This window comes from Nicotiana tabacum, chromosome 10, assembly GCF_000715075.1.
Source record: "Nicotiana tabacum cultivar K326 chromosome 10, ASM71507v2, whole genome shotgun sequence".
Taxonomy (NCBI): domain Eukaryota; kingdom Viridiplantae; phylum Streptophyta; class Magnoliopsida; order Solanales; family Solanaceae; genus Nicotiana; species Nicotiana tabacum.
Window position 1 is genome coordinate 3,965,731 of NC_134089.1, and position 72,089 is coordinate 4,037,819.

Below are 72,089 nucleotides of genomic sequence, written 5' to 3' on the forward strand. Positions count from 1 at the left end.
TAACTGATTCTACAAAGAAATTCTAAGCTAATACGCAAAATTAGGTAAAATAACCAAAATGACCATCGGGCCCACGTCTCGGAATCGGGTAAAATTTAAGGTCAAATTCCCACTCAAACATCAAATTTTAGGTCTAAGAAATTTCTTCTAATTTTTCTCCAATTTTCATCTCCAATCCGAAATTAAATGATAAAACTAACTATAGATTGATTGAATATAACTAGAAAGGGTTAAAGAATTGTTACCCAATGATCTCCTCTTCAATTTCCTCTCAAGATTGCCCTCTCCCGAGCTCCAAATCGAATTTCCAACTTTTGAAACTAAATCCTCGAAATTTCATATTTTTGCCTAGTTGTTACCGCATCTGCGGTCCTGGGACCACTTCTACGGTCCCGCTTTTACGAAACCTTGGTCGCATCTGCGACTTCTCACTTAAGGCTCGATTTCCGCATCTGCGGCTATCCATTCGCAGATGCAGGGCCGCTTCTACGGTGAAGACCCCGCTTCTGCGGCTCCGCACCTGTGGAACCCAAACTGCAGGTGCTGTTATGATAGAAACCAGTTGAAGCTTCAACTCCCAAACTCCAAAAATCCTTCCGCCAACTATCCGAAATCATCCCGAGGCCCCCGAGACCTCATCCAAACCTACCAACATATCCTATAACTTCATTTAAACTTGTTCCAACCTTCGGAATGCTCAAAACAACATCAAAACACCTATTTTCATCGGATTCAAGCCTAAGAACCCCAAAAACTCTAAACATATGCTTTCGATCAAAAAGCCTATCAAACCTCGTCCGAATGACCTGAAAATTTGCACACATATCACATTCAACACTATGAAGCTACTCCAACTTCCGAAATTTCATTCCGACCCTCAGATCAAAATCTCATTATCGAACCGGAAATATCAAAATTTCAACTTTCAGCATTTCAAGCCTAAATAGCTACGGACCTCCAAACCACAATCCGAACATGCCCCTAAGCCCAAAATCACCCAACGGAGCGAACGGAACCATCAAATTTCCATTCCGATGTCATCTTCAAACTATTCCGACTACGATCAACTTTCCAACACTTAAGCTCTCATTTAGGGACTTAGTGTTCCAAAACTCTCCGAAACACAAAACCAAACGTCCCAGCAAATCAAAATAGCATAAATAAACTTGGGGAAAGCATTTAATAGGGGATCGGGACATTAATTCTTAAGACGACCGGCCGGGTCGTCACATCCTCCTACATTTAAACATTTGTTCGTCCTCGAACGAGCATAGAGACATACCTGAAGTAGTGAAAAGATGAGGGTAACGGCTGCACATATCCTGCTCGGTCTCCCAGGTCGCCTCCTCGACCGGCTGACCTCGCCACTGAACCTTCACGGATGCAATATTCATTGACCTCAGCTTTTTAACCTGCCTGTCCACTATTGCCACTAGCTCCTCAACATAGGATAGATCCTTGTCCAACTAGATTGAACTGAAATCTAACACGTGCGATGGATCACCGTGATACCTCCGGAGCATCGAAACGTGAAATACCAGATGAACTCCTTCCAAGCTGGGAGGTAAGGCAAGCTCATAAGCAACCTCCCTAACACACCTAAATATCTCAAAAGGGCCAATAAACCTCAGACTCAACTTCCCTTTCTTCCCAAATCTCATAACGCCCTTCATAGGCGAAACTCGAAGCAGAACCCGCTCTCCAACCATATAGGAAACATCACGAACCTTCCGGTCCACGTAACTCTTCTGTCTGGACTGGACTGTACAGAGTCTATCCTGAATCACCTTAAACATTCTCCAAAGCATCCTGAACTAAGTCTGTGCCCAATAATCTAGCCTCATCCGACTCAAACTAGCCCACCGGGGATCTACACCGCCTACCATATAAAGCCTCATACGGTGCCATCTGAATGGTGGAATGATAGTTGTTGTAAGCAAACTCCGCCAATGGCAAGAACTGATCCCAAGACCCTCCAAACTCAATCACAAACGCACAGAGCATATCCTCAAGAATCTGAATAGTGTGCTTAGACTGTCCGTCCATCTGAGGGTGAAATGTTGTACTCAACTCGACCCGAGTACCCAACTCACGATGAATGACCCTTCAAAACCGTGATGTGAACTAAGTACCTCTATCTGAAATGATGGACACTAGAATACCATCCAGACAAACAATCTACCGGATATAAATCTTCGCCAATCCCTCCGAAGAATAAGTAGTACACACTGGAATGAAATGAGTGGACTTGGTTAGTCGATCCACAATCACCCAAATAGCATCGAACTTCCTCAAAGTCTATGGGAGCCCAACTACAAAATCCATGGTGATCCGTTCCCACTTCCACTCCGGAATCTCTATCTGCTTAAGCAACCCAGCGGATCTCTAGTGCCCATACTTCACCTGCTGACAGTTGAGACACCGAGCTACAAATCTAACTATATCTTTCTTCATCCGCCTCCACCAATAGTGTTGTCTCAAATCCTGATACATCTTCACGGAACCCAGATGGATGGAATACCGCGAACTATGGGCCTCCTCTAGAATCAAATCTTGAAACCTATCAATATTGGGTATACAAATCTAACTCTACATCCTCAATACCCCATCATCACCAATAATCACATCTCTGGCATCACCGTGCTGAACCTTGACCTTGAGGACAAGCAAATGAGGGTCATCATACTACCGCTCCCTGATATGATCAAATAAGGAAGACCAAGAAACCACGCTAGCTAGAACCCGACTAGGCTCCGAAAGATCCAATCTTACAAACTGGCTGGCTAAGGCCTGAACATCCATCGCCATAGGCCTCTCCGATGCTGGTAAATAAGCCAGACTCCCCAAACCCTCTTCCCGACGACTCAAAGCATCGGCCACCATATTGGCCTTGCCCGGGTGATACAAAATAGTGATATACTATTCCTCCAGCAACTTGAACCACCTCCTCTTGCGCAAATTTAGATCCTTCTACTTGAATAAGTACTGCAAGCTCTGATGTTCAGTACAAATCTCACAGGGAACCCCGTATAAATAATGGCGCCAAATCTTCAAGGCGTGAACAATGACAACTAACTCAAGGTCGTGGACCAGATAGTTCTTCTCATGTACCTTAAACTGTCTGGATACGTAGGCAATCACCATACCGTCCTGCATCAACACCGCTCCGAGGCCAATCCTCGAGGCATCACAATAAACCATATAAGACCCCGAACCTGTAGGCAGTATCAAAATTGGAGTTGTAGTCAAAACTGTCTTGAGCTTCTGAAAGCTTGCCTCACACTCCTCCGTCCACTGGAACGGATCACCCTTCTAGGTCAACCTGGTCATAGGGGCTGCAATCGACGAAAACCCCTCCACGAAACGATGGTAGTTGTCACACCTCCTTTTTTACCTACACCCTCGAAAGGAGTATAAGGGAGTTTTTTCAATTAAAGGACAATCGAAACGGGATTGTTTATTAAGAGATTCAGAGTCGCCACTTAGGATAATTTTTGGCGTCCCAAGTCACTGGTTTAAATTCCGAATCGAGGAAAGATTGACTCTGTTTAACAGTCCGCGAACCAGAAATCCGGGTAAGGAATTCTGGTAACCCGGGAGAAGGTGTTAGGAATTCTCGAGTTCCGTGGTTCTAGCACGGTCGCTCAACTGTTATATTCGGCTTAATTATCTGATTTTAAAATATTTTTAACCTATGAGCAAATTTTAACTTTTAACCGCTTTTATTCATTTTAAAGAAGATTTAACGTCGTTTAAAACATATCTTTGGATCACGCCACATGAAATGTACCCACAATCCGAAACACATTTTATTCAACGTTGCGAGATTTAGAGTTGGGTCACATGAAATGCACACCCGAGTTTAGGAAGGTAATATTATTGAATATACACGCCTAAAGCAACTACGCGTTTTTAACATTGCAAGGGCCACGGAAATTTGCTAAATGGCATGCCTTGAATTCTAAGTATTTTAAAAGAAACAATTAAGCGAAGGCCACGCATATGAGATTTTATTTGGCACGGCGCACCTCAATTCCAATTTTAAGGAAAGCTCAAACTAAACTTTGAGGGCCATAAACTATTTGTGTCACTAATATGGCTCAGCTCAGTTGATTAAGGGGCTTAATTAATTATCACTAAATATAGTCAATGGTTCTATTTAAATTAACTAAAGGTTTACATGGAGAAGAGTCGATTATTTTAATTAAAGGGGCTAGGCCCATCACAAACGAGCCGACAGCCCAATGAGGAAGGAATGATCTAAATTCCGTTTGAAAGGGACTGCCATACTTGGGCCTGAGAGTAAGCCCAAACTCAAACAAGGGCAATTTCAAACAAAGACAAGGCCCTTAATTCGAGTCCGCGATTCAACTCAAAGGCCAACCCCTTTAAGTTTCAATTTCAAGATGTTAGACCAACGGAAAACAACAAACAAGGCAAGGACTTTCAAAACTTTAGGCCTGTATTAGGCCCAATCCGAGCAGAAATGAAAGTAGCAATAGGTTTTGCCCAAGGATCGAATCCCAGCAGACCAGAAACGCAATTTAACCTTCCAAAGCAGGAGTGAGGCATCATAATATCCATGAGTACAACGTTCCTTTTTCATAACTAAAAATGACTTGAGCTATTTGCGACGTAAAGTGCACAAAATTTCTTGAAAAAAACCTTTGAAAAGCAATTTTGGAGTATGCTGAAATTAAACCTTATTCAAGTTTTACATTAAGTATAACTAAACATGATGAATTCTGCTACACATTTAGCCATATAACAAACATCCGAACTAACTTAAAATCAATAATATTGCTAATCAAACACCTCTCTTAGCCATTCTCAAACAGAATCAAACTCACCATAGAAAACAAACTACATGACTTCAGCTTTCACACATAGTGCTCACATTTAACTATAAGCATCTTGTGCTTAACAAACCATTCAACAATATGAACAAATATGCATAGCTTTTAGGACTAATAATCGTTTCTAACTACAGCAGAACTTAGAAATTAAAGAGGTAAATCAACAGGCATTGCATAACTGTCCTACTACAGTTTTTATATAAACTTCAAGTTAAACTAAGAAGGAGACATATGAAGCTAAAAATTGGCAAAACAAACTAAAAGAAATGAAATCTAATAGTGAGGGACAATCTTCATCTCCTTTTCAACAAAAAAGCTTCAAGAACTGTGTTACATATTTAAATTGGGGATGTGTACCTAAAAATGAGAATAGAACACAGCAAAGAGAATCAGAAATCCAGAAGCAGTAGCAGGATAGCAGAATCAATCAGCAGTTTAGAACCAATTTTGAGCCCAGATAGTGAAGTAAAATAGCCCAAAAAAAACGGTTGCAATCCAAGTAATGAACCAGAAAACCTTGACTAGACTTGATTTCAATTCATTTTAGCTATCATCTACCAAGAAATTGTTTCAGCACTAGGAGGAACTTCAGAATTTACCAACAGAACTCAATGAAACAGTATTTTTTTCTTTAGAGTTTTCAGCCGTTTAGGATTTTCAAGATTTCTTAGCTCTCCGCCTCTTTGAACTCAGTGTTTTGTTTCCTTAAATAGGCAATGGGAAATGCCTTTAGGATTCACAAAGTGCCCTTTTAACATTTAAAAATTCGATTCCACTCAATTCTTATGGTTTTAGTTTATTCAGTAGTGAATTGTTATCCCTACCATTATAGAAGCTTCTCAATTAGGTGACCAGTTTAAACTTATACTAATCAATTCTTATCAACATAATTAAACAAGAAATTAACTAAATTATCAGATTAATGTTAGTTAAATTAGATTTGATATTCGAAGAGTTCTAGGCGGATTCGAAGGAAACTGAGCGGGTATTTGGAATGAGGGGGGTTTGGGGGTTCCAGGGTGTAAATTTTGGCGGTGAGTGGAACCGGTGCCGCCACCCTAAGGCGGTGAGGGTATGGTGGTGGCTGGTCTCTAGGGTTTGGGTGAGGGAGACGATAAGGGGGTTCTGACAGTAGGGTCTAATGGGTTAGGGTATACTAAAGGGGTAATTAAATTAGGGCCGTTGGATGATGAGAATCCCACAGCCATGATTGATCTTTTAACGAAACGGGGTCGTTTGGTGTAGCAACTAGGGCAGACCGGGCATTGGATGGATGGGCCGGGTTTGGTATTGGGTGAAGGCTTTTGGACCGTTCGATCAAATTAATTTAAAGGCCCAGATTGAGACGCCTGGAACGACGTCGTTTGGTTTGAAGCTGGAGACGGACCGGGTTAGGGAAACGTCTGGGCCAGTTTTTGGGGTGGGTTTTAGGTGTATTTGTTCTATTTTGTTTTGGGGTGGGGATTTTTGGCCCAATTCTATTTTACCCTCTTCTATTTAATTCTTTTCCTCTTCTATTTATTTCCCAAACTATTTTTTTCAAAATAAAAAATAAAATCCTAAATTAAATTATAAACCCAAATTAGCTTTAAACATATTAATTAACTCTAAATAATAATTATCATAAATAATTAAATACTAAATTAAAAGAAAATTAAAAAAATACAAAAAAAATATGTTATTTTTTGTGAATTTTTTCATTTTGTAAAACCCCTAATTATTAATTAATTCCAAAATGTCAAACTAAATCCTACATGCAATTGCAATATATATTTTTTGTATTTTTCATTAATAAATAAAATAAACAGGAACATACAATATTCACACAATAACAGAAAATGCCACTAAAATCCACAAAAATCGCAAATAATGAAAAAATTATTTTGTTTTGAATTTTCTGGGAGTAATTCGTATAGGGAAAAAATCATGTGCTCACAGCTGCCCCTCTTTGCTCGAAAACATGAAGAGTTTTCGTGCAAAGATAAAGTGAGCGGATACGAGTGATTTTTGCCCGTTTGAATACTCCGTGGGAAGCATTTTTGAAAGATTTGACTGAACCTCTACTTCAAAGGTTTCCTACATATCCTTGGCTATAAAGGAATCAGGTCAATGTAGTTCGGGGAGTTTTGGTAGCTAGGACTACCATGAAGCTGTGGTTTCACTGTTGTTGTTGCTGCTGTTACTGCCTATTGATCTCCTTATTACACCATGACAAAATAAAGAAGCTAGACTAAGCTTATAATCTATGCTTTACAAAGATTTATTTTCAAACTTGGTCTTTATGACTGTTGTTGCCTCGTTGACTTGTATTTCCCTATAGAAGTTCCTTTGTTGCTGACTTGAAGTGTATTTGTGAGATGCTTTCCCTTTCCTCCAGGCGGGCACCTCATTGTTGAACCTTTAAACGTCTTCCTTTGACCATTGTTGCCTATCCTTTGTTCTCCAGGCGGGCTCCTGATTACTTGAACTTGAATTGCTTCTTCCCTTCGTTCTCCAAGCGGGTTCCTGATTACTTGAAATTTGAATTGTATTCTCATGCTCTCCAGGTGGGCTCCTGATTGCCGAAACTTGAGGTGTATTCCCTTGTTCTCCAGGTGGGCGCCTGATTGCTGAAGCTTTAATTGCATTCCCTTATTCTTCAGGTGGACTCCTGACTGTCGGGTCTTTAACTGCTTTTCCTTGTTCTCCAGGTGGACGTCTGATTGCTGATACTTTAACTGTTGTTCCTTGTTCTCTAGGTGGATGTCTGATTGCTGATATTTCAACCGTTATTGCTTGTTCTCCAGGTGGACGCCTGATTGCTGATACTTTAACTGTTGTTCCTTGTTCTCCAGGTGGATGCCTGATTGCTGAATCTTTAACTGCTTTTTCTTGTTCTCCAGGTGGATGCTTGATTTCTGAAATTTGAATCCTCTTCTTCTTGCAACTGCCTTTCTTTGACTTGTTCTCCCTTGTTCCTCTAGGTGGACACCTGATTACCAATACTTGTGTCAATCTTCCTTGAAACTTGATTTGTTTTCCCTTGTTCTCCAGGTGAGCCCCTGATTACTTGGTCATGCTCTGCTTTTTATCTTTAATATTCGTATTGTTCTTCCCTGTTTTTCAGACGGGCATCTGACTTCAGCAAAATAGACAACAAAAGAAAATTTTCTGCCCCAGTTTGGTAACTGGGCGCATCTGTGAGTGTTAATTGAATCCTTTTACCAAATATCTCTAACAATCTGCAAGATATATCCCATTATCCAGGAGGGTCCTGAAAATCTCTAGTAAGTTTCCAAAGCTACATTATATTTTTTAGAGGTATGACTTCCGTCGAATCTTGTTATCTAAGACAGTCTTAAAGCTACATCCCATTATCCAGGAGGGTCCTGAAATTTCGAATTAAAGCTTATCTTACGAATGACAATTTCAACGCTAAATTGTGCTCTCTTATAACAACGCTTGCTTATCTAATGGAATGCTTAAAGTTATGTCCCATTATTCAGGTGGGTCCTGGAAACTCTTATGCGAACTTTGAAGCCAACTTATATTCCTTTTGGTGCACATTTGTCCTATATTTACTACTTATGATTGTTTTGGATTTTAACCTAGGTCCCATTTTCTAGGAGGGTCCTGAAGTTTCGAATTGAGTCTTGTCTTAAAAAATGAAAAATTCAAACCAACATATATTTTCACAAAGTAGAGCTTATGCTAGATATTGTACTCATGAATATTTCGAATTAAAGCGAAGTCCCATTATCCAGGAGGGTACTGAAAAGTTTCAATTAAATCGGGGGAAAAGGTGGAAAAAGATGATGTTTCTTCTTCGGGGAAAAGGTTGAGGAAGCAGAAAATCATAACCACCAGTCTGGGAAAGAAGAGAAGTCATAATCATTGTTCTCATGGGGTAAAAAGGTGGAAAAATTGGTTTTTCTACTTGGGGAAAAAGTTGAGGAAGCAGAAAATCATAGCCACCAGTCTGGGAAAGAAGAGAAGTGAGAATCTTTGTTCTCATGGGGTAAAAGGTGAAAAAATATGGTGTTTCTTCTTTCTTGAGGAAGTAAAGCGGAAACGGGTTCTTTTCGGTCCCTTTGTTGGCCAACCTGAGAGATAGAGGATATGAGAGTCTCCCCAAATTACTTTGAAATCCGAGGCCTCTGGGGTAATTTCCAAAGTGTATCTCAAACATGCAAACTTCGAAGCTCCACTTATAATCCTTTGGGTTGCATTTATGTCAAATTCTGCTACTCATGATTATTTTAGATCTTAAACTAAGTCCCATTTTCCAGGACGGTCCTGAGAATTCTTCGATCAAACCTGCATGGTACTTGCTTTCCTTACAGGGTGCTTCCTGAAACAAATGTCATCTTTGCCCCTGTTTCAAATCAAAGAAAATCTTGTCAGTTTAAAATGTGGTGGTTAGTTATGACACTCTTGGTGGTTTTATCTTTTCCATGCTTTGCTTCGTCTGACTACCTCGAACTGGTCAAAAGATTGTTTTGACCTTCTAACTGATCCTTAACTGCAGGATCCCCCAACTGTTGTTCTCCCCTTCTGACCTTTCTGCCTGAACCCGTACATCTCCCACGACATTACTGAACCATTCCACTGATATAACATTTGCTTACACCCTATGTCCCACTTTTCATCATATTATCTCCGGCATGTTCTAGCCACATTTTGCTTTGTGCAATTTCGAAACTGGTAGTAAACTCTGAAATTCCTTCCTTCAAGGCTAACCTTGGAAGAGCTTTAGAGGAGTAAAATTAACAGCAATGAAATGCGACGATTTTGGGAATTAAGAATAAAGAAGAAAAATCTAAATTTGGATGACTGTTGGAGATAGGAAAAGAAACTTATTTGAGGGGAGTCACTGGAACCGATGATCATGGTATGCATTTTGGATTAATCAGCCCAGTCTATTTAACCAATCTCTTTCCCAATCGTTTTACGTTGTGCTCCAAGATCTCCACAACTCATTTTACTTTCCACCAACTTACGGACCTTGTTCAACTTGCAGTGCCCTGAAGGGTTTTCACCAACAAACCTCTCTCATTTGTTCATTCCTCGATTCCTTATCGCCTCATGGTGCCTGTAAAGGTTTTCACTAATAAGACTCCCTAATTTTTATTTTCTCTCGGCTTTCGTCGCCTCATGGTGCCCATGAGGGTTTTCACCAATAAGACTCTCTCATTTTTTTATTTCTCTTGCTTAAACCGGAGTGTTGCCCCTGATATGAATTCTCTTTACATTGCTTGACTTGGCATCTCTCGAAGACTGATCGGGAGGTCTTTCTTTGGACAGCAATGTGGGTTCTTGGATTTGTTTGGAAAGAAAAGGGTATAAAACGGGCTCAAAACAACTTCAAATGGGTCAGAATTACAACTTTTGGAATCACATTTCTTATTACAATCACAACTTCTGCCCCAGTTTCTTGCTTGGGGATCTTTTGATATTTTATTTTACTATGACCGAATCGTGAGGCTACCTACGTATCCTTAAAAGGAATCAGGTCAAACGTAGTTCACAGCCGAATTTCTTTGTTTTCTTGTACTTTCTCTTTTCGCTTCTTTTCTTTTCTCTCTTTTTTTTCTTTTTCTTTTTCTTTCTTTTCTCTCCTTTTCGTTATTTATTCCAAAAGAGGGGTATGAAAGAAATAAATAAGGCTCAAAAGGGGAAACAAAGGGCAAAGTGTTTAGATAGCAGAATAAATTTCCTTCGTCATTTGAATCCTCGAAACAATGCCAAATACAAACAATCAACAATTATACCAAGGAAATCATACATAATATCTCTTGACTGCATCAGAATTTATAGCCATGTCTATGCATTTTCCTTCGATATCTGTTAAACATAAAGCACCATTGGACAATACTCTAGTTACAATGAATGGCCCTTGCCAATTCGGGGCGAACTTGCCTTTTGCTTCAGCTTGATGTGGAAGGATACGTTTCAGCACTTGCTGACCCACTTCACACTTTCGGGGACGCACCTTTTTGTTGTATGCTCTTGCCATTCTTTTTTGATATAACTGGCCATGACACACTGCTGCCAATCGTTTTTCATCAATCAAGCTCAACTGCTCCAAACGGGTTTTGACCCACTTATCATCATCAATCTCAACCTCAGCGACAATCCGAAGGGACGATATTTCAACTTTTGCAGGTATCACTACTTCAGTTCCATATACCAACAAATAAGGAGTTGCACCTACAGAAGTACGGACAGTAGTGCGATAACCCAACAACGCAAATGGTAATTTTTCATGCCATTTCCTGGAACCTTCTACCATTTTCCGAAGTATCTTCTTTATGTTTTTGTTGGCTGCCTTAACTGCTCCATTCGCCTTGGGACGATATGGGGTGGAATTGCGGTGTGTAATCTTAAATTGTTGACATACCTCTTTCATCAAATTGTTGTTAAGATTAGCACCATTATCCGTGATGATCACCTTTGGGATTCCAAATCAACAGATGATATTTGAGTGAACAAAATCAACCACTGCTTTCTTGGTTACAGACTTGAAAGTTTTAGCCTCAACCCACTTGGTAAAATAATCAATGTCCACCAGAATGAATCTATGCCCATTGGATGTTGCTGGCTTGATTGGTCCAATGACATGCATGCCCCAAGCAACGAAGGGCCATGGTGCCGACATCGTGTGCAATTCCGATGGTGGAGAATGAATCAAATCTCCGTGTATCTGGCATTGATGACATTTGCACACAAAATTGATACAATCTCGCTCCATGGTGAGCCAATAATAACCTGCTCGGAGAATTTTCTTTGCCAGCACATATCCGCGTATATGTGGTCCGCAGACTCCCGAATGTACTTCGGACATGACAGCCGTAGCTTGTCTAATATCTATGCATCTTAACAATCCGAGGTCTGGAGTTCTTTTATACAAAACCCCTCCACTTAAGAAAAAGCCATTTGTCAACCGTCGAATTGTTCTCTTTTGATCTCCCATGGCTTGCACTAGATATATCCCCATTCTGATGTATTTCTTGATATCATGGAACCATGGTGCGCCATCAAGTTCTTCTTCTATCATGGTATAGTAAGCATGCTGATCTCGGACTTGAATATGCAGAGGATCGACATAAGCTTTGTCCGGATGGTGTAACATTGACGCCAGGGTAGCCAAAGCATCGGCAACCTCATTATGGGCCCTTGGAATATGCCTGAACTCCACTGATCGAAACCGTTGACAAAAATCATGCAAACATTGTCGGTGTGGTATGAGCTTCAAATCTCGTGTTTCCCATTCTCCTTGAATTTGATATACTAGAAGATCCGAGTCTCCCAAGACCAAGACTCCTAGAAATCTATGTCCGTAGCTAGCCTTAGACCCAAAATACATGCCTCGTACTCAGCCATATTGTTGGTGCAATAAAACCAAAGCTGAGCCGTAACAGGATAGTGATGCCCTGCTTCAGAAATGAGCACAGCCCCTATTCCAACTCCTTTCATGTTGGCAGCTCCATCAAAGAAAAGTTTCCAGCCTGGTTTTTCACTTTGCTCCAGTTCATCGATATGCATCACCTCTTCATCGGGAAAGTAAGTTTTCAATGGCTCGTACTCATTATCGATCTGGTTCTCCGCCAAATGATCAGCCAATGCTTGGGCTTTCATCGCAGTCCGAGTCATATAGATGATGTCAAACTCTGTGAGCATAATCTGCCAGGCTTTCAAAACAACAAACAAGGCAACGCTTTCAAAACTTTGGGCCTGTAATATGCCCAATCCGGGCAGAAATGAAAGTAGCAATGGGTTTTGCCCAAGGATCGAATCCCAGCGGACCAGAAATGCAATTTAACCTTCCGAAGCAGGAGTGGGGCATCATAATATCCATGAGTACAGTGTTCCTTTTTCATAACTAAGAACGACTTGAGTTATTTGCAACATAAAGTGCACAAAATTTCTGGAAAAAAAAACCTTTGAAAAGCAATTTGGAGTATGCTGAAATTAAACCTTATTCAAGTTTTACATTAAATATAACTAAACATGCTGAATTCTGCTGCATATTTAGCCATATAACAAACATCCAAACTAACTCAAAATCAATAATATTGTTAATCAAACACCTCTCTTAGCCATTCTCAAACAGAATCAAACTCACCATAGAAAACAAACTACATGACTTCAGCTTTCACACATAATGCTCACATTTAACTATAAGCATCTTGTGCTTAACAAACCATTCAACAATCTGAACAAATATGTATAGCTTTCAGGACTGATAGTCGTTTCTAACTACAACTGAACTTAAAAATGAAAGAGGTAAATCAACAGGCATTGCATAACTGTCCTACTACAGTTTTTATATAAACTTCAAGTTAAACTAAGAAGGAGACATATGAATCTAAAAATTGGCAAAACAAACTAAAAGAAATGAAATCTAATAGTGAGGGACAATCTTCATTTCCTTTTCAACAAAGAAGCTTCAAGAACTGTGTTACATATTTAAATCAGGGATGTGTACCTGAAAATGAGAATAGAACACAACAAAGAGAATCAGAAATCCAGCAGCAGTAGCAGGATAGCAGAATCAATCAGCAGTTTAGAACCAATTTCAAGCCTAGATAGTGAAGTAAAAATAGCCCAGAAAAAAAACAGTTACAATCCAAGTAATGAACCAGAAAACCTTGACTAGACTTGATTTCAATTCATTTTAGTTATCAGCTACCCAGAAATTGTTTCAGAACTAGGAGGAACTTCAGAAATTACCAACAGAACTCAATGAAACAGTATTTTTTTTTCTTTAGAGTTTTCAGCCGTTTAGGATTTTCAGGATTTCTTAGCTCTCCTCCCCTTTGAACTTAGTGTGTTGTTTCCTTAAATAGGCAATGGGAAATGCCTTTAGGATTCACAGAGTGCCCTTTCAACATTTAAAAATTCGATTCCACTCAATTCTTAAGGTTTTAGTTTATTCAGTAGTGAATTGTTATCCCTACCATTATAGAAGCTTCTCAATTAGGTGACCACTTTAAACTTATACTAATCAATTCTTATCAACATAATTAAACAAGAAATTAACTAAATTATCAGATTAATGTTAGTTAAATCGACTAAGTGATTAGCAAGATATGACTGATAATACAATTAAGGAAACAAATAACATATTCACAATCAACAAAACCCATGGGCAGAAGCTATTTTAAACCTACGGATTGGTCGAGTTTCAATTGAAATCGACCAGAAAAAGAAAAAGAGATGAGGAAAGATGAACAACAGAATATTACTAATCGAGAATAAATAATAAACTCGGAAAACTTACTAGTCAGGCTCGAATTTGGAATTAACAAGCTTGTTTCAACCGAAAATAATGCCAAACGTTTGTTCTTTGGTGGAGAACAAACTAAAGTCATTATTTTGTTTTGAAACAAGCTTGATTAAGACAAAAAATCCGGTAATTTGACCTTTCGTGCACTGGTTAGAAGTTATGGTTCTAGGGCTTCGAATTAGATTTGATATTCGAAGAGTTCTAGGCAGATTAGAAGGAAACTAAGCGGGTATTTGGAATGAGGGGGTTTTGGGGGTTCCGGGGTGTAAATTTTGGCGGTGAACGGAACCGGTGCCGCCACCCTAAGGCGGTGAGGGTATGGTGGCGGCTGGTCTCTAGGGTTTGGGTGAGGGAGACGATAAGGGGGTTCTGAGGGTAGGGTCTAATGGGTTAGCGTATACTAAAGGGGTAATTAAATTAGGGCCGTTGGATGATGAGAATCCAACGGCCATGATTGATCTTTTAACGAAACGGGGTCGTTTGGTGTAGCAACTGGGGCAGACCGGGCATTGGGTGGACGGGTCGGGTTGGGTATTGGGTGAAGACTTTTGGACCGTTCGATCAAATTAATTCAAAGGCCCAGATTGAGACGCCTGGAACGGCGTCGTTTGGTTTGAAGTTGGAGACGGACCGGGTTGGGGAAAAGTCTGGGTCAGTTTTTGGGGCGGGTTTTAGGTGTATTTGTTCTATTTTGTTTTGGGGTGGGGATTTTTGGCCCAATTCTATTTTACCCTCTTCTATTTAATTCTTTTCCTCTTCTATTTATTTCCCAAACTATTTTTTTCAAAATAAAAAATAAAATCCTAAATTAAATTATAAACCCAAATTAGCTTTAAACATATTAATTAACTCTAAATAATAATTATCATAAATAATTAAATACTAAATTAAAAGAAATATCAAAAAATACAAAAAAAAAATATGTTATTTTTGTGAATTTTTTCATTTTTGTAAAACACCTAATTATTAATTAATTCCAAAATGTCAAACTAAATCCTAAATGCAATTACAATATATATTTTTGTATTTTTCATTACTAAATAAAATAAACAGGCACATACAATAGTCACACAATAACAGAAAATGCCACTAAAATCCACAAAAATCGCAAATAATGAAAAAATTATTTTGTTTTGAATTTTCTGGGAGTAATTCGTATAGGGCAAAAATCACGTGCTCACAGTAGTAACCCGCCAAGCCAAGGAAACTGCGGATCTCGGTAGTTGAGGATGGTCTGGGCCAACTCTGCATGGCCTCTATCTTCTTCGGATCCACCTGAATACCCTCACTCGATACCACGTGGCCTAAGAATGCCACTAAATCCAACCAAAACTCACATTTCGAGAACTTAGCATATAACTTCTTCTCTCTCAGAGTCTGAAGCATAGTCCTCAGGTGCTGCTCATGATCTTCCCGACTTCAGGAATATACCAGAATATCATCAATAAAGACAATGTCGAACGAGTCGAGATACGGCCGGAACACACTGTGCATCAAATGCATAAAGGTTGATGGGGCATTGGTCAGCCCAAATGAGATGACAAGGAACTCATAATGACCATACTGAGTCCTGAAAGTAATCTTCGGGATATCTGGCTCCGAATCTTCAACTAATGGTAACCCGAGCGCAAGTCAATCTTAGAAAACACGCATGTGCCCTTAAGCTGGTCAAATAGATCATCAATACGAGGCAAATGATAATGGTTATTCACTGTAACTTTGTTCAACTGGCGATAATCAATACACATACGCATAGAACTATCCTTTTTATTCACAAACAAGACAGGAGCACCCCAAGGTGATACACTGGGCCGAACAAAACCCTTATCAAGCAATTCCTGTAACTGATCCTTCAACTCCTTCAACTCAGGAGGAACCATACGATACGGAGGAATAGAAATGGGTTGAGTGCCCGACAACAGATCAATGCCAAAATCAATATCTCTATCAAACGGCATGCCCGAAAGATCAGCTGGAAACACATTGGGAAAAGCCTATACTACTGGGACTGAATCAACTTAAGGGGTATCAATACTGACATCTCTCACATAAGCTAAATACGCGTTATACCCCTTCTCAACCATATGCTGAGCTTTAATAAAAGAAATAACTCTACTGGGAGTGTGACCTAAAGCACCCCTCCACTCAACACGCAGTACACCTGGCATAGCTAGCGTCACGGTTTTGGCATGACAATCAAGAATAGCATAATAGGGCGACAACCAGTACATACCCAAGATAATATCAAAATCAACCATGCTTAGTAAAAATAAATCAGCTCTGGTCTCAAAATCACTAAGAGCAACCAAACACGATCGATAAATGCAGTCCACAATAAGAGAATCTCCCACAGGAGTAGAAACATAAACAGGGGAACTCAAAGAATCCCGAGGTACACCCAAATGTGGAGCAAAATAAGAAGACACATAAGAGTAAGTGGAGCCTAGATCAAATAGAACCGATGCATCTCTGTGACAAACCAGTATAATACCTGTGATGACAGAATCGGAGGCAACAGCCTCGGTACAGGCAGGAAGGGCATAGTATCTGGCCTGGCCTCCCCCTCTAGGGTGACCTCTACCTCCCCGACCTCCATCTCTAGCTGGTTGAGCAGGTGGGATAGCAACGGGAGCTGTAACCATAGCCAGAGAACTCTATGGGGCATGCTGTAGCTGAGAAGTCTGTGGAGGTGCACCCCTCCCAAGTCTGGGGAAATCCCTCACCATATGGCGTGTGTCACCACACTCAAAACAAGCTCTATAAGGACGTGGTGGTTGTGACTGGCTTGGGCCAGGTCTGCTGGACTGACCTCTGAAAGCACCCTGCGCAGGAGGCGCGCTAGAAATCGGAGGTGCATAATAAGGCTCCTGAGGCCTTGGAGGAGCTAGAGCACTACTGGCTGCTGGAAGAGCTGAATGAACATGGCAACTCATATAACCCCTACCATGATGACCTACAGCTGGGGCACGGGCAACAGAATAATGGCCCGACTCTCGAGACCTCTTGGCCTCTCTCTCTCTCCTCTCTCTCCCTAGCATGCATACCCCCAATCCTCCTAGCAATGCTCACCACCTGCTGATAAGGAATATCCATCTCAAACTCACGATCCATGCTAGACCTGATGCTAGAAATAAGCCCCTCAATAAACCGGCGAACCCTTTCGCGAACAGTAGAAACCAAGGCCGGTGCATGTCTAGCCAAGCTAGTGTAACGGACAACATACTTTGAGATAGTCATAGCACCATGGAGCAAATACTCAAACTCGGAGCACCATGCATCTCTAAGGCTCTGAGTAACAAACTCTCTTAGAAATAAATCTGAAAACTTGGTCCAAGTCAGCGAAGCAGCCTCGTCCAGACTGTCTAACTTATATGTGCGCCACCACTCATAGGTGGCCTCTCGAAGCTGGAAAGTAGTGAAGGAAACCCCGCTCGATCCTGATATACCTATGGTACGGAGAATGCGGTAGAACTCCTCCAGAAATCCCAAGGCATCATCTGATGCTAACCCACCGAATACGGGAGGATCATACTTCTTGAACCTTTCAAGTCTCCGCTGCTCATCCTCCGAAGTCGCTGCCCTGTCCTCAGGCTGGCCTGGGGCTACAGGCTGTACAGGAATAATCTCTAGGACCTGATCAATGTGCACTCACTGCTCAGGAGTGCGGGCAGAGGGAGTCTGTGCTACTCCCCCAACCTGGGACGTAGCTGCAGCAAGGGGAAGCAACCCTACCTGAGCCAAAGTGGTGTACATGCTCATGACCTGTGCCAGAGTCTCCTGAAGAGCTGGAGTAGTAGTAGCAGTAGGTGTATCAGGTACCTGGACTTCGGCTGGAACTGCTGGTGGTACCTTGGCAGCAGCTCGCGCAGGTGCTTTGGCTGCACCACGTGCGCGTCCTCAGCCTCTACCCTAGCCCCGGCCTCTGGCGGCTGCAATAGGGGATGCCTGATCATCTCGGGTAGCATGTGTCCTCACCATCTATTAGAGAATATAAGACAGAAGTTTAGAATTGTGATATCAAAATATCGCATGACAAGGAAATTAAATGAAGTGGAAATTTTTCTAACAGTTACATAGCCTCTCGTAGATAAGTATGAACGTCTCCGTACCGATCAGCGAGACTCTAATAAACTGGCTTGTGATCCATGACTCCTATGAACCTAGAGCTCTGATACCAACTTATCACGACCCCGATTCTCCCTCCGTGAACCATCATGATAGATTACCTAGTCTCTACGACTAGGTAAGCCTAAATTGCGGAAGAAAATCAAATTTGCTAAAATAAAACAATTTAAAGTAGAAATAAAGTGATAAACAGCGTTTAAAAGTGCCGCTCGGCATACATAATATTTAAATTTCAAAAACCAATATATATTTCCAAGACCTGGAAACCCATGAATCACAAGCTAAGGATACTACATAGCTCTAACTTCAGAATTTCTATCAAAGAACTGAAATACATAAGGGCTAATACTTAAAAGCGAGAATAGAGAGGGACTCCTCAGTCTGCAGTCGCGACAGATATACCTCGAAGTCGCTAGAGCAGTTGCCTCGCCTTAAAGGTAATAGGACTGAGTCGCGGTACCTGGATCTGCACATGAAAAGCATGCACAGAAAGGGCATAAGTACACCACATCAGTACTCAGTAAGTGTCAAGCCTAACCTCGGTCGGGTAGTGACGAGGAAGGTCAGGGCACTACTGAGGTTAAATAAAATATAAATTTCAACAGTATAGAACTGAACAGTATACATAAGTGCAGCAGAAAAGTAACACGAGATATAAAGGGCAACAACAACTATTACAGAGACAAAGTAAACACAGAAAGTAAATAAGGTCCAGCACCAAGTAACAATCGGGGATCTCCCAGGATACCGTTGTGTAGTCCCAATATACATATCCAAAGGATCTCCTGGGATCCTGTCCCGTAGTCCAACTCATAGTGCGCAGGGGGATCTACCGGAATCTTGTTCCGTAGTCCCAAATGTAATTACCCAGTACTGGAGAAATCTACCGGGTGCATTCCCGTAGTTCTATATAATTGTGCAGGGGGATCTACCGGAATACCACATCCGTAGTCCCAATTTAAACAGACAAGGGGGAGCTACCGGAATCCCACATCCGTAGTCCCAATGTAAATACACAGTAGCAACAAGAAAATACTCAGAAATGTCAAATTTCATATTAAGGCAAACAAGTAAGTCTAGCATAGCATGCTACACAGAATTCAGGTAAAACAGGTTGAGAAAATAGGGTGATTAATGTCACGCTCCAAACCTGGGGAGGCGTGGCTGGCACCCGGTGCCGCACTGGCCCCAGTGAACCGCTCTACAATTTTTTTTTTTTTTTGTAAATATCATTGGCCAACATGGCCACAACTCATAATGTTCAACTATAATTGGGTAACACTGTATCACTGAACCATTTTTCTTAGAACATAAATACATATGGGTCGTCAAGGCCTCCGACATACTGTACAAAATGAAATTTTATCTACAAAGCCTCTAAGATTATCTGACATCAAATGGGACAGGGTATCGGCCTACCCATTAGTCTGTAACAAAATTCTGACACGATGACTCATAGACTCAGTTGCACTCCGAATGAGGCGGAGTCTAACCGATCCTTCGCTGAATGCCAATCTCGTCTACTGTGAGGGATCGTCAAACTGATTATCTATACTTGCAGGCATGAATGCAGCGTTCCCAACAAAAGAACGTCAGTACAAATAATATACCGAGTATGTAAGGCAGAACTCAAACATAACCATAAGTCAATATTAATTAAATACATATAAGAATCGACCTGAATCTCTGAAGTGCCACCATATATGCATACTTATTATACTTACATATTTATATATATATAATGATTCTCTTTAAGACTATTATCCATATCGTCTGATGCATGACTGCCCAACTGATCAGTGGTAACTGCCCGACCGGCCGTCGCACGGTGGTAAATATATGACTGCCCAACCGGTGGTAAATAATGATACATAACTGCCCAACCGGTGGTAACTGTCCGACCGGACATAACCGGTGGTAAATGCATGTCTGCCCAACCGACCGTAGCATGTGGTAAATGAATGTGCATGACTGCCCAACATGTCGTAGCTCGGTGGTAAATATGTAACGGCCCAACCGGCCGTAGCTCGATGGTAAATGCATATGCATAAAGATGCATGTATTACTATATTATGAACATTAACATCTTTATCAAATACCTTAATAGAAACTTAGGAACATACTTAGACATGCTTTTAATTACACTTTATCTATATTATACCAAAAGTGGGATTTCTGGAACAAGCATTAAGAGCTTTGAACCTAAGCAAGGGAAACACTTACCTACTATGACATTATTCTGACTTCGGTACACAACTTACTTTTCATTCTTCCCTTTTATTTTTGATAAATAAGTACTTACCTTTCATTCTAATAACAATTGTTCACATAATCATTGCAGTATAGCATAATCAATAGCTTGAGTTGCATAATAAGATATTATGTTATTAGAAAACTTCCTTTTCTACATAAAAATAATAATAACTAAGAATTATCTATTTGAAAGCCTAAACTTGCCGCAAAGATATGAGATAAGTAATTCTTCTTAAAACACATTCTGTCAATCCTTCATTCTACCAACGTCAAAGAATGTTATCATCCTTCTTTCATAAATCTAATTCCATTTTTTTTTTCTCTTGGGTTGAGTTCTAATGTAAGGAAAAATCAAAGTTGAGTTAATGATAGAAAAAATATTAAAGTTAAAGTTCTAACGGTGAAAGAAATCAAAGGAAATTTTTAATTATCTTGAGAAAGCATTATATTCTAGAAACAAAATTTTCTTTTAATCAAATGCGTCATGTGAGGAAATATTATCCTAAAGAAAACTTAATTTTCTGAAAATGCCTGGCCTGAACCGACCCCCAAAATTGTCATAAACTTCGCATCATTTATCATTTTACGGGAACGAATAACATAGACATTCTTAATTGCTAAGAGTAGAACCACTTATAGTCTTTTGAGATTTTAGAGAATCCATTTGGAATGATAGAGAAACTAGTTATTGGCTTAAGGCCATCTTCTACGTCTGGAGCCTCTCTTTCAGCTTGTGATATAGTCAGAGGCATATCTAAGGGGATGGAAGAGGGTTTACGTGCACCCATACTCTCCTTCCTGAACCATGCATAATAATATTATATTACTTCAAAATAATATAAATATGTGTGTGTGCACCCAAACTCAAAGAATCATATGGTGTAATGGTTAATGGGTGCACCAAGTGAGGTTAAGGATTTAGTTTTCTTGTTCATCTTGCCTTTTGATTAAGTACTTTCTCTTTTGTTTTTCTTTCTTTATTTGGTGTATTTTTTAAAATCCCCAAGTCTATTAAAATCCATGTTCTCCTTATGTAATGTAACAAAATTTTATATAATTAAACGAAATATCTTATATTAAAACTAGTAACAATTGAGGATGTAGTATAGAGTCAATTAACAGGTTTGACTAACAAATTTTCGACATGGAGTACAAATATATTTTGAAAAAATCAAGAAAATGTCTTCAAAAAATTAAACGTATAATTTTAATAGTGTAATGGTTTCAATAAGCTAAAGGTTGAATATCATATTTAAGTCCTAAATCCGTCTATTTATCATAGTGCACTCATCCTCTTAAAATCCTGGATTCGTCTCTCAATATAACATTCCATATATGTATCTAATAAAATGTGAATGAGTGGATAGTGGGGTCCGCCATACTTATAACTTCAATGCTTGGAAAGAATTCTTATCCCAATTGTGATTCCACCGTATCACTCAAACATATTATAGCCTGTTTGGTCAAGCTTCTCAAGAGGAAAAAATTATTTTTTTTTTCCCAAAAGCACTTTTTTTTCCTAATTTGAGGTGTTTGGCCAAGCTTATATGGGGGAAAAAAGTGCTTTTAGGAAGAAGCAGAAACAGTTTCAGAGAAGCAGAAAAAAGTAGTTTCTTTCCAAAAGCAGAAGCAGAAGCAGTTTTGGCTTTTCTTCTTACCTAAAATACCCTTAACAAAATATAGTATATACCAAAATAACCCTTAAACCTAATACTTAGGATATTAATTTATAAATATTTCTTCTTATTTTTAGGAAAACTTTCTAATATATAGTGACTTTAGGGGTGAATGCTTTTATATTTGTTGAAGGAATTTTAATATATTTAACTTATATTAAAAGAATTAAGTACTTTTTAATTTTATTTTCATATTTTACTTAAATAAAATGAATTTTTTTTAATTATTGCATGTAATAACAAAATTTTGATATTATTTATTTACTTATAATATTAATTATTAAGTACATCTATTCATGTCCTTATTCGTAATTTGACACTTCAAAGCACTTTCTAAAAAGCTTGGCCAAACACAAATTATTTCTCAAATGTGCTTTTCAGACTGATTAGCCAAACACAAATTGCTTCTCTCCAAAAGTACTTTTTTCAAAAGCACTTTTGAAAAAAACACTTCTCAAAATAAGCTGATTTCTCCAGCTTGGCCAAACAGGCTATTAGTCACCAGTGAGTGTTTGCCCAGGCTAAGCCCAGGCCCAACAACTTTTATATACAAAAGTTATATAAATTTTATACCCTTTTTTGATTACCGAATGTAAATAGTTAATCTTTTAAGGAGTCGTTAATTGCATAATTTCAAAAAATAAGGTATAAGTTATCCTGGCACTAATTACTCTAACTTCTATGAGGTATAAGTTATCCCGGTGCTAATTTACTAACCAAACAAAGTATAAGAAACATCTATCGATCAGCAATAATTAAAAAAAATTACTACAAGAATATAATAGCAAATGGTTGGTGACAAATGACCACTTTTTCTCTGCAAAAGGTGTTTGTTAAATGAAACTGATGTCAAGGAGTTTGGATCGGTGGTAATGATCTTGATCTTGTTCTAGCTTTCTCTGTGTTAGAAAATCTGAACCACAAAGAGAAGTACAACTTTTTATTAGCAGTTGAAGATTTGGAGTTGCAACGCCACAGAAGAAATAACTTCAGCTGAGATTTTAAAATTTGACAATGACCTGAACTTATTTATACTTTAAAGATCATCAAATTATAAGACAATAACATTACTTTGTGAAAGTTATATGCCAAATAGATCGGCGCTCTTTCTATGTAGCCAGAAGCAGAACACGAAAACTTTTTGGCAGGGTGATGTTGACAATATAATAGAAAACGAGAATGGAAAATAGTATCAATTAATCAGTTTTATGATACTAACTATAGGGCAGTAGTTAGGTCTGCTATGTTGTATGGGACCGAGTGTTGGCCGGTGAAGATCTCACACATCCAGAGGATGAAAGTTGCAGAGATGAGGATGTTGAGATGGATGTGCGGGCATACAAGGAAGGATAAGATTAGAAATGAAGATATTCGAGAGAAGGTGGGTGTGGCCCCCATGGAGGACAAGATGCGGGAAGCAAGACTCAGATGGTTCGGGCACATTCAGAGGAGGAACACTGATGCACCGGTGAGAAGGTGTGAACGACTGGCGGTGGTGGGTACGAGGAGAGGTAGAGGGAGACCTAAGAAGTATTGGGGAGAGGTGATCAGGCAGGATATGGCGCGACTTAGGGTTACTGAGGACATGGCCCTAAATAGGGAATTGTGGAGATCGAGCATTAAGGTTGTAGGTTAGGGGAAATTTGTGATGTCTTTTTTACAGCGCACTAGAGTGAGACTAGCCAGTTAGGAATTAGTCTTAGGATGCTATTGATCAACTACTGATGATGGGCTTTATCTTCTGTGTATTAATACCTTACATATTCTCGTATTTCCTATATCTCTTATATTGTTGTTACTTTGTTTTTATGGTATTTATGTTATGTTATGGATTTTATGGTATTTTATGGTGTTTTATTATGAGTCTATTGATAGTACTAATATAGTGTCTCTTGTTGCCTCTTTGAGCCGAGGGTCTCCTAGAAACAGTCTCTCTGCCCCTCGGGGTAGAGGTAAGGTCTGCGTACATATTACCCTCCCCAGACCCCACTTGTGGGATTACACTGGGTTGTTGTTGTTGTTGTTGTTGTTGTTGTTGCTGTATGATACTAACTATTAAATCCAACTATGAATTTACAGTTATCGCTTCATATTATAATTTGTTTTGCCAATATAAACTATTTCTATAAAGAACCGTATAAATCTCTTTTCTGCAGTAGTTCTTGAATATGTATGCTTTTCATGACAAAAAGATTAATCTGCTGCGATTTAGCGACCATAGTAACAAAATATCTTGAGATTCAAATTAAAAAAAAAATTGGCTGGAAATGTAGGAAATACTCTTTTGTTAAAGTTTACATGTAGTTTCCTAATATGTATGTTTTTTATGACAAAAAGATTAATCTCGTGTGATTTAGTGCCGGGTCAAATTTGTAAGTCGAAAGTCCACAAACAAATTAAGAGAGAGAGTGTACCTTGTTGTTTATCAAGAATAACCAATATGATGTTCCATATAAATTGGATACATATTCCATGCACGATTTAACACAGTATATTTTACCCTATACAGATAGTCCCCCTACTTTCCGGTGACATAACTTTGTGTCGTCAGAAAGTTGATAGAAACATAATAATATAATTGAGCATATTTAAGAATATATAATGTATATTATAAAAATATCTTTATTTAAATAATTATTTTTGTATTACGTGCATGGAATATATATTTTACAACCTTTATTTTCTTTCATTCTGAATTGTGTAAATAAATTTTTGAAGGTTTGTTGTTAATACTAAATCATTACTACTAACAAATTATTCTAATTAACTTTTTTTTACTAAGCTCGTTATTTTATTATTCCAGCATTGTACATGCTTAAATAATTTTTATTTTTTTAATTTATAAATAATATTTATTTATTCTATAGATAAGTCCATAATATAAATTAAATAGGGAAAATCATAATATTAAAAAGTTTAACAAAATAAAAAGAAGATAAATATTTATAATTTAGAGGGTAAAATAGATATTTGGCAATCCAAAATTTGGAAAATCTAGTTGAGTGACCTTTTGAGTGCAATAGACATAGTTCAGTGACTTTGTTGTTACAAACAAAAGTAAAGTGACTTTAGGAGATAATTTGGGATATTTGAGTGATCATTTGAGAAATTAGGTAAAATGCAATAGATAGGGAATTCAAAGTTGAGAGAATTTTATTTTCCTAAGCCTCAAGTTTTTAGTGATTCTTCCACAATGAGGTCAAATGTCAAAAGAAACAATCTTTGACCGGATGTACAAACTGCAAGAGATACCAAGAATTTAAATCAGATAAATTCTAAGAAAAGAATTGAGCTTTAAACAAATGGAAGCACAATTTTTTTTTTATTTCACTATTGAGGCAATCTTTCTAAAGATCAAATCAGAAGGTTTATACAGCAAAATGTCAAGCGGAGTAATTGCAGTAATTATTTGTATGCTAAAGTTAGCAGCAGCAAAATAGATATGTGAAATTAGTGCAAAATAGAATGTACTGCTAATGGTACAATCACCTAAACTTATTTATAGCTTAAAGATCATGAACCTATAATCCCAGTGAGGCAAAGTGGCTTCAGTTGAGAATTTAACGTAACTGCATTCATAACTCTCATAATTGCCTTTGATATAGCAAGCTCCCACCCACTCGCCTTATCAGTCCCTAATTGCAACACGGAAAACCTAAGCTAATTGGTCCCTGTGAGGAACATATTGTACATACGTAATTTTGGACTATTTGCTAGAAACAAATAAGTTTAATCAAACTTATCCCTTCAGTAAATCATTATGAACTCTAATTAATAAACCTTTTGAAAATAATGAAATTTTTAAATAATGCAAACCTTTTGAAAATCATGCAGTAGAAAGATCAGTATCAATAGTGTATTATTTGAAAATCATGCTCAATCCCTTTCTTTCTCTGTCATTTTTTCAGGTCAAGTGAACCCAGATAACATGAACCACACTTAAAGTGAGCTCGGAATATGAACTTATTTGAATGATCGGGGATTATTCTATGAACTTATCTGGCATAAAAGAGAAGTTGTGGGGAATTTTTGAAGCAACAACGGCGCACTGCTGCATTTCAGCTTGCTTCTCCTCATGCAAAATAAATAGGCTATCTTTTTCAAAGCACCAACCCGCAGGGCGAGACTTGGTATTACTTTTCTGAAGAGATGAATCTCTGTTGGCAGCTCGAGAATCAGTGATGTTATCAAGTAGTACCAACAGCAAGATGAAACTATTCTGAGTTACATAGGATTAAGTACAGATTTGTTTGGGTTCAGTACTTGATATCCAAATTTTAAACTATTCTATCAGACACTTTTAGACATATTCTTCAAATTTTAAAATTACCAACTAAAAAGAAGTGTACATAGTCGTAGTTAAAAAGTTCTTCTTTTTCATACTTCAATTGCTCAAATAATCAAATATTCATGTATTTGTAATTCAAAACAAAGTAATAACTGAAACAGTTTACTATAATCAACTCCAGTACATTGTAAATGCACAATGGGTCAACAAAATGAAAAAGAACCTACTTGAATGCATATTATAATCAACTCCATTAATTAGTCAATCCAATCACATAGAGTAGCCAATAACATGTTTGTTATAATCAACCACTAAAACTGGATTACCATCCAAGGATTTTTAGCTGATGACCATATCAAAGCATAAGAAAATTTTCAATTGTAGATAACATAGTAAAATTAAGACTAAGAGAATCAGAAGCCTGTGTAGTTGGTATTCGAGTTACCGAGCTAACTAATTTGCCCTTCGTCTTCATTTTGACGTTTCTTTTACTTCATTTCTTGAGTTGAAAGCTATTGTGTTGGGAACTGGAATAAGAAAGAAAAAAGGTTACACAGAATACTTTATCAAAAGTAAAACATGGAAACATGTGCATATAAAATAATGAAGTACGGAAAGAACAGAAAACCTAGAGGATCATCTTATGTCGAAAACATCAGCTAGTTGCCTTTTGAATGATTTCATCATAAACAATGTTACAGGTAGAATGATCATCATCGCTTGTTGGCGTAGGTGGTCGAATCAGCAACTTTACACAATTCGAACTTTTAGCTCTCGATAAAGCAACATAAAGTTGACCATGTGAGAATACCGTAAATAAATCCCTACAAAATCTAATGTCTGACCCTGTGCTTTATTTATAGTCATAGCAAAGCACAATTTTATTGGAAATTGTATTCTTTTAAATGGAACAGGTATTTTTTCATCTTGTGATGATAATCGGTATTCTCGGTATAAATACATGCGTATTTTTGAAGTCACCTGTTAAAATCTTAGCACTTATCACATGGGTTTTAAAATCACAGCAGGTTAGTCGTGTGCCATTACATAAACCTTCATATGGATTTAAGTTACGCAATAGCATAATTGGGCAATTCTCTTTCAAAGATAATTTATAAGGAGGCAAACTTGGAGGATTTAAACTGTGTAATAAATCTTCAAATTGTGTTTGATTATTCAATTCAGTGGTCTCATCAATGTCGACAAATGTTCTTACTTTCCCTGGAAATTGGTCAATAAATATGTCATTGATTTCATTAACAAAATCATTTTTGTAGTCAAAATTATACGAGAATTTGTACACAATGTGTTGAAGTTCAACGAATTCAAATTTGGACATGTCATGTACATAGCTTATCTAAAGATTCTCTTTCGGTTGTGAAAGGGATAACCAAAGAATCAGGAATTTAATCTTGTTTGTTGAGCTAGTTTGTTCTTGTCCATTTCCAATTCTCATCAAATAATCACAAAACGGAGGGTCTATTTATGCTCTCATATTCTCAAACAATTATAATTTTTCAAGTTCATACCAAATTCTAGAATATAACAAACTTTCATTGATGAAATCTTCTTTCTTTCCATTTCGTACAACAGGAAGAGTTTGTCTAAAGTCACCTCCTAAGACAACGACTTTCCCACCAAATAAAACATTTGTATTCATGAGATCTTTTAGAAGCAAATCAAAAACTTCTACCATTCTTTTATTTTCCATAGATACTTCATCCCATACAATCAATTTTGCATATCGTATTAAACCTGCTAATGCACTTTGTTTGCTAATATTACAACTGGAATGTTCATCAATATCAATAGGAATTTTAAAGCGCGAGTGTGCAGTACGTCCATCAGGGAGAATAGATGCAGCAACACCTGAAGTAGCTGTTGCTAAAGCTATATATCTCATAGATCGTGCAGTTGCTAATAAAGCATGGTATAAAAAAAATCGGTTCCTCCTGGACCATCGACAAAGAAAGCACCTGCTTTGTTCGAAAATATTCTATCAGTAATCATATTATATGTTATCAGTTGTTTCTTGTTTAATCTCATATGTAATAACATGTCTTCTTCACTTACAGTAATAGATTTTTCAAAATGAACTTCTTTTGCCTCTTTTGCTGATGTTGAAGGCCGAATAGTTTCTGGTATGAGTTCATACTCATTCACATCGTGGCCCATAGAATGTAAAATATCATTGATATGATTCAAAACTTGGTATCGTATTTCTTTTCTTTCATTAGTTTGTAGTACTTTATAGTCTTCGGTCATTGACTCTTCAAATTGCTCCCATAATTGTCTTAGATTGGTAGGATTACAATAGACCAGTAATGTAGCAAATAAACGCCTTAGGCTGTACGAAATCTGATAACTTGCTGCTTCAGACATGCATTCTATCAAACTATTATCACAATGTAACAATCCTATTTTCTCCACGGACTCTCTAAAAGTACTACAAAGTTCTCCATTTACTGTCAAAAGATCGTTATATGATTTCGATCCGCGCACATGCATTAGTAGTAATCTGAGATAATACCGTTCACCTTCTGTTGGATAACACGTTACGATTCGACTAATTGCAGAGCGTTGTTTTCGAAGTGCCCAGAATTTATCACTCAAGGACCACACAAAATATTCAGGGAATTCCTTGTACAGTAAATTCAGCTCTATAGCATCTTTATCAGTTTGGTTCATATAGAAGAATTCTGTTAACATCGTTTTTTGATCATCGGATTGTTCACGTTCGTATTTATATCAACATTGCTCTTAAAGGAAACAAATTGTTGGCCTTCAAGATATAGCTGAAGACGATAAATGCTTGGAAACATTTCACTAATAGGAAAACCAAAGAGACGCCATAAGGCTTCGGGAGGTGATACCCATTTGACAGTCCGGTATTCTTTTACTTCATCTATTGCTGTGTTTGCATCATTATTTTGCACAGTGAATGCAATTTTTTCATGTACTTTACAAATATACTTATAAAGATATTTCACGACTTTGATATCAGAGCAAACTTCAACATTTATGTGATAATTGTATTTGCCAAGTAAATATGGATTGTATGAAACAACCCAGGAGTTATCTAAATCTTTCCCTCTCACATGCACGACTTCCCCTGTGTTTCGTCTTCTATATATAGGATACGAATCATTTCCTTTTGATGTTTGATCAGCAAACTTTTGTGGGTGTTTGAATTTGCATCAACCTTTTTTCATACAATAATTTGTCGGTTTAAACTACCACAAGGGCCGTGCATCATATGCTTAAGAACAAGTTTGCGTAAATTTGGTTCTCTATTACTATCTGGTAATTCTGCTCTAATTATATCATCATATGCCTCAGTTATCAACAGTTTGTGCTCATTACTTAAAATAATAAGAAAATGAGCATGGGGTAAGCCTCATTTTTTTTCACAGTATACATAAAAGCAACAACTTTTCCAAAAATATTTCGTTTTAATATATCTGTCTTTAGCTCTTCTATTTTGGCTCGAAACACGCGACTAATCAAATCAGATCTATTTTGTGCCTCATCACTTGATGATAAATGTTCTTCTATTTCTATCCAAGATGAATTACATGTCATAGTTATAAACAGATCAAGTTTACCAAAATGTTGTACCAACACAATAGCATCCATGTAACGCTGACGTATATCTCTAGGGCCACCTATAAAGGAATTTGGTAGAAATGTTTGTTTTCCAACATTGGAAGCATCCCTTTCACCAAGTCGTAATACATCAAGAAGTCCTTGCAGTACACTCATTCTAAACAAATCTTGATTGAACACAACAAAATCCAATCTTTGTGTCTCCAATTTTATATACTCATCAACTGAATATTGCTGAAATAATCTCCCTGTATGTAGAATTTCATCTTCATCATCATTTCTCATTTGGAGCTTATAATAGTAGTATTCACGAACTGAAACAACATTTCTTTTGCATTTTCCTTGTTCAAGATTTTGAGTTTCCATATCAAGATATCCATCAACAGAGCTAAAAATGTTTATATTTGGCAACTGTTCAGAATCAAATAAGGTGCGATTTCTAGGAATATTTTCTGGGTGGCGAAACTTTTTAATACTACAATGCCATCCACCTTGGCCAAATGGAAATAACAACGGGTACTGTAAAGGATCATAACATCCAAAATAATAGTTTATTTTATGTGTGTTATCGCTATGAGTATAAATTTGAACATGCGGTGTATGAGTAGCATCACTATCATTTTCATCAACCTGTATTGCTGCAATGTCAGTTGTAGTCGGTAGATTATATACTCGTTGATCCAATCCAGCATCACAATTCAGTGCAATATGAAAGTTTTGCAAATTTGGAATAGCTGTTAAAGATCGCAAAAAAATTGAGTATGGATTATCTTTTAGTATATCCATTAGTTCTTTCACTATTAATTCATTTATTTTGTCGGAACAAGCCATTCTACTTCCAACCTCGTTGTCATTATCATAAAAGTACAGTTGTAAGTTTCTCGGCCTTCTCTCTCTAGGATATAAATCATCTATAAAGTGATACATTTGTCCCTGAACTCTGAATGTATATATATCACGATTTCTCTTCGCTAAATCTTTGTCATAAGTAGCACCCAGTGAAGTAAAAGCGAACAAATTATTATATGTTCTAATGTATGTTTGAAAGTGTTTGGATTTTGCACAAGTTCCTGTATATAAATTTCTCAATCTAGGTGGCATTCTCTCAGAAGTTAACCTAACTGAACCGCGGCCACAACAAAATCCAGGTGATTCGTATTGAAATTTTTTTGTGAAGCAGAATTTATAGTTAGGAACTTTTTTTAATGGCACATAATCAGCGCATAATCAGATAATATTAGTCATATTTCTCTTATTCTTTATGTGACCTGCATATATCAAACAACCTTAAGGAATAGAAAAGAAGAAAACAAGGAACAACAGAGTTATAGTGTTTTGTTGATACTAACCGTCGACCAGAATTGTTTCAGTATTTGGACCGCTTGATTTACCTGAAGTACTTGATGTCGAACCTGGTTCAAGATAGTTGTTGATTAAATGTTTGTGCGTAGTAAATGAAGAAAAATAAATGATCATAACAGATTTATAGGCTTACCCTTTTCAAAAGTAGAAATAGAATGAATCACATTTTTCCCTTTGTCAAGCACATTTAGTGGCGTAAAAACCTCATGATCAGTTGAAACTGCAGTAAGATATAATTTGTAAACATAGAGATTTCAGGAGCGTAACCATTATGCACACATAGTCATATAGAAGACACATATGTGAAGTAATAAGGAATAATGAATTTGATATTCTAACCTCTTTTGGAAATAGAACAAGAGCCTCCAACAATAACGTTATCCTGAATTGCACACATTGATTCAGCAAGATTGATAGATTTTATACTTCCAAGAAGACGATTAGTTGTTGCCTCTCTCTTTTTGAGGCGGCGTTGCAGCAGAAGTGCGTTCTTTTTAGTTGTGGCCATGTCACGATAGAGTTCACGCCGCCTGGCATTCTTATCATGAGAAACTGTTGTTATGCACGGTTGTTTTCTTTTTTTGTTGACGATTCATTCACGAAGAAATTTAAGTTTTATAAGTGTTAGCTAATCACTTTTGCAACCTACAATAAAATTAATTTTTTTTATTAGTTTGAAACAAAGACAAAAGAGCATACATGAACATTGGTGTATATTATTTTCTACAAATATTTAAAAGGGAACAACATATAACATTTAGTATACTAATACATGACAGCAAAACATAAAGAGCAAAGGCATGTAATTTCAAAGCTGCACCTTTTTTCAATAAGAAGTTTACACAAATATTATACCAAGGACGATGGAGAGCAGCGAAGCAGATTATTCAGAATGATGAAAAAAATCTACATTAGAGCCCAAATAAGGCAAACTCGTAAGAAGCTAAAGATTGTCGGCAAAAAAAAAACTTAGCTCAGCTTGTGATTAATTGATCATCTGTTATTTAGATATACTTAATACGAACAATAGGCTTCATACATATTGTACTGTACATAATTCGCAAAACGACGAAGAGAAATATACATTAGAGTCAAATAAGGCAAAAGCATAACAACCAGCTTTGCCATTAGTGTAACAAAGCAGTAGCAGAGTTTTAGTTCTCCTTTGTTTAAACAAAATATTTGTAGGAAACCCCCCTAGTTAATTCTCATATGAAAACCTGAAAATTCTTATTTTATTTCTCAAAAAACTGTTGAAGAAAATTAAAGACAAATCACAAGGATTTGAGAAGAAAAGAAAATGATGGTTGAGAAAGAATATTTGGGCTTGAGTCTTAGCCTCAGTTTTCCAAAAAATAATAAGAATAGTACAACAAATAATCCTTTACATCATCAGCTCAATCTCATGCCTTCATCTTTGCCTTTTAATCTCTTTCACAAAATTTCTTGGACTGATTCTTTTCCTTTTCCAGGTAATTTGTTTTTATTACTACTTATTTACACTTCATTTTTGCATGTTTTCTCAAATTTCATCTTTTCTTTCATTAATCTTCAGATCTCACTAAAATTTCACATTTCTTTAAATATTTTCTCCTTTTTATCTACTCTTTTACCCAAAAAGTTGAAGACAAAAATGTGTTGATTTTGTCTATTAGATTTTTCAATGATTTGTAGTAATTTTTTTTCATTATCATTGTAAGTTTAAATAGTTCAGGGCTAAAGAGTTACCATTTTCACTGTATTATCATTAATAATTATTTCAGAGATCACAATGACAACAAATACAAAGATTATAGGCTAAAATGTAAGTTAAAAGCAACTATTACATTAGTTTTGATAGTCACCTAATATTTATAGCTTAAAGATTGCCAATCAACTATGAGACGATGACATTATTTTATAAAATTTATACACCAAATGCAGATTTGTGCTTGTTCCTTAGCCAAATCTGTTGGAAGAATTAGTAATAAAACTTAAGTGATTCTTACCGCATCTAATATGTGAACAGTGGAGTAAATCACTTTGTAAAGTTGACAATCGTCTGAACTTATTTATAGCTTAAAGATCATCAAATTGTAAGACAATAATATTACTTTGTGAAATTTAGATAATAAACATAGATCTGCACTCTTTCATTGCAACCAGAAGCAAAAAAAGAAAAACTTTTCAAAAACAGGAATAAAAAACAGTATCGATTAATCAGTTTTATGACACTAACTATTAAATTCAACTATGAATCTACACTTATCGTTTCATAAAGGTAAAATCATTCCAACACCTTTAAAAGCATAAACAGATACATCAACATGACTGAACCCACCAAATGATTCAAGAACAACATCAGCAACAACTTCAAATATCCCAGGTTTTTTTGGACGGATGAGAAAGAATGATGCACGAATAATTTAATAAGCTTAAACAATTTATATGCAGCAGCTATTCCGAAAATCAAGAAAACAAGAAACTAAAACTCACTTTATAATGTACAATCAAGGCGAATTAACTATCCGGGAAGAGAGAATACTAAAAGAAACAAGGGAAATTGTAAGAAGAGGTGAGCAGCGGCGGAAATTTTGAGGAAGAAACCAAGCGTAAAGACTGGGCAAATTAGATGGAAATAGATATGTTCGTTTGAGCAGTGTAAAGTGTAAAGCAACGTGTCAAAACTAAAGTAGGTTTAAGACGTGATTTATGCCAAAATATTTGTATTTTTTCAAAAATACCCTCGGACGACCCCAAGCTCCTCAAGTTGTCGCTTATTAATAAGGGGAATACATTCTTTTATTGTCATGGTCCCACGTGGACAACCAATCTATGTACCTAGTGTTAGTTGTTTTACCAATATTTCCTATTTTATGATTTGCAGCAGTAAAAAGTAAATACATTTTCAAGTGCAAAAGACTGCATCTATTTAAGAAGAAAAAACTTTACAACCTTAACAAGAGAAAATCAATCAACATAATAACCTTTTTTCTAATTAACAATTTGAAGCAACTCCTGAACTTGTTGTATAATTTATTTATTTTTCAATAAGGCTTTTCAAGCTTTTTACAAAAATATTTCACTTAATATAAATATCATATCAAAATGTATCTAACAATATCAATGTTGTTAAACTTACGTGGTCTTACAATAATATTGTCACAAATCTTCTATAACCTCATGAATAGTATTAATTCCTTCAAGCTCATATGGATTACTACGACTTATCCTAATATTAAAATACGGGATGTAACAATTAAATCACTTAGACATGCTTTTCTAAGCTAACAACAAGCTTAATAGTGCAAGTAATAAGAACAGGAAAGAAAACATACTAGTAATTACTTAATGAAAAAAAATGGATTTCCAACAATTTGCACAAGTACGCACTCGTCACCTCACGTACAAGGTATTTAAGTTATCAACAATACTAAATCATAAGGGGAAGGTCCCCCACACAAGGTTAGACAAGCCACTTACCTCGAACCGGCTCAATAACCAATCTGAAACCACGCTCTTGCCACGGGTACTCAACTCCAAATGGCCCAAATCTATTCAATTCAATTTCATAAAGTAAATAACACTTCAAGTAACTAATTCTACAAAGAAATTCTAAGCTAATACGCGAAATTAGGTAAAATGACCAAAAGGCCCCTCAGGCCCATGTCTCGGAATTGGGTAAAATTTATATTTTTAGAATCCTCACACTCTCACGAGTTCATGCATACCAAAATTATCCAAATCTAAGGTCAAATTCTCACTCAAACGTCAAATTTTAGGTCTAAGAGCTTTGTTCCAACTTTTCCTCAATTTTCATCTCCAATCCGAAATTAAATAATGATACTAACTATAGATTGATGGAATATAATTAGAAAGGGTTAAAGAATCATTACCCAATGATCTCCTCTTCAATTTCCTCTCAAAAACGCCCTCTCCCGAACTCCAAATCGAATTTCCAACTTTTGAAACTAAACCCTCGAAATTTCATATTTCTGTCCAGTTGTTACCGCATCTGCGGTACCGCTTTTGCGGAACCATGGTCGCATTTGCTACTTCTCACTTAAGGCTCGATTTCCGCATCTGCGGCTATTCTTTCGCAGATGCGGGGCCGCTTCTGCGGTCCCTGCTGCCTTTCCTCCTTTTTCGCTTCTGCGGTTACTCCGCTGCTTCTGCGGGTCCACGCCTATGGAACCCAAACCGCAGGTGCGGTTATGACAGAAACCAGTTGAAGCTGCAACTCCCAAACTCCAAAAATCCTTCCGCCAACCATCCGAAATCATCTCGAGGCCTCGGGGACCTCAACCAAACCTACCAACATGTCCTGTAACTTCATTCAAACTTGTTCCAACCTTCGTAATGCTCAAAACAACATCAAAACACCTATTTTTCATCGGATTCAAGCCTAAGAACCTCAAAAACTCTAAAAATATGCTTTCGATCAAAAAGTCTATCAAACCTCGTCCGAATGACCTAAAATTTTGCACACACGTCACATTCAACACTACGAAGAACTTTCGGAATTCCATTCTGACCCTCGGATCAAAATCTCACTATCGAACCGGAAACTTCAAAAGTTCAACTTTCGGCATTTTCAAGCCTAAAATAGCTATGGACCTCCAAAACACAATTTGAACACGCCTCTAAGCCCGAAATCACCCATCGGAGCTAACAGAACCCTCAGATTTCCATTTCAAGGCCGTCTTCATACTGTTCCGACTACGGTCAACTTTACAACACTTAAGCTCTCATTTAGGGATTAAGTGTCCCAAAACTCTCCGAAACACAACACCGAACATCCCGACAAATTAAAATAGTAGAAATAAACTCGGGGAAAGTAGTTAATAGGGCATCGGGACGTTAATTCTTAAGACGACTGGTCGGGTCGTCACAATTCTATACCTGTGTAAACATTATAGGTGTTGTCCGTTCCATTCCTTATACTTACTAGTTGGTGCAAACTATGTTAGGACACTTGCACAAGCATACACGTGGTTAATCACCCTTATCGGGTAGGAGGCTCTTTGAGATTTCTGAGTATAGATGCACCTCATGTTTATTTTCCTTCCATGTGAGAATGACTCTCTGGGCACGTGAGTTGTCAGTATGATTATGAGGGGTGATGAGGGATCAAGATGCCAAGTGTTAGGGTTCAGGTATTGAGATCCATATTGTATGATTAGGAGATGAGGTGTCCCAGGATGACTTATATTCGGAGGATTCTCTTTTTAGAAAAGATTATATTTGAAGCATTATTTTGAAGGAAATTCTTTTGAAAATGACACTTATTTGAAGGAAGTATAATAATTTTTACCACATGAAAAGAGTTTGATTATTTGATTGATACTTGCTGGTTAAGACTCAAGGTGAGGGATGCCATAGTTGTTGAGTTATGACTTGCCCTTACTGTATTTGTGATTTTGAGTTGGGTTGTACTTTTTCTTTGTTCATTTTTATGAGCTTTATTATGGTTTTTCCACTATACTTGTTGTTTCCTTTCCTTATTGTATTTTCTGTATTGTTAGAAATATCGCTTAGTCTTTATATAGATATCATGTTCGTTTTTTTTTAAATATTTATACTTGTTCTACTTATTAGACCAGTAGGTGTCTTAACTGTTCCTCGTCACTACTCTACCAAGGTTAGTCTTGATACTTACAAGGCATCGTTGTGGTGTGCTCATACTACACTTCTGCACATTTTTTTGTGTGCAGATCCAGGTATTGTTCGCTAGTAGCTGTGCGGATTCTTGCCGAGGAGACTCAAGGTAGTCCTGCTGCTGCGTTCGCAGGCTTCGGAGTCACCTTCCTATTTTATATTCACATTGTTGTACTTATTTTCATACGATTTATTTAGAAGTTGTAGCGAAACTCTGTAGAGCTTATGACTTGTACTACCGGGTTTTGAAAAGTTGTTTATTGTGTAAGGGATTCATCTCAGAAGAATTCTAGCTGTTATTAGTTATTGTTGTTATTCCGCATTTTAGTAGGCTTATCTAGTCCTTAATACTAGGTGCCATCACGAAACCCAACGGAGGAAAAATTGGGTCGTGACTACTACTTTCAAAAAAATATATAAAAAATACCAATACAAACTTGCTTCATATCAGCTTTCAACTTCTGCAACTCACGGTCATAATCAACAGGTTGGACACCTGGCGCCTTTTTTGGTGGGATAGGCTCCTTAATTTGTTTCAGGGGTGGCGTGACAAAATCATCGCTATCATCAATAGAAAGTTTTCCTCTGTTACGTGATGTCAAATATTTCTGATACTCATCGGTAACTTCAACAGGCAAAGTAAATCTCCTTAGCTCCTCAATTGTCGGAGAAATATTTTTAAATTACAAAGGTAACCAAAAGTGCTTCAGTCCTAGATGTATCAAAGATGTATAAAAACAATATGTTTGATGTATCACAATGAATTATAGTGTATTATAAATGTATATCCCATCAAGATATAAAAGATGGTACCTTATTCCCTGTGTTGTTGAAGAAACCAATAGAGAAGTCCTCACGCATTGGCCTGTCTGTCATTTCCCAATTCAATATGCGTCGTATATGATCTCCAACGCGAACAACAAACTTTTGATCAACTACAGTACAACATTCATAGAATCACATCTGTAGTGCAAGAGGAAATCCACCAATCCTATAAAACTCAGACTTTCCCCTCAACCTGTCCCTCACTGACTTCATTAAAGCTCGAAACGCAATCTTACCCCATGGAAATGACACATACTCACCACTCTCGACAAGATGGAAATCACGTTTACTTATAAATGTCTTCTGAGCCTGAGTGGACATTAGAAATGTGTTTATGAAATAAATAATTGCAATCTTAATTGCGTCTTCATCAGACTGCCATTTCTTCTTCTCAAAACAATCAATAAGTGACTTCTTTGACACCACTTCAAAACCAGAAAAATAAATATCCACCAACCTATTGGGTCCACTGAATTTACCCTCAACATTTTCATTACCACAACAGTTTAAACCACTTAAATTACCAAATTCTCGAAGACCAAAACGTAAAACACATTCGTCATTCAATTTCACATAAAATTGATCACACTTATCTTGAACCAATTCCATAAACATTAAAGAACGAATAAGTTTTGCCTGGATAGCAACTCAAGGTAAATCAAGGAAATAGCCAAAAAAGATTTCCCTAAACATCTGAAGCTGCACATCAGTCAACTTTGACTGTAAAACTGATACAATGTCCACATTAGTGTATGATGACCAATGAGTAACAAGAAACGGCTCACCAACTGGAATATAGAGCTTCCAAGGCTACAAATACATGACACGAATTAAAAACAAACAAATACAAACTAAATTCAAATTTTAAAAGAAGAGTCAACAATAGAAAAAATTATAATTGAAATTGTATATACCTTATAAACTTTGTCAAGAATTTTAACTTTTTCCGCCTTCTGAACCTTACTTTTTTTTTGGTTTGACACCCAAATTCACTTCGTCCTCCATGACACGTTTTCTTTTACCTTGATCAGCATCCATTATCACCCTCTTGCCCTTCTTTTTTTTCAGATTGTCCAACAATATCCTTTCGAGATTCTAACACTTTAACACTATCGGAACGATTTTGTCTTCGCATATTTTATTCATCAATCGATTTCTCAACTAAAATCGGGATTGAATGAGGAGATAAACTCATCGACCTAGTTTCTCTTCTCATGTTGCTCGATTTCTCAATTGAAACCGACTTTGAATAAGGTGATGAACTCATCGAACGAGTTTGTCTTCTCATATTACTTTGTTTCACAATTGAAACTAGGTTCAATGACAAAATTTTAAAAAATAATATATACAAACAAAAGGTTACATAAATTTGTGAAGAAATTAATACAAAAACTCGACCAAAACTTACAAAATCAGTCGCAAAAACCTAAAGAAAAGCAACATCGATTCTACAAAAACACATACAATTAGAAAAATATACAAAATAAGAGGTTTTCTACTCCAAATTGCCTGGAATCAGACAAAAATAACCGAAAATGTATCTTGTTTTGTCGTCAATTTCAGTAATTTTGGTTGAATTTAGGAAAAAATCGCAGAGAGAGAGAGAGAGAGAGAGAGAGAGAGAGAGAGAGAGAGAGAGAGAGAGAGAGAGAGAGAGAGAGAGAGAGAGAGAGAGAGAGAAAGAGAGAGAGAAAACTCAGTGTTGTATTAACGGATACAAAAATTGACATTAATTGAAACTATTTGGGTCCAAAATGATATTTGGGCCTTTTTAGTAGATATTTTATTTTGGGCTATTTTTGTAGAGTGACAGTTTGGGTAATTTTCCCATTTTATAATTGCTTTTAAATAACGGCTAAGGGCTATTCTTTAAATAACGGTCATCCAAGCGGTTATTTATCCACTTGCCCCAAGTGAGTTAACACCCAAATTCTTCAAACAAAATTTTCTGGACTTCACTCAGTTGGGCAGCCCAATATGACTTACATGAAGAGAATAATAAGTAAGAAAAGACAATTTATTTGATTGGGCCACTAATAATTGTAAAAATGACATCAGATAGCCATTCTAAAAAACGATATTTAGGAATTAATCATATGATATTTATAACCCAATGATTCTATTATTAGCTTTTGTTCGAACCTTTTATTAGTCCTAAAAAGTTCATTGAATATGAATAAATTATTTAATTTACAACTCAATGATTTAAAGGATTATAATCCCGAACTCATAAGATTCAAATCCTCGCTCCGCTTCTAATGTCTAACAGATGCTTTTCCTAGTCTCTATAACAACAAAACAAAGCCCACTGATCACTATTTAAACAAGTACCAGTCACAAGGAGACGGCAGATTTTCATGCTATTTCAGGTTTCTTACCTCCTTTTACGCTTTATCTGTTCTCCTTTTTCTTTTCTTGGAGTTTAAATTGCAGTCATTTTTTGGAATGCTGCTAAATTTGAATGCAGAAATGAAGGTGCAGAGAGCTTGGTGTCTTCACTATGTAGGGTAAGACTGCGTACAATTAACCCCTGTGATCCTGCATTTCTTCGGATCTCGCACATAGCGGGAGTTTAGTGCACCCGGTTGTCCCTAGTCTAATCATTTTGTGAATGTGAAAGTTGATACCTAGATAATACACAGGTAGTCCGTGATTTCAACGGGTTCTCACACATTATAAAATAATCGTTCTTGATAATAACTAATAAACGATCAATCGGAGGTTATTTAAGCAATCATAAATAATACATACGTGATTTCTAGATAAGACATAAGCAGCCTAAGATTCCACAAGGGTCTCCCACTTTATAATAAAATGATCTTGAAACAAGTAATAAGCAATCAACTGGAGATCACTTAGTCGATCAATCACCCTTAAAGTTGAGCTAGAGAGAACAATACCTTGATTGGCATACTTGAGCGGCTAAGCCATATATAAAACATGGGCGATTTATAGATAACACAAGCGATCTCGGACTTCTCTAGGATCTCTCACTTTATAAAAAAAGATCTTGGTAACAACTAATAAACGATCAACTAAAGATCATTTAGGTAATCATAAATAATATATGGGCGGTTTAGGTAATACATAGGTAATCCATGATTTCAACAGGTTCTCATACATTATTAAAAAGCGTTTTTGGTAATAACTAATAAGCGATCAATCAAAGGTTATTTAAGCTATCATAAATAATACATGTGTGATTTCTAGATACGACATAAATAATCTATTATTTCATTAAAATCTCTCACTTTATAATAAAATGGTCTTGAAATAAGTATTAAGCAATCAACGAGAGAGCACTTAGTCGATTAATCACCCTTAAATTTAAGCATGAGAGAACAATACCTTGATTTGGCATACTTGAGCGGCTAAGCCATATATAAAACATGGGCGATTTCTAGTTAACACATAGCCGATCATATATAAAATATGAGCGATTTCTAGATAAACATAGGCGATCTAAGACTTCTCTAGGATCTCTCACTTTATAAAAAAGGATCCTGGTAACAACTAATAAGCGATCAACTAAAGATCATTTACGTAATCATAAATAATACATGGGCGGTTTAGGTAATACATAGGTACTCCATTATTTCATTGGTTCTCGCACATTATAAAAAATCATTCTTGGTAATAACTAATAAGCGATCAATCAGAAGTTATTAAGCGATTGTAAATAACACAAGCATAATTTCTAGATAAGATATAAGCGGTCTATGATTTCACTAGAGTCTCTCACTTTATACTAAAATGATCTTGAAATAAGTAATAAGCAATCAACCGGAGATTACTTAGTCGATTAATCACCCTTAAATTTAAGCAAGAGACAACAATACCTTGATTGGCATACTTGAGTGGCTAAGCCATATATAAAACATGAGGATTTCTTGTTAACACATTGGCAATCATGTATAAAACATGAGCGATTTCTAGATAACACATAGGCGATCTAGGACTTCTCTAGGATCTCTCACTTTATAAAAAAAAATTCCTGGTAACAACTAATAAGCGATCAACTAAAGATCATTTAGGTAATCATAAATAATACATTGGCGGTTTAGGTAATACATAGGTAATCCATGATTTCAACGGGTTCTCGCACATAATAATAAAACGTTCTTGATAATAACTAATAAGCGATCAATCAGAGGTTATTTAAGCGATCGTAAATAATACATGTGTGATTTCTAGATAAGATTGTTTCAATAGACCATACGACTGTTTATTCATTTATTTTTGCTGACCATATAAAAAAATTCATGTTTAAAAACTAATAGAATTAATACATCGAACATCTATCAAATAGCCCTACTTGGACAAGTTACAGGAGTGGCGGCACATTGAATTATTTCGTCTAATCTAACAATTAATTTTGGACATCATTTTCTGTTCAGCGCTATGGATAAGTGCCTACAATTATAGGGGACAGGTTGAAACTGTATGATATAAACATATATCTTTTTTAATTTCCCCAATTGTCCAAAGATTTAATTCATGGTTGTCCCTTGCCAATTAATCACATTGACTATATCTAGAAGCAGAAATATATATATATCTTTCTCTTTCACGTTTATACAGACACATATGATCTTATACAACTTGATATATAATACAAGATGCACTGACAAGAGAGGCGGATTCAGAATTTAAAGTTAATGCGTTAATTCCTACAACGATCTCAAAATAATATACAATAGTTTATGGGTTCACAATGTATTATTTATATATATATATATATATATAATGAGTTTTTTTAATATATATACAAGGTATGAACAAAAACTACTGAATTCCGGTGAACCCGGTCTTCAAGCTCTGGATCCGCCCTGCGGGCAAATGCAATGAATCCAGTACGTTTGGTATGGAATATGGATTTATATATAAAAATTTATTAAGATTATAATAAATTTTAAATAGGTTTAATGCTAAACATTTTAAACGTTGAAACTATAGAGTAAATCCTGATTTGCTTCTGACAAGATGATAGGGAGCTTGATGTGACCTTTTATAATAATATATATTAAAATATTATTAGAAACAATTACAGTTAAACTTCTCTATAACAGTGTCGTTTGTTCCGAATATTTTTGAATGTTATAGTGAAGTGATGTTATAAAGAACAATATTATAACATAATTTAAAAATTAATTCCGAAAAAATTTGACTTTTATAGTGAGGTATTGTTATATATGAATATTGTTATAGAAAGGTCTCACTGTATAGACGTTGATATGCTTCTTTTGGTTGGATATGCATTCCAATAAAAAAAAGATTAAAAAAATCGAAGGACGACAGTTACGTTCCAGGGAATTGCACGTTATTCTCCATAATTAACTCATTCTCATGGTTATTGTAGAATCAAGCTAGCTATTTTTTTTTGTCAATTAAGCTATTAATAACTTTTGGAGAAATAATAAAGTTATTTTCGTGTGACTTATATTTAGAAGTGGACCTACCCTTGAGTAGGAGGATCATCGGCTCCCGATAACTTCAGAAAAAATCTATGTATATATATGTGTACATCTTAAATACTTTGATAGGCAACTACATTCATCGATTTAGCGGGGCACAACTTGACTTTTAGTGTATTGTCTAGGTTCGATTTTGACTCTAGCATTTGCTTAAATTTGTATTCAACAGTGGTGCCCTCAACACTTTCAAATTCTGGATCTTCCTTTGTTTATATATATGTACGACTTCGAGCCGTGAAATCGGTCAGTAATGCTTACATCATGACCTTTAAAGTGTGGTCTTTCTTCCGAACCTTGCATGAACGCAAATACTTTGTACACCAAGTTGTCTTTTCTTTAAAGCTATTATTTAAGTCTCGTTTTAATATCAGTTCAAGATTTATTTTGGTTTTTGAAGAACATCAGCTAGCATATTTCAAGCTAGTGGTGGCAAAATGGTTAAAAGAAAACAGTTAACCACCCATATTATCCACTAAAAGATGGATTGGATAATGAACTTTTTAAAAACGGGTCAAATATGGATAAGAACTATATTATCCATTTAAAAAATGGATAACTAATGATTAACCATAGATAACCAATGTGCTTAACTTTTATATTTGTAAAGCCTCAAATTGGGGGTTCCTCAAGTTAGGGAGATTAAGAATTCTCCCAAAAGTGATCATATGCAAGAAGTCATGGATAATATGGTTATCCATATTATCCGCCGATTAACCCGTTTTTTATCCGTATTAAATATGGGTCGGGTCAGATCATTGATCCATTTTTTCATTACCCGTTTTTCGACCCGAACCATATCTGACCCGCCCCGCATGTTTGCTACTCCTATTTCAAGCCAATAAAGCTGATTTGGCGGTGACACTTTATTATAATTTTATCGATTAATTAACTACGATTAGCAAGTAGTTTTCAACTTTGAAAGAATAGAAAGAAGAGTGCAATTAAAGTAAACCCATGAGTGTTGAAAAATATAGTAAGCTCAATGCGAGGGTTCAAATAATGCTTGAGTGAGCACATGAATTAAAAAGTTAATAAAGAGAGACTTTTGAAATTTGTGGTCTAATATGAGCGATAAATATTTTTGTGATTATAAATTATTTCACTAAATACAAATTAAATAGATATGTTAAAGTTAAATTATTACTAAATGCTATATATAAAGGTGTTATTTTTTCAGGGCTGACTAAAAAGAAAAAAATTGTACTATGTAACATTTTTCTAAATTATTAATATCTTTTAGCAGTTACGGCAGATTATTTACTCCATCTTCTAATTTAGCATATCAAAAGTTCTATTAAGCTTTTACAGTCAAACCTCTATATAATAGCATTGTTTGTTCCGAAATTTTTCGACTTTTATAGTGAATGACTATTATACACCTATAACATCATTTGACATTTAAATATATTTTGGCTGTTATAGACAAAAGTTATCCAAAAAAAATTGTTTTCCTTTTATAATATTATTTACAAAAGATTAATAAAATATTTAAATTCAAAATCTCAAAAGATATAAATTTTTCACGATTAAATGGTAAAGAAGTCTAATACATTATTAAAAAATTCTTAACTAAATGCACAAATATTTAAACTCTAAGGCACACAAATAAAAAATACGAATAGATTACGTTTACATATTATTGGTAATTGTCCAATATAAGATATATCATGTGTACATCTTCAAATAAAAAAAAGAATGATATGCATATCTTCAAAAGTATAAATAGATCTTTTAAGCATCTTTGGCACTTTTCTAATGCAAGATATATCATTTGTAGATCTTTAGTTATAAAAATATTTGATGTGCATATGTTCATAGAACATACTGCTATCCTTAAGATAATATATAGCTATTATAAGTTGTACAATAAAGTTATGAAATATTTGCTTAAATATTTAGAATTATTATTAGCAATAACCTTAGAAAATCTGCATGGCTGTTATAGAGGGGTAATTTTACAAAGAGCGTACTTTCATAAAGATAGTTGTTGTTGTTATAGGCAGAATGTTGTTATAGAGAGGTAAAATATAACATATAAAATTGATTCTAAGAAAAACTAGCCTTTTATAGTGAATGGTTATTATATAGGGATGATGTTATAGAGATGTCTCATTGTATAAGATAGGAGTAAAGTTTGTGTATATACTATTTGTCACACCTCCCTTCTTCACCTGGCACCCCCGTAAAGAGGCGTAGGGGAGTTTTTCCAATTAAAGGACAATCAAAACGGGATTTATTATTTAATTCAGAGTCGCCACTTGGGAGATTTATGGTGTCCCAAGTCACCAGTTGAATCCCGAATCGAGAAAAAGAATGACTCTGTATTACAGTCCGCGCACCAGAAATCTGGATAAGGAATTCTGTTAACCTGGGAGAAGGTGTTAGGCATTCCCGGGTTCCGTGGTTCTAGCACGGTCGCTCAACTGTCATATTCGACTTATTTATCTGATTTTATACATGCTGAACCTATATGCAAATTTTAACTTTTTTACCGCTTTTATTACTATTATTTTAAACGAGAATTGCAACATCGTGAAAACACATCTCGAACCATGTCACATCAATGCACCCGTATTTATTGACACATTTCGACTCCGTTGAGATTCGGATTTTGGTCACATAAATGTGCACCCGAGTTTAACAAAGTAAATTATTAAAAGCGCGTCTAAAATGACTAGCGCGTTGTTATCTTTGGGGAGGGCCATGAAACTCACTAAGCGGCCCATCCCGAATTCTAAATGTTTTATTTTGAACCATTTATTAAGGGACCCGCAATTTATGTATTTTTTGTTCGGCGAGGCTCGTCTCATTTATTATTTAAAAGGCAAACCTAAAAGCGACTATGATTTGTTATTTCTAATTGTCTCTAATAATAAAAGAAAAGTCCTAATTAATTTGTTACTGGACCAAATGATAATTCTGCACCACAGTCTAGCCATTGGGCTCCAGGATAAGCCCAACAAAGAGAAATTACATCCAGGTTTGTACCCCAAAATTAGCCAGTCGCGGACCTTGGCCCAGGTCCAAACGTGAAGGGAATTAAAACTAGACCTGGGCCCGCGTCAGAGGAGCTGAAGCTCAAATTGCCGGAAACAGGCCGTTGGGCCTTGATCTTTGTACCAAGCAAACTTAATTCAATTAAAACGAATACTACTGAATTTGCTTCCAGTTATTCCATGTGCCCTCTATAATTTGTAGCAAGAGAACAAGGTACACCTACTCAAATTAGCAAGCACTGATCATTTTGATTCCAATTTTAATCTTTGGGTTATGCCTAACTAATGTATTACCACAATATTCCGAAGGCAATGGAGTGATTAACGACTGAGTTGAGCTATCAAACACACTTCACCAATTTAAGTGCCTATTCCCTTATCTTAAGTTCAAATCACTGGTGTCAAAACTAAAGTGATGCACTTACTAAATCAATTATTAGGCCCGATTTTAACATTATCATGATCTATATTCTGATTTCAAAGAAAAGTTTAAGCTGTAATGAATAATTATCACATGAATTCAAGATACACTATACTAAAACTACTATTCAGAATGAACAAATTCTAATTCAAATTTAACAGTCCAATATCATTCAAAGTCCAGATTATTACACATCAAATCTTATTTGCATCAAACAATATACACACTAACTAACATTTATCTAGCCATCAGTGTACAACACATAAAGAACATGAACATGTTGATCTCATTTCTATTTCAACAGCTATATCAAGGTAGTTTTGAGACGTGTACCTGGGATTTACAACAATGAAGAAGGAGCAGTCAGTAGTAGCAAACAGCAGGTATAACAGCAGATTTGGAGTTCAAACAGCCACAAACACAACCAGTTCAGCCCAGAACACACTTGAACACAGTAGGAATGAAGTGTGAAACAACAATCACAGCAAATACCCCAACAAACTCAAAACCCCTCTAATCACACAACAGTATCAAGCGTAATCCATTTTCTAGTCTCAACCTACTCGACAAAGTATTTCAAGAATTGAAAAGAAAACTAAAAGTTCACTCAAAATGCCCTGAAACAGTAGTTATATCTGTATCTTGTTACCCTCTCCCCAGATCTTAAACTCTCTTCCTCTCTTTTAACTCTCTCTTTTCAGATTGTCTTCCCTCACTCTGTGTGTGAGTTTAAGTTCTCAATGTTGATTCCTTACCCGAACTCTCCCCCACTCTCTCTCAATGTTGTTTTCACTGATTAAAGAAGAACCAAATGCAGAACCTAAGAGGGCTGATCCCTCTTTTTTTCTATGTATTTTTTTAACCCCCATTTCCTGTCAATTCCAGTCCCCTATTTATATCCAACACTGACCTTGCCCCCTCTCAAAAGCACTCAGGCAGAATTCTTAAACTAATTCTGCCCATGATCTTCTTTTATTTCCACTAGAGTGTGTCTTTTTCCATTATCCCTTGTCCTTTCCTTATTTAAATTCAAATAGGTATGAGTACCTATTTCTTATTCTATTTCCTTTAAACCTTCCCTTATCATTATGTTTTGTTCCCCATTAACACTTAAATAATTCATTAGTTTAATGGTACCTTAGTACCCTACTGTCAGACCATTCAACTTAAACCACTTTCAAACCTTTTCAATCCCAAAATACCCTCCTAAAGTCCCTGAAACTACTGTCCTACCTAATCCATTTTACCTCATCAGCTATAACCAATATCCTTAATCATATAACTAAATTGATTCCTAATTAATCAGCAAACTACAGCAACTATAACCAATTTAATTCAATTCACCTAGCAGTTCGAACTTAGAACTCAGATTAGCTCAAATAGCAGACTGATGCAAAGCTGCTAAGATGCACATGTACATGAGATTAACTGACTGCATTCACAATTCTAAATCAAACTTAGGCAAAATGAATGATCACTGTAAACGTACTGAATCGACAAACAAACTGAACTCATGTGCAAAATGATGAACAACAAAGAAAAGGGAACCAAACATCTCATGAAATGAAGAAATTCGAACCAATATTCATAGTCCTAAATCAGCCTTAAACACAAAATGTAGGGACCCTGAGGATATACTGAATGGAACCCTAAGGCTGAAAACAAAACAAACGACACCAAACAACTTGACGAGAACTACTAACTACAGACATGAATGGATTAATCGACGAAACTGTTTATAACACATGTTAATCAACAGAAGGAAATTGGACCCAGAAAAGGGTCCGAAAGAGTAGGAAGAACTACTTGATAAAAATGACGAACTACTTAGTCAAAATAAAACAAACAACAGAAGGAAAAGGAAAACAAAAGGAAATACCTCGAAACTTCCAAACCAAACCCCATCCGTTTCAATTTGAACTTCGTCTTGAGTCTTTGAAGCCAAAACGGACCTTAATCGAGTGTTCTCGACTGAGAACACTTGACTAAAGTCGGGTACCTCAAATCTTTTGGATCGATTCCTAGGTTTTGTTATTCTAGGGCTCGTGCAGCCGATTTAGGATTCGTCCAGTTCCGGCTTGATTTGAGCAAGACTAACATGGGATTTGGGACGAGGGAGGTTAGGTGGAGTTGGGGTGTGAACTTGGGATTGGTTGGGGTAGGTTTAGGTTTTGCTCGAATCTTCGATTGAAGATTCGAGAAGCTAGAGGTTGATCCGAGGCAAACGGTTAACAGATTTGTAACGAGGGTGGTCGGAAGGTTCAGGGGTGTTATTTTCACGGCCATTGTAGCCGGTGCCGCCAGGTTTTCAGGCGAAGGGAATGAGGGCGACTAGGGTTTGGGGGGTGTCTCTGAAGGGTCTGAGAGAGACAATGGGGCGAGGGGGGTTTGGTTTGGGGGGTGGGGCACGGTTTGGATCCCTTATATACATATGTGGGGATTGGATTCAAGCCGTTCGATCAAGTGAGATCAATGGCTTGGATCAATTCCCTTATAGGAAACGATGTCGTTTGGTTTCGTTGGGGACTGGGTCGATCCGGGGACAAATGGGTCGGGTTGTGGGGATTGTGCTGAGGCATTGGATCAAAATGATTCAACGGTTGGGATTTGTTGATCCTGAAACGTTGTCATTTCGATTGAGCTGATGGTGAGGTAAAAGCTCGGATATTGGGGTGTTCGAATTGGGCTGTAAGGATTTGGGCCTGGGGGATTTAAATCGTTTTGGGCCCAATTCCGATTTCTTTTCTATTTTTGTTCTTTTCTTCTTATTTCTTTTTTAATTCCTAAATTACAACCAAAATCCTAAATTGAATCATAAAATCGACAATTAACTTAAAATATTAGCTATTAATAATAATTATCACACGAATTTAAACACCAATAAAGATAAAACCACACAATTTGGATATTAAATGCTAAAAATGCAAAGTATATATTTTTGTGATTTTTCCATTTTGTAAAACAAACTTGATTGTTTAATTAATTCCTAAATTGTAAAATTAAATCCTAAATGCACCTGCAACACATATTTTTTATATTTTTCTTAATTAAAGTAGAAATAAACATGCACAGACAAAAATACAAATAAATCATAAACAACATAAAACCATTTTATTTTGAATTTTTGGGAGTAGTTCTCATAGGGCAAAAATCACGTGCTCACAGCTGCCCCTCTTTGTCTGGAAACACGAAGAGTTTCCGTGCAAAGATAAAGTGAGCGGATATGAGCGATTTTTGCCCGTTCAGCTACTCCGTGTGAAGCATTTTTTGAAAGACTTGATCGAACCTCTGCTTCAAAGGTTTCGTACATATCCCTGGCTAAAAGGGAATCAGGTCAATGTAGTTCGGGAAGTTTTGGTAGTTGGGACTACCATGGAGCTGTGGATTTACTGGTACTGCTGTTGATGCTGTTGTTATCTGCTTACTGACCTCCTTATTACACCATGCTAAAAGAAAACAAGAAGCTAGACTAAACTGTAAATTGCAAAATCTTATCTAGATCTTCAAACTTGCTCTTGTTGCCTTGTGTTTCCTCTGATGTTTCTTTACTTCCGACTTGACTTGTACTCTCTCTTGATTGCTGAACTCGAACTACTTACTTCCTTCTTGTGAGCTTCGCATTATTTTTCTTCGAAGCTTGAACTACCTTCTTCTGAACACTGTTGCCCTCCTTCTGATTTTCGAACTTGAATTTATGCTAGGGATTTTTGTTTTATCCCTCTGCTTTACTGACGTCAAACTACTTAAAAGGATAACGCCGTTCCGTTCTCCATGCGGGCTCCTGACTTCAATAATTTCTTAAAATATAACATTTCCATTCTCCAGGCGGGCTCCTGACTTCAACTACAACTTGAAGATAAAACACCTACATTCTCCAGGTGGGCTCCTGACTTCAACTATAAAAATATAACACCTCCATTCTCCAGGCGGGCTCCTGACTTCAACAACTTCTTAAAAATATAACACCTCCATTCTCTAGGCGGGCTCCTGACTTTATTACAACTTAAAATATAACACCTCCATTCTCCAGGCGGGCTCCTAACTTCAACTATAAAAATATAACACCTTCATTCTCCAGGCGGGCTCCTGACCTCAACAACTTCTTACAAATATAACACCTCCATTCTCCAGGCGGGCTCCTGACTTCAATTACAACTTAAAATATAACACATCCATTCTCCAGACGGGCTCCTGACTTTAACAACTTCTTACAAATATAACACCTTCATTCTCCAGGCGGGCTCCTGACTCTGTCAATGACTTAAAAGTATAATACCTCCATTCTCCAGGCGGGCTCCTGACTTCGACTATAAAAATATAACACCTCCATTCTCCAGGCAGGCTCCTGACTTCAACTACAACTTAAAGATATAACACCTCCATTCTCCAGGCGGGCTCTTGACTTTGTCAACGACTTAAAAATATACTACCTCCATGCTTCAGGCGGGCTCCTGACTTCAACTATAAAAATATAACACCTTCATTCTCCAAGCGGTCTCCTGACTTCGACTAAACAATATAACACCTTTATTCTCCAGGTGGGGCTCCTGACTTCAACTACAACTTAAAGATATAACACCTCCATTCTCCAGGTGGGCTCCTGACTTCAACTATAAAAATATAACACCTCCATTCTCCAGGCGGGCTCCTGACTTCGACTATAAAAATTAAATACCTCCATTCTCCAGGCGGACTCCTGACTTCAATAACTTCTTAAAATGTGTACTATTGTTGTTGTTCCTTCCTGCCTCCTGAACCATTTTCCTTCTAACTTGAATTATCTTCTTTCAGAACTGCTTCCCTCAAAACTGGGGTTTCATTCCTCTGAAAACTGTTGGGGATAACTCCGGTGTTTCATTCAAAAATATGTTATTCTCCTCCTTCAAAGACTACTTCCCTTAAAGCTGGTGTTTTCCTTCCTCTAAAACTACTTCCCTTAAGACTTATGTTATCTTCCTCCCGAAATTACTTTCTTTAAAACTTGTTTTGCCTTTTCCCGAAAACTGCTGGGGATACCGCTTTTCAACAAACTTGTGTTAGACTTCCAGAAAATTTTCAAAATGAAAGAAAATTTTCTGCCCCAGTTTGACAATCTTTCTTGTGGCATGTCTTTCCATCATCAATAACATTTCCTGTACCTGCTTCAAATCAAAGAAAATTTGTTAGTTTAAAACGTGGGGGACATTCCTGCTGGGGATGGTTTTCCCTTTTTCTTTTTCTCATGCTCTGCGTTGTTCGACCATCTTGAAACTTGACCGATAACTTTCAACCTTCTTGATGCTTCTGTTATTTGCCAACTTCTCAATCGTTGTTTTCCACTTTTACTCCATACTTTCCACGATATCTTAGAGAAATCCATCATTTGGTCTTATAATGACGTCTTTCTTGTCCCGTCACATTATCTTCGGCCTGTCTTATCCCCATTTACCTTGCACCATGTTGGCGATTGGTAGTTGACTTTGAAAATCCTTCTTAAAAACAAACTACTATAAAAAATCTTTAACCAAAAGAAATGAAAGATGATGACTTCAAAAGATAAAAAGAAAAATTTTCCTAAAGAATTGTTTGAAGAGAAGAAAAGGAAAAGGACTTATCTGAATGGTATAACCGATCTCAATGATCATGTCGTGCATTTCGGATTAATCAACCCAGTCTATTATATCACTCAATCTTTTTGACGGCCTTACTTTGCATTTCAAATGGTCCTGCAACCCAACTCTTTTGCCGAATCAACATCTTTGTTCTGCTTGATGCCTCGACGGATCATTTCTGTCAACCTTATCTCGTTCGCCCCCTATTAATTCCTTGTCGCCTTATAGTGCCCTTCGAGGGGTTTTCACTAATAGGACTCTCTCGTTTCTCTCAACTCCCGTCGCCTTATGGTGCCTATGAAGGTTTCAACCGATAAGACTCTCTCATTTTATTTCTCTCAACTTTCGTCGCCCTATGGTGCCTGTGAAGGTTTTAACCAATAAGACTCTCTCATTTTATTTCTTTTCAGCTGGGGATTGGGGTGTTACTGATAAGATTCTCTCATTTAATTTCTTTTCCGCTGGGGATTCTCTCATTTCATTTCTTTTCTGCTGGGTGTCAGAGTGTTACTCCATACTTCCATTTGCCCGACTTGGCACTTCTCGGATGCTGATCGGGAGGTCTTTTGGACATCAATATGGGTTTCTTGTGTATGGCTAAAGAAAAATTTAAAATAATTTTGATGGGTAAAACATTACAACTCTTGGAATCAACTTTCTTTCCCAAAATTATAAACACAATTTCTGCCCCAGTTTTTCTTGCTTGGGGATTTTGATTCTTATTACACTATGACCGAGCCGTGAGGCACCTACGTATCCTTTTTTGAGGAATCAGGTCAAACGTAGTTCCCAATTCCTTTGTTTTTCTTGTGAATTTTATTTTGTCTTTATTATCATTGTTTTCTTTTCTCCCTCTTTCATGTTCGTTACTGATTCCAAAAGAGGGGTATGAAAGAATAAATAAGGCTCAAAAGGGGAAGCAAAGGTTGAAGTGTTGGGATGGAAGAACAAATTGCCTCCGTCATTTCATTCTCCGATATCATGCCAAATGCAAACAAACAACAATTACAATTAAAAGAAATCATACATAATATCTCTTAACTGCGTCAGAATTGATAGCCATGTTGATGCATTTTCCTTCGACATCTGTTAAACATAAAGCACCATTGGACAACACTCTGGTTACGATGAATGGACCTTGCCAATTCGGGGCGAACTTGCCTTTTGCCTCAGCCAGATATGGAAGGATGCGTTTTAGCACTTGCTGGCCCACTTCAAACTTCCGGGGACGCATCATTTTATTGTATGCTCTTGCCATTCTCTTTTGATATAACTAGCCGTGACACACAGCTGCCAATCGTTTTTCATCAATCAAGTTCAACTGCTCCAGACGAGTTTTAACCCACTCATCATCATCAATCTCAGCTTCAGCGACAATCCGAAGGGACGGGATTCCAACTTCCGCCGGTATTACTGCTTCAATTCCATATACTAACAAATAAGGAGTTGCACTTACTGAAGTACGGACAGTAGTGCGATAACCCAGCAATGCAAATGGTAATTTTTCATGCCATTGCCTCGAACCTTCTACCATTTTCTGAAGTATCTTCTTTATGTTTTTGTTGGCTGTCTCAACTGCTCCATTCGCCTTGGGACGATATGGGGTAGAATTGCGGTGCGTAATCTTAAACTGTTGACATACCTCTTTCATCAAATTTCTGTTAAGATTAGCACCATTATCCGTGATAATCACCTTTGGGATTCCAAATCGACAGATGATATTTGAGTGAACAAAATCGACCACTGCTTTCTTGGTCACAGACTTGAAAGTTTTGGCCTCAACCCATTTGGTGAAATAATCAATGGCTACCAGAATGAACCTATGCCCGTTGGATGTTGCTGGCTCAATTGGTCCAATGATATCCATGCCCCAAGCGACGAAGGGCCATGGTGCTGACATTGTGTGTAATTCCGACGGCGGAGAATAAATCAAATCTCCATGTATCTGGCACTGATGACATTTGCGCATAAAACCAATACAATCTCGCTCCATGGTGAGCCAATAATAACCTGCTTGGAGAATTTTCTTCGCCAGCACATATCCGCTCATATGTGGTCCGCAGACTCCTGAATGTACTTCGGACATGACAGCCATAGCCTGTCTAGCATCTATGCATCTTAACAATCCCAGGTCTGGTGTTCTTTTATACAGAACTCCTCCACTCAAGAAAAATCCACTTGCCAACCGTCGAATTGTTCTCTTTTGATCCCCCGTGGCTTGCACTGGGTATATCCCCACTCTGATGTATTCCTTGATATCGTGAAACCATGGTTCGCCATTCAGTTCTTCTTCAATCATGTTACAATAAGCATGCTGATCTCGGACTTGAATATGCAAAGGATCAACATAAGCTTTGTCCGGATGGTGCAGCATTAATGCTAGGGTAGCCAAAGCATCGACGACCTCATTATGGACCCTTGGAATATGCCTGAACTCCACTGATCTAAACCGTTGGCAAAGATCATGTAAGCATTGTCGGTATGGTATGAGCTTCAGATCTCGCATTTCCCATTCTCCTTGAATTTGATGTACCAGAAGGTCCGAGTCTCCCAAGACCAAGACTTCCTGGACATCCATGTCCGCAGCCAACCTTAAAACCAAAATGCATGCTTCGTACTCAGCCATATTGTTGAACTTCTTGCTAAAATAATAGATGGCTTGTTCCTTCCTGCCCGTGACGGCATGCTGCCCAAGTACACAACCAAATGAATTTTCCAAGACTGTCAAGTAAAGAATCAAAGGCCTCCCTGGCTCTGGCGGAACCAACACAGGTGGGTTTGTCAAGTAACCTTTTATCTTATCAAACGCTTCTTGACACTCATCAGTCCACTTGATCGCAGCGTCCTTCCTCAACAACTTAAAAATAGGCTCACAAGTTGTCGTGAGCTGAGCAATAAACCTGCTGATGTAGTTCAGCCTTCCTAACAAACTCATCACTTCAGTCTTGTTCCTCGGAGGGGGCAATTCTTGTATGGCTTTGATCTTTGACGGGTCCAACTCGATGCCTCGCCGACTGACTATGAATCCTAACAACTTTCCGGAGGAAACACAAAATGCACACTTGGCGGGGTTAAGCTTGAGGTTGTACCTGCGAAGCCTATGGAAGAATTTCCTCAAATCCTCAACGTGGTCGGCCTGATGCTTTGATTTTATGATCACATCATCTACATATACTTCAATCTCCTTGTGTATCATATCATGAAACATAGTAGGCATTGCCCTCATATAAGTTGCCCCAGCATTCTTCAAGCCAAATGGCATTACCCGGTAGCAATAAGTTCCCCAGGGTGTGATGAATATCGTCTTTTTGCGTCTTCTTCATCCATTAGAATCTGATAATACCCGGCATAGCAATCCACAAAAGATCCAATCTCGCGCTTGGCACAATTGTCAATCAGGATATGGATATTGGGTAGCGGGAAGTTATCCTTCGTACTTGCTTTGTTGAGATTGCGGTAATCGACGCATACTCTGATCTTGTCGTCCTTCTTCAGTACAGGCACGACATTAGCCAACCAGACAGGATATCGAGTGACCCGAATAACCTTTGCATCCAACTGCTTGGTAACTTCTTCTTTAATCTTCACACTCATATCAGTTTTGAATTTCCTCAACTTTTGCTTGACGGGTGGGAACGCTGGATCAGTGGGCAATTTGTGGACCACTAAATCAGTGCTTAAACCTGGCATGTCATCATATGACCACGCAAAAACATCTTTGTACTCAATGAGTGCTTTGATTAACTCCTCCCGGATTTTTGGCTCGAGGTGGACACTTATTTTAGTCTCTCGGACGTTATCTGTGTCCCCTAAATTGACGTCTTCTGTGTCATTCAAATTGGGTTTGGGTTTTTCTTCGAAGTGAATTAACTCCTTACTAATTTCTTCGAAGGCTTCATCCTCATCATCATATTCTGATTCGTAATTGCAATCTACTTCTTGAAATATCATTTCGAAATCAGATTGATTTTTAAGACTGGGCTGAGAATTCCTTATGCACGCCATGTCATTAAGACCAGTATAAAAAGAACTATACATAAAAAGAAAAGAAGAAAACAAAATTAAAATAAAATAAGGAATGAAGAAGAAACTTTTTTATTTTATTGAATTACGGGATAACAAGGTTTCACACTTTGATGAACACAATAAAAAGAAATCTGGATTACAACCCTGGAATAATCCAGAAAACAGGTAGGAAAATCAGAGCCAACTACCAAGACTCCCTCCGAATGGGAAAAGGAGTAGCCATCCAATTGTTGATTTTTGCCTTTGGCCCCACAAACTGCACATCTGCCTTGCTGGACCCTTTCCCAACTTCTACCATATTGATTTCGGTGAATAATCTTTCAAAGCCTTCATTTAAGTCTCCCTCTGCACCAATCCAAGGCCCTGTAACTTTGGATAGCAATTGCTTTTTGATGCTCGGCCTGACAAAAGATCTGGACAGGTGCGGGATTGGCTTGGGAAGGACCCAAACTCTTTTCTTCAATTTGCGGGCCCGTCTCACATCTGCCACTGTAGGCTTGAACCCAAGCCCAAAAGTATCCAGATTTTTGGGCAAAGAAACCGGTTGAACAATACCCTGAAGATCAGCCCCTAAACCTTTGCCTGGCACAAACCCGTTTTTCAACATCTCTGAGGCTACCATGACAGTTGCAGCTGCTATTTTGGGAAGTGGGATGCTTTCACCCTCGGGAACTTTGTCCACTGAAGCCGTATCGAAAACCTGGTAAACCCAAGGCCCCTTGTCATCGTCAGTCTTTATGAAGGGTACGATGGCATCACTTACTGCGCTTGTATTATCTTCCCCATGTACTACAATCTCTTGCCTATCCCACTCGAATTTGACTATCTGATGTAATGTAGAAGGCACTGCTTGGCGGCGTGGATCCAGAGGGTCGCCCCAATAGAAGATTATATGACACTGCCATATCTAACACTTGAAACTCCATGGTGAACTCGATCAGACCAATTGTTAATTCAAGTATGATGTCACCCACTGTGTCTGTACCACCACCATCAAACCCTCAAACATAGATGTTGTTCTTGTGAATTCTGTCACCATCGACCTTCAGTTTGTTCAAGGTGGTCAAAGGACAGATATTGGCACTGGAACCATTATCAATTAGTACTCGAGTGACTACCGAGTCTTCACACTTCACAGTCAAATAAAGGACTCTATTATGTTCTGTACCCTCCATGGGCAACTCATCGTCTGAAAAAGTGACCATGTTGACCTCGAAAATCTTGTTTGCTATTTTCTCCAGATAGTTCACAGAGATATTATCCGGAACATGGGCTTCGTTCAGAATTTTCATCAATACCCGGCGGTGCTCATCTGAATGGATCAACAAGGATAACAATGAGATCTATGTCGGGGTCTTCCTTAACTGCTCCACAATGGAATAATCTTGTGCCTTCATTTTCGTTAAAAATTCTTCCGCCTCTTCCTCGGTAACTGGATTCTTTGTTGCTACTGGATTGGCTTTTCTTACTTCTGCGGGAGAAAAACACCTTCCCGAACGAGTTAGACCTTGGGATTCACACACTTCTCCTTTGACTTCTTTCCCTTTGTAAATCACCGTCACCCGTTCATAATTCCAAGGAACAGCCTTGTTGTTGATCACTGGAAGCTGAGTTACCGATTTTATAATGACAAGCTCTGTGCGAGCACCCTTCACAACCACAACAAGTTTACTTGCAACCCATGACACTGCCACTTTAGCTTTCTCTGGTTTCGCTGCAACAATGCTTGATGACCCTCTCTCGGCTACCACAGTTGGCTTATCATCTACCCCTCTCAACTGGACCACTGATTTCCCACTGATTACTTTTTACTTTGAGCCGGTTTTGCTGGAACGGATCATCATTACCGTCTACTAGGGCTTCCTGGGCTCCCCCTCTTTGTGTATCAACTCAATCATATGTGTCTCCTGGTGAGTTGGTAGTGGATTCTGATTGATATTTGGCACTTCTGGGGCTTGAACCTCGATCCGATGAGTATCAATAAGCTCTTGCACAGCTGTTTTTAGTTTCCAACACTTCTCTGTATCATGCCCAGGGACCCCTGATCAGTACTCATAACTCACTGAGCGGTCAAGATTTCTAGGGGCGGATTTAGCATCTTAGGCTCAATTGGATTCAACATGCCCAACTGCCTCAATCTGTGGAAAAAACTGGTATATGATTCCCCCAGGGGAGTGAAAGTCTTCTGCTTCTGTGACCTCTCATTCTTGAGTGCTGGTTTTTGTCGGAAACTTGTCCCGGGGGGGTTTCTGTAGGCCCTTGGGTGTGGATATGTGTTTTGTGGAGCTGGGTAGGGATTTTATGGAGATGGCGCACGCCATTATGCGTGTGCCGGAGTTTGGGTATAGGTTTGTGCATGATGGATGGAAAAATGGGGATCTGGCGGTGGGTAGTAATGTTGTGGAGGGCTATATAGAGTATGAGGGTAATTTTGGTGGTAGGGTCGTGGTTGGCTAAAGTAGGGTGACGGGCCTCTGGATCCGAACCAGGCTCCGGACTCAACAGTCGTGACATCTTCTTTCTTCTTTTTCCCGAGCACACCCCCAGTGCCGCTTTGAATGGCTTGGGTAGTTGCCTTGATCGCTGAATAGCTCATTATCTTGTTGGACTTAAGCCCCTCCTCGACCATGCCTCCTATTTTTACAACCTCGTTAAAAGACTTGCCTATTGCGGACACCAAATGACCAAAGTAAGTTGGCTCTAGAGCCTGCAAAAAGTAATCAACCATCTCGCTCTCTTTCATTGGGGGATCTACCCTTGCTGCTTGCTCCCTCCACCGGAAACCATACTCTCTAAAGCTTTCACTGTGCTTCTTTTCTAGTTTGGTCAGGGACAGTCGGTCCGGAATGATCTCAAGATTATATTGAAAGTGACAAGCGAATGCTTGGGCCAAATCGTCCCATGTGTACCACCTGTTATGATCTTGCCTGGTGTACCATTCTAGCGCCGATCCACTCAAACTTTGGCTGAAATACGCCATCAGTAATTCATCTCTTCTACCCACTCCCCTCATCTTGCTACAAAAACCTCTCAGATGAGTCACCGAATCACCGTGTCCGTTGTACAAGTCGAACTTGGGCATTTTGAACCCTGCCGGTAGTTGTACATTCGGGAATAAACACAGATCTTTGTAAGCCATGCTTACCTGACCTCCTAGCCCTCTCATATCCCTGAAGGATTGCTCTATGCTTTTCATTTTTCTGAACATCTCTTCCTGTTCAGGATTTCTGGCCGGTTTTTCTGCTTTCTCCGGTAGGTCAGAATGTGGATCATGTGGATAGGCTTCAGGCGCTTTGAAGGTAAGCTCTGGGGGATAATACTGGTTGTCCTGTGCTTGGAACACATGTTCACTTTGGGATTTATGGAGTGTAGTTAGTGGAGATGCCACAAAGATAGGGGTGATTGGCGGAGGAGGGTATGGAACTGATTTTGGTGGTGGAGCTTGTGGCGTATGAGAAGTAGTGCCATGGTAGTGCTGATAAATGGGAAAACCTGGATCGGTGGCGGGATGATCCTGAGACTGAGCTAATGGTGTGGTAAAAGCAGGGTTAGCAGGGCAAGCTGGCGGTGATTGCCCTTTAGAATAGGCTTGGTACATTTCGGACATCTGTTGCTTAAGCTTGAGCATCTCCTCTTTCATTTTGTAGACGTCCAACTCTTCTACCTCAACACTAGTGTCGACATCTGGAATAGATATGATTTCCGGTATTGGTCCCTTCGATCTGGTTTGGTAATGGTAATGTGTCATTATCCTCTAAATAAACTAATTGCTTGAATTCTTTGGGAATCAATAAACTTGTTAGTTTTCGGAGTTTAACCATATGCAATTACACGTTGGGATGCAATGCGCCTAGGCAGTTAACCATTTCTATCATGCATTTGCTTCAGTTGCGTGCATCATTCTGGCCTCTCATAATTGTGCCCCTTCTTTTAAACTTTCTTTATTTCATTTTTCATTTTCCCTTTTTCATTTTAGTGGTGGTCGAATCCTATAGAGATTGCCTACGTATCATGTCCCCGCATGAATCAGACCGTGCATAGTTCTGCCCTATAAGTGTTAAAAGCAAAGAGATAATTTTTTGGAAATTTTCGATTTTTCATTAATACACATTCTATTACAGACCAGACACTTTTTGGAAAGGAAAATAACACACTCGAAACCAAACCAAGTACGAACTCAATAACTACTGACAGACTCTGACGCAAAAGAAAGACAGACTTTAACAGACAACAGACTCTAGGAAAAAGGAAAATGCAGATTCAAACTATGAACACATTAAAGTTTTAAATTTGGGTGCCCGCGAGGCGTCATTCGGCCTCGCCGCGGGTTTAGGTGTAAGGTTCCTTTCCATCTGTTCCAATTCATACATGATTTGCTTCACAAATATCATCACCGCCGAGAAGAAGGTAGTGCGGGTCATGTTTTCACACTCCCGACATTTCCTGGTAATAGCATGAGCAATAGTCAGAATCTTGTTCCTGGTTCGGTTTTTCTCTAGGAGTAGGCATTCTATCTGATCCCCTCTAGCCTTCAAAACCCGAGAATCATGTAGATGTTGTTTCCAAAACTACTGTATTTCATCTTCCATCGAGGCCATCAGACTATAGAAGTGTTTACTCTCGGTTTCAAAAGCCTTGGATTGTTTAGCCGCCTTGCTCTCTAGGGTGGTCACCTTCCTTTATAGACTGACAATGGTCTTTTCATAATCTTTCCTCGCCTGTTGTAAGTACTGTGTGCGCTCTTTCGTTCTCTTTTCCCATTGTGCCTGGAGTTGTGCTATGGTATCCTCAGATTTCTTCAAATCATCCCGGCACTCACCAATTTCCTTTTTCAATCCTTTTATTAACCGCTCATCCGACCGACTCCTTTGTTTTTGTCAGAATCTCTCCTCATTTGTCGGATTTGTGCTTTCAGTGCCTCATTTTCTTGGGCCAATTTGCTCTTTTCTCCCCGATCGGCATCAACTTGCAGACTATTTTCAAATTCCAGGTCTCTAATCTGTTGCCTCAGCTTGCCTATTTCTGCCCTGCAACTCTCTTCTTTAGCCAATCAATTCCATTATTCTTGCGACGCCTGGACGAACTCCTGGAGATGGGGCCTTTTGGTCGGTTTCCCAAACTTGATTTCTTTCCTAAACCAAGCAAGGTATCCCGGCGAAACTTCACCCTTGGACCGATCACGTACACATGTATTGGTTGTTATGTATTGAGATTCACTCCAAATTTGCCGGACTGCTGCTTCATGAAATTGTCCATGGGGCCCGATCTCAACTACTTGGCCGCTAAGATCCTCATCTTTCGGAACTATATGGAATCTCCCTAACTGCCTCAAAACTCGATATGGGGCATATGGCTGGATACTCCTGAGCCTCATCAAAAGGAAATGGGGTCCAGTGGCTGGCATATATACGATTTCATCCATAGGTAGCAATCCAAATATCCACTCTATTTGGCTCGCAATGACAGAACGGAGGTGCGTTGTCCACTCTGTGACCCCTTCTGGTAAGCTGATTCCGTCGACCCTCGTAGGAAATTCTTCTATGCACGTTTTCTTCGTCGACCCATAACTCATAAATTGAGGACGACGACATAGGTGCTTGATCATCCACATCTGCAGCAACGTGTTGCACCCCTCAAAAAAGTTTCCCCCAACTTTGCAGGCTGTGAGAGCGCGAAAGATTTCAGCTACTATCATGGGTGCAAGGGTGTTGTTGGCCTGAGTAAGTAAAGTGCTGACAACCCTAGATACTCGTATGTCAATGTTCCCGTCTTTTCTAGGAAACACCAGGAGTCCCAAAAAGGCTACCATGAATGCAAAACACCTATGTTCTTCCCACTTAAGGCGGTTTCCCTTGCTACATATTTTGTTTTCCAGTTTGTTGAACCCCCCAATGTGGCCATACCTGTTGTATATAAACCGCAAAGTACAAAAACCAACTGCCAAGTCTGGATTGTGGACCCCCTGCTTATTTTCAAAGAGTCTAGGAACCTGTGTACGACTACGGCCCTCGGAGCAATTAGGTACTGGTGTCTTAGAGGAACCTTGGGACTCCTGATGTATCCGGCTATTTCTTCCAATGTTGGGGTAACTTCAAAATCCGAGAAGTGAAATACGTTGTGAGTCGGGTCCCAGAATGTGACCAAGGCCTTTATGACATCTCCCCTAGGATTGATCTTTAGCAACCCAGTTAGGCCTCCCAGGTATAGATTGATTGTGTCGCTCCCTGATTCACCCAAGTCATCCCACCACATGTGCAACTCCAAAGGGATCTTGTTCACAATTGTTACGTGTAAATTCTGACTTGTGCTCATTCTGCACATTTATTAGGGTGGTTAAGCAAAAGTCACGATTCAATTGACTCAAAGATAACATGGACACTTTTCTCTCTTTATTTTTTTCCATTTAATATAAAACCCGGTTTTGCCAAAACGGCCTTTCAGCACCTCGGGGTCGAAGATTTTAAGGCTGCTAATCGGTGAAAGCCTAAAAAAATGACCACAGGCGGCTGTTTTTGCAAAATACCCTTCTGGTGCCCTTTTAGGGACATTCGGCTATTTTTAGCAAGAATGGCATCACCCTAATTATTTTAAATAAATTTTTTTTTGGCTAATTTCACAAAAAGTGAAGTTGGACCCGATGGGGGTTGCCTACGTATCTCACATCCGGTGAGAATCAAACTGGCGTAGTTCGGGCCAATAAAACAAACTTCTTTTGAAAACCAGACTCTTTTCATTGGCAAATAAAACTATATTTTTCCCCCTTTTTTCTTTTTTCTTTTTTTTTTATTTTCTCCAAAATTCGGCAGAGTTTCGACACTATTTGGACATTGTTTTTTTTTTTCAAAACAGGCAATTAACTCTCTTTAACCCTCGTACCTCTATCTCTCTTTCTTCAAAATATTCAAAACCGGTCAGCATGCAAGTCCGAAGCCAAAAAAAATGCACAAGTAGCAAGTAAGATGAATCATGATGGTCTTTTGTCATTTTTGGTACACCTGTCCTAGACAGACCTAACCCTTGTGTTGAGCCTCCAAAGTCAAATGCACGTGATGCAAACAAACGTTCCTACTAGGGATCCGGCATGAAGCTGAGTTATTCTAGGTTTATAACTTGGGTATTTGTTCTAGACTATGTACCCGAGCGGACAACTCAAGTCGAGGAGGTGGCTACGTACCGGGAACCAAAAGGTCATCCGACTTAGTAACTTGTCCAAGCCTCTTTCCTATTTCAAGGTATGACACTAACAGAATAGAGAGTCTCGACCAGCGAGCACATCCCCGAAGATGAGAAGAGAAGGGTTTCGTAACAGTTTATATACAGTTCAGATAATATCGAAGCGGTAAAAGCATCACTTAGCACACTAGGCCCAAACATGTAACAAAATCAGATAAAGCCAAATATAACAATTTATCTAAGCTCGAATTCTGAACCCTGAACCAGTGATTCCAGAGTTATCCCCAGCAGAGTCGCCAAAGCTGTCACACCTCCCTTCTTCACCTGGCACCCCCTGTAAAGGGGCGTAGGGGAGTTTTTTCAATTAAAGGACAATCGAAACGGGATTTATTATTTAATTCAGAGTCGCCACTTGGGAGATTTATGGTGTCCCAAGTCACCGGTTGAATCCCGAATCGAGGAAAAGAATGACTCTGTATTACAGTTCGTGCACCAGAAATCTGGATAAGGAATTTTGTTAACCTGGGAGAAGGTGTTAGGCATTCCCGGGTTCCGTAGTTCTAGCATGGTCGCTCAACTGTCATATTCGGCTTATTTATCTGATTTTATACATGCTGAACCTATATGCAAATTTTAACTTTTTTACCGCTTTTATTACTATTATTTTAAACGAGAATTGCAACGTCGTGAAAACACATCTCGAACCACGTCACATCAATGCACCCATGTTTATTGACACATTTCGACTCCGTTGAGATTCGGATTTGGGTCACATAAATTTGCACCCGAGTTTAAGAAAGTAAATTATTAAAAGCGCGTCTAAAATGACTAGCGTGTTGTTAGCTGTGGGGAGCGCCATGAAACTCACTAAGCGGCCCATCCCAAATTCTAAATGTTTCATTTTAAACCATTTATTAAGGGCCCCGCAATTTATGTATTTTTTGTTCGGCGAGGCTCGTCTCATTTATTATTTAAAAGGCAAACCTAAAAGCGACTATGATTTGCTATTTCAAATTGTCTCTAATAATAAAAGAAAAGTCCTAATTAATTTGTTACTGGACCAAATGATAATTCTGCACCATAGTCTAGCCATTGGGCTCCAGGATAATCCCAACAAAGAGAAATTACATCCAGGTTTGTACCCCAAAATTGGCCAGTCGCGGACCTTGGACCAGGTCCAAACGTGAAAGGAATTAAAACTGGACTTGGGCCCGCGTCAGAGGAGCTGAAGCTCAAACTACCGGAAATAGGATGCTGGGCCTTGATCTTTGTACCAAGCAAACTTAATTCGATTAAAACGAATACTACTGAATTTGCTTCCAGCTATTCCATGTGCCCTCTATAATTTGTAGCAAGTAAGAACAAGGTACACCTACTCAAATTAGCAAGCACTGATCATTTTGATTCCAATTTTAATCATTGGGTTATGCCTAACTATGTATTACCACAATATTCTGAAGGCAATGGAGTGATTAACGAATGAGTTGAGCGATCAAACACACTTCACCAATTTAAGTGCCTATTCCCTGATCTTAAGCTCCAATCACTGGTGTCAAAACTAAAGTGTTGCACTTACTAAATCAATTATTAGGCCCGATTTTAACATTATCATAATCTATATTATGATTTCAAAGACAACTTTAAGCTGTAATGAATAATTATCACATGAATTCAAGATACACTACACTAAAACTACTATTCAGAATGAACAAATTCTAATTCAAATTTAACAGTCCAATATCGTTCAAAGTCCAGATTATTACACATCAAATCTTATTTGCATCAAACAATATACACACTGACTAAAATTTATCTAGCCATCAGTGTACGACACATAAAGAACATGAACATGCTGATCTCATTTCTATTTCAACTGCTATATCAAGGTAGTTTTGAGACGTGCCTGGGATTTACAATAATGAAGAAGGAGCAGTCAGTAGTAGAAAACAGCAAGTATAACAGCAGATTTGGAGTTCAAACAGCCACGAACACAACCAGTTCAGCCCAGAACACACTTGAACACAGTAGGAATGAAGTGTGAAACAACAATCACAGCAAATACCCCAACAAACTCAAAACCCCTCTAATCACACAACAGTATCAAGCGTAATCCATTTTCTAGTCTCAACCTACTCGACAAAGTATTTCAAGAATTGAAAAAAAAAACTAAAAGTTCACTCAAAATGCCCTGAAACAGTAGTTGTATCTGTATCTTGTTACCCTCTCTCCAGCTCTTAAACTCTCTTCCTCTCTTTTAACTCTCTCTTTTCAGATTGTCTTCCCTCACTTTGTGTGTGAGTTTAAGTTCTCAAAGCTGATTCCTTACCCGAACTCTCCCCCACTCTCTCTTAATGTTGTTTTCACTGATTAAAGAAGAACCAAATGCAGAACCTAAGAGGGCTGATCCCTCTTTTTTTCTATGTGTTTTTTTTACCCCCCATTTCCTGTCAATTCCAGTCCCCTATTTATATCCAACACTGACCTTGCCCCCCCCCCCCCTCAAAAGCACTCAGGTAGAATTCTTAAACTAATTTTGCCCATGATCTTCTTTTATTTCCACTAGAGTGTGTCTTTTTCCATTATACCTTGTCCTTTCCTTATTTAAATTCAAATAGCTATGAGCACCTATTTCTTATTCTATTTCCTTTAAACCTTCCCCTGTCATTATGTTTGTTCCCCATTAGCACTTAAACAATTCATTAGTTTAATGGTACCTTAGTACCCTACTGTCAGACCATTCAACTTAAACCGCTTTCAAACCTTTTCAATCCCAAAATACCCTCCTAAAGTCCCTAAAATTACTGTCCTACCCAATCCCTTTTACCTCATCAGTTATAACCAATCTCCTTAATCAGATAACTAAACTGATTCCTAATTAATCGGCAAACTACAGCAGCTATAACTAATTTAATTCAATTCACCTAGAAGTTCAAACTTAGAACTAATATTAGCTCAAATAGCAGACTGATGCAAAGCTGCTAAGATGCACATGTACATGGGATTAACTGACTGCATTCACAATTCTAAATCAAACTTAGGCAAAATGAATGATCACTGTAAACGTGCTGAATCGACAAATAAACTGAACTCATGTGCAAAATGATGAACAACAAAGAAAAGGGAACCAAACATCTCATGAAATGAAGCAATTCGAACCAATATTCATAGTCCTAAATCAGCCTTAAACACAAAATGTAAGGACCCAGAAAAGGGTCCGAAAGAGTAGGAAGAACTACTTGACAAAATTGACGAACTACTTAGTCAAAATAAAATAAACAACGGAAGGAAAAGGAAAACAAAATGAAATACCTCGAAACTTCCAGACCAAACCCCATCCGTTTCAGTTTGAATTTCGTCTTGAGTCTTTGAAGCCAAAACGGACCTTAATCGAGTGTTCTCGACTGAGAAAACTTGACTAAAGTCGGTTAAGACCTCAAATCTTTTGGATCGATTCCTAGGTTTTGTTCATCTAGGGCTCGTGCAGCCGATTTAGGATTCGTCCAGTTCCGGCTTGATTTGAGCAAGACTAACATGGGATTTGGGACGAGGGAGGTCAGGTGGAGTTGGGGTGTGAACTTGGGACTGGTTGGAGTAGGTGTAGGTTTTGCTCGAATCTTCGATTGAAGATTCGAGAAGCTAGAGGTTGATTCGAGGCAAACAGTTAACAGATTTGTAACGAGGGTGGTCGGAAGGTTCAGGGGTGTTATTTTCACGGCCATTGGAGATGGCGCCGCCGGGTTTTCAGGCGAAGGGAATGAGGGCGGCTAGGGTTTGGGGGGTGTCTCTAAAGGGTTTGAGAGAGACGATGGGGCGAGGGGGGTTTGGTTTGGGGGGTGGGGCACGGTTTGGATCCCTTATATACATACGTGGAGATTGGATTCAAGCCGTTCGATCAAGTGAGATCAATGGCTTGGATCAATTCCCTTATAGGAAACGATGTCATTTGGTTTCGTTGGGGGACTGGGTCGATCCGGGGACAAATGGGTCGGGTTGTGGGGATTGTGCTTAGGCGTTGGATCAAAATGATTCAACGGTTGGGATTTGTTGATCCTAAAACGCTGTCGTTTCGATTGAGTTGATGGTGGGGTAAAAGCCGGGTATTGGGGTGTTCGAATTGGGCTGTAAGGATTTGGGCCTAGGGTATTTAAATCGTTTTGGGCCCAATTCCGATTTCTTTTCTATTTTTGTTCTTTTCTACTTATTTCTTTTTTAATTCCTAAATTACAACCAAAATCCTAAATTAAATCATAAAATCGACAATTAACTTAAAATGTTATCTATTAATAATAATTATCACATGAATTTAAACACCAATAAAGATAAAACCACACAATTTGGACATTAAATGCTAAAAATGCAAAGTATATATTTTTGTGATTTTTCCATTTTGTAAAACAAACTTGATTGTTTAATTAATTCCTAAATTGTAAAATTAAATCCTAAATGCACCTGCAACACATATTTTTTATATTTTTTTAATTAAAGTAGAAATAAACATGCACAGAAAAAAATACAAATAAATCATAAACAACTATTTTATTTTGAATTTTTGGGAGTAGTTCTCATAGGGCAAAAATCACGTGCTCACACTATTTTTCTCGGATCCTATTTGTAAAAATATAATGGGTATGTTTAGTGGTGGATGCAGGATTTTTGTTAAGGGGTTCAAAAAAGACAAAAATTAAAAAAAATTAAAAGAGATTATGGCGAGTGAAAATTGAACCAATGACCTCAAAAAGGTTTTGAACCCCTTAACTGCTAAGCTATGCTTTTGAGCTACGTTAAGGGAATTCAAAATATAATATATTGAAATCAAAAATAATTTTTGTCATATATATACAATATAATTTGTCGATGAAAGAGGTCCGTGTGAACCCTAAATCCGTCACTGGGTATGTGGTTATCGTTATTTATTTCGCCTATAGCATACCCTATTGGTCAATGTAACTAAAATGGCGAGGCACATTAATTTAGGATTTGGAAAAATCGCCAACCTTTCCTTTTCCCATATCACTTTTTTAAGAATTGATTAATTTCCAATATGTGTTATCCATAACTCCTAGGTGCTTTTATCTAGGCATATTGTGAAGGAACACGTTAAGCTAAATATATTAGATTGTCCCGAAAAGTATAAAACGAGAATTTATTTGTTATTCGTGAAGCGAAAGAGAAAACGGATGAATCGTGGCTAGAATTATTGGTCGGTGGGGATTGTCACGTTGTTATATACGGAGCAACTCTCTATTCCACCGTCTAAAACCTAGTCTGAGAGAGAGAGAGAGAGAGAGAGAGAGAGTTGAAAAAATACTGCATATTCTATATTTTAGAAGTACAACGTATGTGTACAAGCGATATCTAAGATTACAATTGTAGGCACATAAATTTTATTAAAATTAAATTCATAAAAATTTTGGATTATATTATAAATTCAAGATATATTGGTCCAAATAAATATTATGGGCTAATATAATTGGATTAGTTATGTAAGTACAATATATATGGATTAACTAAATAAATCTTAATCCATTGGGCCATCCCATTTAATTGATGAGCCCACTTTATTAGGCCCAAGATGTCATCTTCCTAAAGGCCCAGTTTGGTGCCACGTGTCAAATGACATAGTGTCACGATCTGAATTTCCCATTATCGGGATCGTAATGGCGCTTAACATTGAACCCGCTAGGCAAGCCAACGTTATAGAATATTTCACTTTTTCTTTTATCTTTAAATAATTAAAATTTTACAAAAGTAAATCAGCGAAAATAAATGCGGAAGAACACGGTTTAAGCTAACAACGAAAAATCAAAAACCGAAATAAAATTCACCCAGAACTGGTGCCACAACTCACGAATAGTCTACGAGTACAACAAATAATGGTCTGAACAAAAGTTTACATCTGTCTCAAAAGTAGATAAAACAGAAATAAAATAGGATAGAAGGGGACGCTAGGGCCTGCGGATGCCTGCAGGACTACCTTGGGTCTCCGGAACGCAACAACAACAACCAACCTCTCGATCAGCCACTAGCTCTGAAATATGCACAAGAAGTGCAGAGTGCAGTATCAGTACAACCGACTCTATGTACTGGTAAATGCCGAGCCTAACCTCAACGAAGTAGTGACGAGGCTACGCGGGGCATACAACATATACAACCTGCAACAATTTATACTAAACAGAAAAGAAATACAGAATGTAATAAAGCAATAACTAGCAGTTAATAAATCCGGAACCCAACTGTTCTACTAGTATTCAGCTATAACCAATCCTTAAAGGTGTTTCAACATCACAATAATGGACCTCAATAGATATGAACACATAACAACAACTGATGCGGCGCACATCCTGATCTCATCATATAAACAACAACAGTATCAATATTCACCCGTATTCCTCCTTATTGCGGCGTGCAACCCGATCCCACCTGTCCACCCTTATTACTCATCAACACATATCACCCTTCATCCTCTTATTGCGGCGTGTAACCTGACCCCACTTGTCCACCCTTATTACTTCTTGTCGCAGCGTGCAACCCGATCCCACCAGACAATCACATTTCATATATATTCCTCTTGTTGCGGTATGCAACCCGATCCCAATATATATATTAGCACCAATCAAAAATGAATAAAGACAAGTGTTCCACAGGTTAATTCAAAGAATCTAATATACTAATACCACAATCCACATAATGAAATATCACTATAATTATGAAACTTTACCAGTGTAAACTACTCAGCGAGACCAATCAAGGTGTACCATAAGGCACCAATAAACCAATATAAACCAACAGAGTATCAAAACAAAACCATGAAATAATTAAATACTTCAATAAAGAGAACAACAATTAATATGAAGCAATTAGACATGAAAATATTTACGAGCAAGTAGCAATTAAGACATGAAAATAATTATGAGCAAGTAGCAATTAAGACAAGAAATAGTGTATTAGGAAACGGGGAAGGGAACAAGCTAAAAATGGTAATTTGGTGGCGCATAAGTACTCGTCACCACACCTATACGCCACACACATGAAATTTCACATAGCAAATAAGTCGGGGATTCATATTCCCTCAAGTCAAGGTTGGACCAAACACTTACCTCAAGCCAACGGGTATTTCAAAGCTCAATCACCATTTTACCTCTTGATTCCACCGCCAATTCACTCGTATCTAGTCATAATTAACTCAATAACATCAATAAATGCTAAATAACTCAATTCCAATGCATAATTATAGGTTTTCCACCATTTTCCCCAAAAAGTCAAAAATCGACCCCGGGTTCGCTTGGTCAAAACTCGAAGTTCGGACCAAAATTCGATTACCCATTCACCCCCGAGCCCGGATATGCAATTGATTTTTGAATCTGACCCAATTTAAGGTCTAATTCCCCAAATTTCCAAATTTCCAAATCACCCAAAAACACCCAATTTCCCATGAAAACCCCTAGATTTTGTGATGAAAATTTGCAAAACAAATGAGATAGGTTGAAACAGATGAGTTAGAAATCACTTACCTATGATTTGGAGAAATTTGGGTCTTTGGAAAATCGCCTAGGGAGGTTTAGGGTTTGAGAGAATTGAAAAATGGTTGAAAATTTCGTCTAAGTCCCAACTTAACTGCTGCAGATGTCGTAATTGTGACTAGAGCTTTGCATTTGTGAAGCTCAACCTTCCGCATTTCTGCTGCTATCGCAAATGCGACCTTTTGGTTGCAAATGCGAAGTTCTCCCTGCCTTGTTTCCTTCGCAAATGCGAATAAAAGTTTGCAATTGCGAACATGCCCAGGACTAGCTTCCTTCGCATTTGCGATGGAAGCCTCGCAATTATCAAGTCTATGAAGCTCGCAAATGCGAAGTCCGATCTCGCAATTGCGAGATTAGAGGCCTGCAACTCTGCTGAAGCATACCAGCAAATTCCCTAAGTTCAAAATCACTCTGTAGCCTATTGAAAACTCACCTGAGTCCTCGGGGCTCCAAACCAAATATGCACACAAGTCTTAAAATAACCTACGAACTTGCTCGCGCTATCAAATCGCCAAAATAACATCTAGAATTATGAATTCAACACCAAAACTCATGAAATTTTCAAGATAGTTCAAAATTTCTAACTTTTCAACCAAAGGTCCGAATCACGTCAAATCACCTCCATTTTCCCCCAAATTTCTCATATTGGGTCTAAATACCATAACGAACCTGTACCGGACTTCGGAACCAAAATAAAGACCCGATACGAATATGATCAAATCTATTTAAATTTCCAAAAACTATTACATTTTTAGTTAAATAATTTTCTTCAAAAATTCATATCTCGGGCTAGGGACCACGAAATTCGATTCCGGACATACGCCCAAGTCCTATATTTTACTACGGACCTCCCAGGACAGTCAAAATACGGGTACGAGTTCGTTTACCTAAAATATTGACCGAAGACTACTAAAATCATCTTTTTAAGTAAAAAATTATTATTTCTTAAATTTTTCACACAAAAGCTTTCCGGTATTGTGCCCTGACTGCGC

The 72,089-nt window shown here is 37.8% G+C and overlaps 2 protein-coding genes across 4 annotated transcripts; both read right to left on the reverse strand.

Moving 5' to 3' along the window:
- Positions 1-26,717: 26,717 nt before the first annotated feature.
- Positions 26,718-34,127, reverse strand: LOC107799576 (uncharacterized). Of its 3 annotated transcripts, none has more exons than XM_075222493.1 (5): positions 33,910-34,110; positions 31,774-32,079; positions 31,568-31,654; positions 31,422-31,484; positions 26,718-26,993 (listed from the first exon to the last, which is right to left on the reverse strand). In XM_075222493.1, the coding sequence occupies exons 2-5, from the start codon at positions 31,940-31,942 to the stop codon at positions 26,938-26,940; spliced, it is 375 nt and encodes a 124-aa protein (XP_075078594.1). In that variant the 5' UTR covers positions 31,943-32,079; positions 33,910-34,110; the 3' UTR covers positions 26,718-26,937. The 3 variants fall into 3 exon arrangements, with proteins under 3 accessions (XP_075078594.1, XP_016478191.1, XP_075078593.1); XM_016622705.2 differs by lacking the exon at positions 26,718-26,993 and adding an exon at positions 27,001-30,320 and having other exon boundaries at positions 33,910-34,123; XM_075222492.1 differs by lacking the exon at positions 26,718-26,993 and having other exon boundaries at positions 27,001-31,484; positions 33,910-34,127.
- Positions 34,128-38,028: 3,901 nt separating this feature from the next.
- Positions 38,029-38,934, reverse strand: LOC142164832 (uncharacterized). The gene is made up of 3 exons (XM_075223580.1): positions 38,890-38,934; positions 38,632-38,706; positions 38,029-38,532 (listed from the first exon to the last, which is right to left on the reverse strand). The coding sequence occupies exons 1-3, from the start codon at positions 38,932-38,934 to the stop codon at positions 38,029-38,031; spliced, it is 624 nt and encodes a 207-aa protein (XP_075079681.1).
- Between the last annotated feature and the right edge of the window lie 33,155 nt (positions 38,935-72,089).

Coding starts and splice junctions, on each gene's coding strand:
- LOC142164832 (XM_075223580.1), bottom strand. CDS start 38,934: ATGGATGCTGATCAAGGTAAAAGAAAACGTGTCATGGAGGACGAA. Junction 38,707..38,889: donor AACGTGTCATGGAGGACGAA/GTGAATTTGGGT, acceptor ATGTATTTGTAG/CCTTGGAAGCTCTATATTCC. Junction 38,533..38,631: donor CATACACTAATGTGGACATT/GTATCAGTTTTA, acceptor GTTGCTATCCAG/GCAAAACTTATTCGTTCTTT.
- LOC107799576 (XM_075222492.1), bottom strand. CDS start 31,173: ATGCCACCTAGATTGAGAAATTTATATACAGGAACTTGTGCAAAATCC.